We start from the raw sequence: 72,089 nt of genomic DNA on the forward strand, positions 1-72,089 counted from the left end.
GAAATATATTTTACTCTGAGGTGGCGCAAAGCAATGAAAGTTAAAACTAGCTATAGAGAATCATCTGTATGAGAAAGTTTGCTGTTTGGTGTGCTTCATTAGAAATCAATAAAAAGCAGCTATAAATATCCGTAAAAGAAGACTGGACAACATCTATTTTCTTGGCTACCATCAAAGTTGTCTTCATTTTTAATCAGGGAAAAAAAACAAAAGCTAGTGAGCTGTCGACAGTGCTTTATAGTACGTTTGAAAAACTGGTCTCTGAACTACATAAAAACTGAAAAGTAACTATTATCCACCAAAGCTCAGTCGGCAATCGATTTTAATAGATAAAAGAATATTATCCGAACTTTAAAGCACCATCACTAAAGTATATAGGTTATCATTACAAGCTTGACATAAAAACGTAAGAAACAAAATCAGATTTCTTGCATAACAAAACAACTAGCTCAGTATTTTCTATGTTCTATACTTTTTATTCTAATTTTGTAACGTCAATCTAACTAAACAATTTCATTACAAAGTATTTTAGTTTTCACCTCATATCAGTAACCCAATGGGACAGCGGTAATTCTTCGAAATTAGAATGCTAAAATCAGGGGTTTGATTCCCCTATATGAACACAACAGCCAACCTGATATGCCTTTGTTATAAGAAGACACATATGATAGATTAATCGTATGGGAGGTAAACAATTAATATTTTAATGGAAAATTTCTATTTATATATTTTTAGTTTACTAAACAAATGTTTCTTTGCCAAATTTGGTAAAGAAATACGATATTTTAAAAGTAATAAATCTTTGAAATCATGTAACTAAATAGATCCACGAGAGTTCCGTTGTTAAACACTATTGGCTGTCTATGCTGTCTCCACCACTGCTCAGCCACAGGGAGACATCATAAATTACATGAAACAAAGTATTAATCTTGTTTAAGATAATACAAGTATAATAAAATACACACTAAGTCCTGAATTAAATTAAATCATTTTCTTCTTTGCTATATCTGCCACAAACAACCTGTACTTCAATTCTATTAAGACGTAATCTCTTCTAAATGGAAATCAGTTAAGCAAGACATTAAGGTTGTTCCTTGGCTTATTATAATGGCTTATTGCATTTATAGAATTTAAAGAGATTATATTTTTCCAGCCTACTGATTTAATAACGCAAGTAGTTATTTTGCTTCGGTTGTTCATTATCGTGTTCATTTGGTATCTATGATGTAAATGAAACACGTTTGCATTATATTTAAAACTACTTTAATAGAACTTGTACTCTCACCAACTGCACATTTTAATAGCATTGTATTTTGGATTATCATAAATGAGGAATAAAAACACGTTTTTTTAATTTTATACTTGAAGAGTTGCTGCATTATCGTAGTTTTGTTGTTATTAAACTAATAAAACACTTCATCATCACACAGCGTCAGTTCTAAGACTATTCTTTAGTGACAAATAGTGGGATTGGTCGTGACATTACAATGCTCAATGACTGAAGCAGTGAGCATGTTATGGGACGAGTTTCGATCCCCCAACTCTCAGAATACGAGTCAAGCGTTTTAACCATCAGAACATGAATATTATTTGAGTTTTTATCAGTGGTCGTTACAAGTCTGACTTTAAACCATACAGAAACAAAAGCACATTTTACGAATAACGAAATCAAATCTAAAATAAAAACAGTATTTTCTATATCCTGAACATGCTATTGTTGGTGTGTAACATATAGTTAATATCAGAACTATAGGCTAAGCTTTGATAACAGTAAATGTGTTACTGATATTAATCGCCTGAAAGAACTAATAAACTAACAGAGAGTTTATCTTTCATTGTGCCAGAACGCATCATTTTTTTATTTTTAATATAATGTATATACAGTTTTATTTCTGTTAGTCTCCAGGTAGCTCAGTTAGTGAGACTGAATGGATATAATCCCATAGATCGGATTTCGATATCCGCACTGAGAGGAGCACAGACGCCAATTGTGTAGTTTCGTGCTTAACAATAAACAAATCAGTACTCGGATATTGTTAATATTTACATATATTCTTAATATGTAAAGAACAAAATGCTCAGTTATGTCACTTATAGTATTATATAACCAAGTAAACGTTTATCGCTGCCTGTGGACGACATTATCTAAAACATTAGCCCACGTAAAGCACATATAGTTTACAACTGCTACAAATAGAGTCGCGATACTTCCAAAAACTATCACAATATAAAAGTCATATAATTTATGTGTTAATTAAAAGAAGATACACTAAATGCAGGATTCGAAACTCCGTTTGCTCCTATATTCCAATCATATTATTTCTCTATTTCTCCTTAATCATAAACAAGATCAATAGTTACTTTGACCTTTTGTCATAGTAGATGTTTAACTTCTCAAAATAACATAATTTGAATCTTACCTAAACACATTAATTATTTATGAAGAAATTTTCTTAGCTGCTTATTAGATGTCAAACAATTTTTCTAAGTAGTGTATAATATAACCTGATTATCCTTCATATATTCTTAAACAGTCATTAAGCTCCAATTTTCAAACGTTGCCATTAAGTAACATTAAACACACTCCTTAGCTTCACTTCATATGCTAACTAACTGACTTAGGGTTAAACCAGTCTAATTACTTCAGAAATAATGTGATTGATTAATAAAGAGTTTTTAACCTCGATAGTCTCAGTTAACCAGTATAATTATTCAGTAGTGATTTTAGCTGGTATATGATTTAATAGATTTGATATAAACTGACCAGCTGTTATCTAAAGGCCTATAGAGCCTTAATGGAAAAGAATATTCAATGTTTTCACAGATTTCCTCATATCTTAGCAACACCCAAACTTTATTTGATAAGAATACATTCGAAATTATCCTATTTTTTCTTCTTATGCTTTCATCGTTTCTACCCGCCAGTACAATGCTAAGTTTACGAATTTACAACACTAAAATCAGGGGCTCTATTCCCCTCGGTGGGCTCAGCAGATAGCCCGTTGTGGCTTTGCTATAAGAAGACACACACACATACGCTTTCATCATCATTAAAGGTTCCTAGCTTGATATTGTGTAGAATATTACTAAAACAACTTTAGTTTCTTTTACCAAATAGTTTGATTCAGATTACTGTTATTCATGTTCCAGTTCTAGATATTAACTTGATATTCAGGCCTTAAGGTTTTATAAAGTTATATAACGTTTGTTTGTTTGAGCCTAGAGCCATATTAGGCTAACTGTTGTGTCCATTGCATGAAATCGAACCCCAGAATTTAGCGTTGTATTTTTGTAAGCTCACCGCTGTCCCACCTGGGTCTATCTACAATAACTATAAAATATTTTGATTTTTTATGGTGAATTGTCCATCTATCAGAGAAAACATTTCTTATTGGTCTGGCTTATATGCTTTGTTTTGTTCTATTTTAATTTCGCGTAAAACTACACGAAGGCTATCTGCCCTAGCCGTCCATAATTTAGCTGTGTAAGACTGGAGGAAACGCAACTCTTGGGCTACTCTCTTATCAACGAATAGTGAGATTGAACGTAACATTATAACGCCCTCACGACTGAAAGAGCAAGCATATTTGTTTGGTATGACGGGAATTCGAGCTGTCGATCCTCAGATTACGAGTCGAGCATTACTGGGTTGGAGTCCGGCATGGCCAAGTGTGTTAAGGCGTTCGACTCGTAATCCGAAAGTCGCGGGTTCGAATCCCGGTCATACCAAACATGCTCGCCCTGTCAGCCGTGGGGGCGTTATAATATGACGGTCAGTCCCACTATTCGTTGGTAAAAAAGTAGCCCAAGAGTTGGCGGTGGGTGGTGATGACTAGTTGCCTTTCCTCTAGTCTTACACTGCTAAATTAGGAACGGCTAGCACATATAGTCCTCGAGTAGCTTTGTGCGAAATTCAAAACAAACAAACAATCAATTACTGGGTTGGCAACACCTACGTATGTACTTTGTTACTGATGATCATAATCTTGTCAAGCAGACTGACAATACCCTCGAAACTTTGATCTAAGATAACCTAAAATTACTGAAAACCTACTATATACTTCATAAGATAGTTCTTTTTCTATTTCTATAACAGTTCCGTGAACAGATTAGTTCTGAGAAAACGTATTTCTGAGGTAAACAATACATTTTTAGGTTAATACACTTCTACTAAAGTTATTAGAATGTTATCAATTTTTGTCCCACATCATTTTTTCTTGTTGCAGAAAGAAAAAAAAGCAAGTGAAAAAAAGGTTTACCTTTCATTTAAAATCAAAAAAGTAATTCTACTGCTTCCAATTACAAACATATAGATAGCTTTCATTATATTTTTTTCAGTCGGTAGACATCAGAGTTTTAATTTTAGTTTCTTTAAAAGGCGTGATGTCAGTTCACTCTACTATATGTACATAAAATACAATAAACTAATTTTTCTCAGATTTACTCGTTTTCGTAATTTTTATATATTTTTTTTATTTGACTGATTTCGGCCACTGAATTTGCTGGACTATTTTCTATATCTGTTCGAAATAATAATAATCTCTATTCAGCTAGTTTATTGCTCAGGTAGTTTATTGTTTGTTTATTTTTTTGTTGTTAAATAAAAACTTATACAATGAGCAATGTATCAAAACCCGGTTTTTAGCGTTATAAGCATTCAGACTTACGGCTAATCTACTTGAGGGGGAGACGCTTCAAGTTAAATATAACTAACTATAAAAGGAACCCATTTGGGGTCAGACTCGTGCGATTTTCACAATTTCTGTTAGCTTGTATTGCCATCACACTCAAGACGCAAAGGTTATGTTATTCATTTTAATGACCATCTGTGATAAGTTCATACTTCATTATCGAAACTAAGATTTGAATAGAAGGTACCACAGAGAAGTTGCCACTACTTACTCGAGTTTCTTTCCACTTTTCTTCCAAAATCCTTGCATAAAAAAACAAAACAAAAGGGATTCAACTTAAAAAAAGTTTTAGTTTTCACCAGTTCTGCTTAATTGAACTTATGTATTTCTAGCCTTTGACTTTATGAGAAATGCTGATCCATTAACTAGTGGCCTTGTTTATTTCTGTCCCGAGTGGTTATCAAGTCTTTTTCTAGAGAAATGTGATAAGTAGCTGTCATAAAACTAAAGTATTAACTAACGTATCGTCTGTACACGTCTTTATTCAAATACGTTTATCAATGTTTATTAATGAACTTGATTAAGTATATATCTGAACATGTCTTGTCAGCCTTGAACTGATTTGAGCGTGACTCTAAGGTTTATCATATTTTGTCCAAGGGCATGCCCTCTTTTACACGTGGTAGTTTTCCAAGTGACCTGAGAAGGTAACATACGTGGCTATCATGATGGAAGAAAAAACTTGTTGTATATACAAATTTGTTTGTATCACGTTTAACAGGCAGTGTATTTAAAATCACATTTGGAATGTTAGCTTAGAACTGTCCCAGTATGTGTTTCTCAGAAAATGGTAACAATGTGTATGATGTTCATAATGATTACTCTCTTAGTATTCAAGTATGGAGAGACAAAACCATCGCCATTGAAAACTCGGGAATTGCATCGCTAGAAATGCTACAAAATCAAAATATCCACTCTGGCTTAAACTTAAATCAATAATTTCATCACATCTGCCTAGTATAAACATTTGGAATCTCTAAAAACTGCTGTAAAGAAGATTCTGACTAAACCTAGAATCCTGAACGAGGTTTTTTTGGCATTCTACTACCGTAGGAGCACAATATGCATAGATCTGGGCTTTACTCCAAAAGAAACCTTTTAAAGGTCATAGCAGTTTCGTTAGGGTTACCTAAATTCAAGAAAACCTTAAAGAGTAAAAAAGTTCGTCATGCAAAACATCTGCTGTAAACATATATTCCTTGATTTAGAGATCTTAGTTGAACCTATCCGCAAATTTCTAAATTATGCAGCATATTATTATGCTTGTATAACGATAAGTTAATTAGTAAGTGATAGAGTAAGTGACAAGCAGATTTCTGGGCTATGCGGTACCTTATTATGCTTGGACAATAATAAATTAATTATTAATTGGTAGAGTATGTGGCCGTAGTTCTCTAAAGGTGTTTGGAACTTCTTAGTATTTTGATTCGATGATTAATATGTTATATTAATACAAATTTCTTTTTCCTCAGAGTGACGCCCTTTGTTCTTACTGTTTGAGTCAATGAGGCGTTGATTGTTTGTTTGTTTGAATTTCGCGCAAAGTTACTCGAGGGTTATTTGCGCTAGCCGTCCCTAATTTGGCAGTGTAAGACTAGACAGAAGGCAGCTAGTTATCACCACCCACCGCCAACTCTTGGGCTACTCTTTTACCAACGAATAGTGGGATTGACCGTAACATTATAATGCCTTCACGGCTGGGAGGACGAGCATGTTTGGTGCGACAGGGATGCGAACCCGCGACCCTCATATTACGAGTCGCACGCCTTAACCCACCTGGCCATGCTGAGCTGATGAGGTGTACTTACAGACTAGTATTCATTTTGAGGTTCTTTGTTCACGATATGTTTTATTCTTTCTGTTGATCATTAACACTGAATCTCTATTTTTTAGTTTAAAAGTGTCAAAGTCATTGATTTGATCAGCCCTCTAAATATATCTTGTCGCCGGTGGGTTTGGACTTAGAACGTTAAAATACAAGGTTTGAGTCCTCGCAGTTGACATAGCAGATCGTCCAATGTGGCTTATCTCTAAAAGACAAATAAACAAATGTTTTCCAGCGTATTTGAAACACCAGGATCTTGATATATTCTCTTGTATTGAAATTGCTGACTCACTGCTAGTATTTGAAACGATATATGAACAACTGAACAAGTCTCAGTATTTTTCATTCTGTTTTGTTTTTCGAATACACATAGGCTATTTTTCTCTCCTCGTCGCTCTCCGTCTTTTTTTTTTATTACTTTTAGTTACATCTGCCATTTTATCCTGCTTAAAGATACTTAAATAATTTAGGTTCAGGTAACTACCGTTTAGATAATGATTTAATTTATGCTTTAGATGTTCGTAATATTCTAAACACATATGAATTTCAGTGTGGATTAGTATAACTTCCTTCAGCATGAAGTGCATCACACTCCCCAGTGGCACAACGGTATCTATTCGGACTTACAACGCTAGCTCTGAGCTTAGTTACAAGCAAACAAGCATCAAGTGAGAGTTCTATCTTTTATTTTCAATCTTAGGTTTAATATAACATTTTAACAATATTGAGACTTTCAGTCATATCCTGTTAAAATTAAACATAATTTATAATGTATTGGTCCTCACAATATTTAGACAACCTTCTAAAGAAGATAAATTTTGAAAGTTTACTTTCTATTTTGAGTATCATAACGTTTAAAGTAACAAGTAATTTCGCATTCATTAATCTATAACTTATCTCCAATTTTCTTACTTTAACCCACAAGCTCAATAGTCGTATTTCTGGAAGCATGTTTATCCTTTTCTTCATTTGATTGTGGATGATAATTTTAACTTTAGTTTTGCCTGATGCTCAGAGGTTAACATAAATCTTTCATAGTTTCACCTCAAACTTAGCCCTAGGACAGGAATTATGCACAGTAGAAGTTATGAAATTAGGTATGATACAAGATTTGGCTTAAGCACTAAAATGTCTTGCTACCATCAGACTATGTTTATGAAGCTACTGTCGAAAGTGTTCTCTTTTGCACTACGACAGACCCACTTGTTTTGGACTTTGCTTTTTACTTATCATCGTTTGTGTGTTTTTACTCCCTTATATATTTTTTTCTTGAAACCTTACTGGCATATACCTGAGTTTTTAGTTAGTAATAATTACTTGCATATTTTTTTCTCATACTTATATTATACACAGTATACCATTACAAAGCATCAGATTAAATATTTTTAACAGTAAACTTGCTATATGAGATTTGTATGGTGAGAGATATTATCAAAGTAAAGATCTAAAGCAAGAATCACCATACCATACCACATTACAATTGATTTATGTTGTAAAAGTAAGTTCACTTGGACAATTTAATGGGTATAAGGCATACATTATTTGATGAATTCGAACACTAACTCTATTGTATTGGTGTAAAATTGAAATATACCGTATCGTTTATATATGCTATTTGCTCATGATTTAATTGTACCGAATTGCACCACTTTTGCTATATTCCTACACTCACCTGCTCCACCCGGGAATCATGAAACTTTCATGTGCTCAAGTTATTAGAACATTCGAAAAGTCACTTGGCTAAGCATAAAAGGGGCGTATTTAAACCCCTCTGTCTCCCAGTTGCCTTTAACTCACTCACTTGGTCACTTCTAGTTCTGTGCACAGTAAAAACAAAGTTCAATCTTCTTCCTCGTATCATACCCGCGATATAATCAAATTCTTCAAAACTTTGTGTCTTTTTAATATTTTAAACTATAGTTCTGTAAAATTAACTTATTTTATATTCTTATAAAAATTACTTTGAAATGCGGAATGTTTCCAGTTCAACTGGAGTACGAAAGCGAAAAAAATCACTCAAAAAAGTTTCTACCACCTTTGTTTTACGAAGGAAAAACAACACCCACATGGTAAAGGTATCTTAATATCATTATCTGAGTGTAAAATTGGTGACAAAATAAAACATTGAGTTCCACATGTGTATTGTACAGTGTATTGTATGGTTGAATAGGTTGAGAGCAAGTATGTCATTTTCACTTTTCATCATATGGCATGAACCCAAAGATCATTTAATTAACAGTTATTTTTGCATAACTGATGTTTCTCGATATTCAAGTAAAAACAAACAATACAAGTGTAATATCCAGTTATTACACCTGTGATGAAACCATTATTTCATGCAAATTATCTTCCAGTACCACATCTACCAGCAACTTTGAAAACAGAAAAGTTACCTTGCGAAGAAGTCAATGAATCATTTCCATCTAGTAATTCTATTACTGTGGCATTTCAACGTAAACTGCCTCATCTGATCTCATAATAAGAGTTAAACGCTTTGATTTGTGATACGTCTTTATCAAAGCACCATGGGGAATTTCTTGAGTCTTAGTGTTAGCAATGGAATTAATTAGCTCCAGTAAGTTTCAGTTTACAAAGTGCCAACAAAGCCTTGCTTCTTGCTATAAAATGCAAGATACTTTGAATTTCTGTACAAATGTTGATGCACTATTAAAAACATTGGGTACTAAATATTACCTTCGAGTGTGAAGACTTTCTAATGGCTCATCTAATATTAGTCTGAAAGCTGTATTTTTGCACAAGGAGAACACTAAACTATCGATTCCTGTTGCACATGCTGTGAACATGAAGAACCTTATCAAGGCATGCAGATTATACATTTTTAAATGCAATGGTCAATAAAAAAATACAATTATTAAACAAAATGCTGTTATTTTCAAGATATATGAAAATATTTTGATATATTTATTCAAAATATTTTCATACGTGAGCACCCTCGAAGTGATTAACAGTACCATATAAAAAGCATTGATCCTGATTTCTCTCATTGGTTAGTGTCAAAGTAGGCTAACATTACAAGTTTTGTGATGTCGACCTTCTACATAATATATTTTCTCAACCCAAACGAGCCGTTTTTGCACATATATTACAAGTTTTGTCTCGTTCCATATTTCTAGTGATTTGGATTAAGTATAGCCAACAAGGTGACTTTTATTCAGTGCAGTCTTAAATGTCAGCATTATTTCCAGTAATGTTCCTGGCTTCTCTCTCTGGACTAAAATATGAAAAATATAAAACATATATTTAATACAAAGGTCTATTCCAACTGACAAATTCTCCGTCCTTCCAATAGAGTTCATCTAAAGATTCCACCCTTCAACCATTTATCTTTTAGAAAAAAAAAAACAGTTGCAAGCAACAACTAATCCATCGAAATTATATTTAAGTAAAAAAAAAGAAACAAATATATATATATATATTATTTTATAAGGTGTTTGGGTCATCTGTCTATGTTATTAAAAGCACGGCTGTTCTAACCATCTCATCAGTTGATATTAATTAGTCTTATGTAATTTATAAAATAAAAAGGAGGGATTAGAAATTATAAAAATATTATATAATGTAATGTTTTCCACCAAAAATCCTCGGACGATATAATTCTTTCTATTTTCTTATGTCACATAATAAATATATTTTGTAACCACTAGATATTCCTTGAGTTACAAAAGTACTTTTTTTACATTGACACGATGAAACCAAATGACATTCGCTTTTATATTCGTATATGTTCTTATATGTGTACGGTCATATAACCTAAAATAACTTTGATATACGCTTTATAAGTTCAGAATCGTTAATAACTTCAGAAATACTTAACTGGTTTTGTATGATGTGGCGGTAAGAAATATTTTACATTAAATAGTAATAAAATCAAGAGTGACATTTGAGAGAAGTGTGTCATTTGTATTGATGGAAAGTAAAAAACGAAAAATGATTGATGTATTAAATCGAATAAAATAATCAAACTGAAAGAAAAACAGCTTTCCGGTAAATAAATTATTGCATCACACTCACTATATATAAGCTTATGGGCGACTAATAAGAGATTATAAACAAAGACCTTTAATCTTATCATCAAAGATACGACAACAGGATATCCAAAAGGCAGTAATGGTATGTCAGATCTAAGTGCACTCCATCCAATTTATTAGAAATGAGCCTATTGCTGAGGTTACGTTTTGTTGTTGTACACGAAACTGAATTTCTCAACATTGTTTGTTATCTTAGGTATCTAACAAGTGGCTTACAAGCCTTGGGCGACTTTACTGACAAAGATATGTTACTTACAAGTACTTCAAGACACGGGTTGATGGTATCGTAACATTTAAGTACAAGTTCTTCGTATTGAAATGAATGAATGACTTTTAACTGAAAATACTTTGTGTATCAACAACCAGTTGAAAAGAAGAAACCTGCACGGAACTGACAAATACAACCAGTTACAGAGTGGAACGATAAAATCGGTTCTACTAATGGAAACGGTACCTATCCAGTAGTAACACTACACTTTATATAAAATTGACTTCGGTTCAAATGACCCCTTAATCAAATTAATCTAATGTTCAAATCAAACATCTTAGTAAATCTGTGAGTTCCAGTTTGTATCAAGTATGTGAAAAACTTATACGAATGATGATGCATTGTGTCTCTGTTGGGTATATTTATCCTACCACATCATCGACTACATATTGCACATGCTGTCTCATACATGAGAGGTCCACTTATGTACTTTGTTATCTCGTTTGTCTCTTGAATTTTGCACAAAGCTACACGAAGACTATCTGCGCTAATAGTCCCTAAATTTTAAGTAATGAACTAGAGGAAAGGCAACTAGTCAACATCACCTACTGCCAAAACTCTCAGGTCTCATTATCAACGAATAAGTGGATTGAATGTTACGTTACAACAACCCCACGGCTAAAAGGCGGATATGTTTGACACCAAATTTCAACACCGTGACAACCAGGTTTCGAAGCGATTATTCTAACTACCAGACCTGTATTTGGAGAAGCTTAACATATATATATATATATAACTTTACTCTGATTAAGAATTGAATTTTAAGGGTTCTGTCTGAATAAATTATAGCTTTTACAACATAGAATTATTTGTTTTAATCATCGAATCTGTAATAAAATTCATATGTAAAAACGGCTCGTTTGGGTCGAGAATATTTTTTTATGTACAGGAGCGAACATGTATATTTTTCTCTACAAGTGGGTTTTCTCGTCATCACTGATTGTAATAAAATTCAATTATTTAGAAACATCACACACTCTTCTATTTAACCTAAAGCAATCAAACCTTGTAAATTACATTAAAAACTTGTTTTCCTCAGTAGAAAATTTAGAAGTTTTTATGTGTTGATACAAAGAGTTGTCCTTATTGATGACACAAATACAAAATACGTACTAGAATTTTAAACAAGGTGTGTTTCGATTTCAAAAAACGTACTAGAATTTTAAACAAGGTGTGTTTCGATTTCAAAAAATGTTTAAAACAGTAATACGTTCTTTAAAAGTACAGTTTGGTGTTATCCTGCTGATACATGAACTCATTTTCAACAGCACCAGTAAAAGGGTGAAATATAAGTAGGAGGGTAGCTATGATCTTCCATCCACCACATAAAGGTATTTACTCTCCTACATGCAGATGCAACACCACACCATGATCGAGCTGCCCCATCATGGTGAAGTGTGATACGAATAGAATATCATTTTCCTAAACGTCTCCAGGTCCTTACACGTTGATTATTTGAACATACACAGAACCTGTTCTTATCTGTGAATAATACAGGGGTCCATTGCTGAAGAGGCAAGGTGACACGTACCTAAAGAAATGTCATAGAACCTATTTCTGACTGTTGACCAATGCTGGTGATTTTCTGAAGCTCGTTCTTGAGACTTCTACTGCTATTAATATAATAATTGGTGTTGTAAGGGTTACATTACGAAGATACCGGTGGTCCATTGCACCTGTAGTCCTGCAACAGTAGTCTAGCCTCTGATGTATTCGCCCGTGGCCACAGATTGTGACACCCCATGAGATGTAACACCTGAGTCTGGGTGAGACCCTTATTAACAACTCTTCAAGATTCAGTTTCTGTTAATTGGTTTCTAACAGCTTGCACACTTTTTGCAAAATTCGATTTCAGCACAAAAATTCACCAGCTTATCTCAAAAATAAACATCTTTGTTATCTAATCAAAACTAGCCTTGTGCTTTGCAGAATCGTGATCATTTATAATAAAAGATCTAACTAATACATAATTAATTATTGGTGAATGAACTTGAAACACATAGGTTGAGTTAATGTAATCCTCTGCAATAAGCATGTTAAACTTGAAATAAAAATTGTCTACAAATATACAATTTTTTAAAACCTTATTATTATTTAATTTCCGTGAATAGTGTACATAAGTAAACTTATGTAAAATATAAATGATATTTCAGAGAACAACCCTTAGAAACACAGATCAGGAATGGTTAGTACAACAAGCACATGTGATATCTCTTCTTCCTCGTACAGAGAACAAAGTCTTAAGCTCTTCTAACAGATTTCTGCTATACTATAATTCTACAAACTTTTTTAACCTTGCTTAGTTTTAACTAAATTTGTAGGTCTTTAAAAATAAAACACAACTGAGTATTCCTTGAAGCCCACTTAGGTATTATTACAACGTTTAAGGAACTGGACTGTGCACTGTCATTGATTTCACACTTGAACAACTAAACCAAGTCAATAGCCACCTAACGGCAGTGCAGTCTGTTCTGGTATCATGCTCCTGCTCATCAACACGGTTTTGCACTTCAAGCTGACTCGTAATTCACACGCACTCCATACATTTCACACCCCCTGAGAGCCAACTTTAAATTACTGCTCTGAGAGCCGAAGTCTCAGCATTGCTGTCCCGTTCCAGGCTTTCGTTTTCAGAATGACCTGCTTCGGGTAAATTGTATTCAAAACAAATGACGCCCGAGAGTAAAACAATAAAGTACTGTATTACAATAGTGCATCATGAGCACGTAACATAGCGTATTTTCCTTGAACTGCAGATGCATGCACGTACGAAAGATATTTATAGACATCATTTGTCATTTGAAAACTTAGGTGCGAACAGCTTTAACTAGTTTATGGATGAGCTTTTAAGACTCCCCTATAATAGCAGAAAACATAAGAATAAGCTGCTTATTACAAATTATTGTTAAGCAGACTACTTATCATATATCATTGCTAAATAACAATACAGAAAAATATATATATATAAGATTAAAATACTATATATTTGCTGACTTTCTTACTTCTACAAGGTATTTATAAAACTTCACCTTAACGACTCATTTACAAGTATATAGTTCAATTATTAAACATTGTTACATATTACGATTTATCTCGGAAAAGCCTCCAGTTTATTATATTACGTATTACAATATGAAGTTTTTTGCTTTTGAACTTTGCGCAAAGCTACACGAGGGCTATCCGCGCTAGCCGTCCCTAACTTAACAGTGTAAGACTAGAGGAAAGGCAACCAGTCATTACGACCCACCGTCAATTCTTGAGCTACTCCTTTACCAACGAATAGTTTGATTGACGGTTGTAAGGGCATGTTTGGTGTGACGGGGATTCAAACTCGCGACATCCAGATTGTGAGTTGAGAGCCCTAATTTCCTGGCCATGTCAGGCTACAATTTGAAATAGCCTGAAACTGAGTTAGATTGTGATTAGATTTAGAAGTTAAATAAATGTCGATATATATCTAATTTCTGATATTTGCTAACTAGATTGTTTATTACATACAGTCTTCTTTCTTGACACAAATATATGTTAATATACAAATAACAATATAATGTATAATAATGGTTATTACCAATAATAATTTATATACAAAAGTTTTACAAACTTACAAATAATATTGAATCTTCTATCTGATCTGGAATTTCCTTGATATCCTATCGACGGTTGACGATAAGCGAGTTAATTTTGAGTTGGTATTTTGAGTTCACTTAACGGAGAACTAGCTAGCTGATCATATATATGCACTTTTCTTGCAGTTGAACTTAGATGATGTCTTCGTAAAAATACTATTATCCGCAGTTAATTCACTGAAGTTAAACGGTTTGTAATCTTCGAAATCTATAAATGTCCCTGGTCAAGTATCTGTAATTTTCCGATTCATAAGCGTTTATTATAGTTATAGCTTTCGAGATTTAAAGTATGCTAACCGTAGCAAACCAACAATATAAACTGTCTCTTGGCCGTCGATTTATAAATCTTTAGGGTGAGGTCCTCGAAAGTTCAGTTTCAATTTAATTTTTTAAAGATGTATTTGTATACGATATTTAATTTTTAACACAGAATAAACAGTACCAAGACATTTCGTCATTTTTCAATCGCCGTAATAATTATTTCGAAAAACATTACACAAGCAATACACGGGATGATTGTCCCTAGTTTTGAACTAACGGACTATGTGGAAGTCAGCTACTCAATGCACTCATCACTAGGTCTTGGACTACTCTTAACGCAACAAATTGTGGAAGTTGACTGTTCTCTTATAATGCAAAAACTCATTCGCAGTCTTAAATAAACAACACGAATTTTCTTTATGTGATAATGAGTAGCGAAACACGGACCATCGAATATACGGTCCATCAAACTAACTACAAGGCCACACCAGGCTCAGTAATACATTATAGAAAATGGTTTAGGATTAGATGGTGACTAGTTACTGTCCGTTACTAGTGTTTTCTAAAACTAGTCCCATAGTGTAACACTATTGGTATTCATCCTGTGTTTATTAACAGTACTACTATCAAGTAATTACCAGCCGTTAGAGCATGAGGTAAGTAGAGATACGGTGTAGACTCACATGATGGCCATTCTTTATACTGTATGGTTCTTCAAGCAGAGTCATAGTATCCGGTACACTCTGACTAGTCCTTTCCAAGCTATTTACAGAAATCCTAAAAACCAACAAAACGTAAACACTTAATTAAAATATTGTATAAACATTCCCGCGTCATAACCATGTGAAACGTGACAGCATTTTTTGACGAATTTAATTATATAAACATAATATGTTTAAGGACCATCTTAAAGAATAGTCAGCACGGAACATATCATCGCAGAACAACAAATGCATTACACAATGAAATAATAAAAGAAAAAAAAAGAAAATACCAGTACCGAAACAAAACGAATTCACTAATTTTCCTTATATATGAATATGTTACACAATATAAGAAAGGTGAAGCAGTTCTAGTCTTCCACTCAAATTTGCTGAAATTTCACCTAAAATTCTACTTTGAACATTAACTTCCTGCATTATAAAAATAAATTTTGGAACAGAAGATTTCAAGTTGTAATCGCCCAACATGGCCGAGTGGGTGGTTAGGGCATTTGACTCGCAATCTGAGGGTCGCGAGTTCGGATCCCCATCACAATAAACATGCTCGCTCTTTTTAGTATGAGAACTTTATACTGTAACGGTCAATCGCACTATTAGTTTGTAAAAGCATATCTTGAGAGTTGGCGGTGATATGCGATAACTAGCTGCCTTCCCTCTATTCTCACACTGCTAAATTAGGGACGGCAAGCGAAGATAGCCCTCATGTAGCTTTGCTCGAAATTCAAAAGAAACAAACAAATAAAGTAGTAATTATGTATGACCACCGAATGTTAAGAGAATGATAAGTCACGTGGGAACGCGATTGTGTGATACAGAAAACTAAGCTCCTATGTGATTACGACAGTTTGTTTTCTACTCAGTTCTATTTGCTTTTCTCTCTAGACAGTTCTATTTTATCACACAATATCAAAACACATAAGATATTTATGAATATATATATTTATATATATATGAAAATAATAAAAACTTGTACATTTTAAAATGTTTTATTTCTTGATTGTGTTTGCAAACCTATTGTGTTTGTAAACTTATTATCTTACTCACTCTCGCCATATTTAATGATCTTAACAGTTGTGTCCAGTTGGCGCGATGTGCTACCCCCTTATGCGCTTCTCTAATTATAAAGACAGTGGAAATATAATTGTGCTGACCAAATTGGACCTAATAATGCTCAACGCAAAAGTTGACTATATATAAAATTGGGATTCGAACGAACAGTTTAAGATGAGAAAAATAAAAATTAAACATTACAATGGCAAACTATTATTTTTTTGGTATTTTTATGTTTTTCTTATTCTCACAGGCATCTTTAAACAATTTTTATTTAAATTTTAACATTCTATTGCGAATTTTACCAGTTATAAAGTGCAATATAAAATAATAATTAGAGAGAAAAATATGATTCAATTATTGTTATGATAGTATGAAAAATAACAATTATAAATATATTTTTCGTCAAATTGATTTATTGGTATGTAATTAAGGTTTGAAGTTTAAGAGAAACCTATACAACGTTTTCATATGAATCAAAAACTTCACGTTAACGTATATAAAGGAATGCAGTATTTCCAACAGGCGTCTAAGAAATGAGTTCAGTATCCATGGACACACAGCAAACAATATATCATATCTTACTGTAACAATGGTTTGTTTTTATCTTAACATTTGAGTCAAACGCGTATCTTGAAAGGTATCTCTCTTACATTATTGCACGATAGCAGAAGAAAGAGTAACGGTTGATTTATTTCATTAGTGCCTCCCAGATGACCTCTTTGCAAGATCAAAGATGCGAGACATGAGTTCAAGGGAACCATAATTTATTGTTGGGCTGTCACGTGAAGGCATGTGTGTGTACATACACGATTGCTATCGTTCATGGTAATTTGATGGCATCTATTGTAATTTCAATTAATTTTGAAATAGGTGCTATGCCTATATTTGGTTTTACTTTAAAAAAAAATAAATGAAGTACCCGTTTTAGCGAAAATAAATAGTGTATTTTAAGCCAGCACTATTGTTCGTTGATATTCACGAAGAAAAAAAGTAATTAAGAACTACATTCAGCTGCGTATGTTCACTTTCAAGAAATCGACATTCGTTTTGTATCTATACACGTGCTTCACAACTATTACTCAGACAGATACTGTGGTTTCGAATGAAGGAATAAATTCCTCGCATGTGGTCAAAGTCTGAAGAATAAAGGCAAGATAAAAGATTTATTATAGTCAACCAGAGCAGAGTGAAAGATACATGTGACAAAATGGAGAAATGAGGCAAGATGTGCAACAAGAAGCACAAAAATATTCATGAACGCTGAATACACACAAATATGAGAAAGAAACGAAACTGTTCCAAGTAAAAAAAGTAAAACAAAACTTAAATGAACTTAAAATAACAATAGAAAGTAATATCATTTATGATAACTGTACAAAATTTGTTTAGTCAATGGTGAGAATAGTCCCATTCAACTGCCGAAAATAACAACTGGAATAACTAAAATTAGGACAGTCAGTCTTAAGATGTACAATTGCAGTACATATTTTTTTGGGGGGGACAAAAAGAGACATCTCTATAATATTTTGCAGTTTCATTCGAAGCTAAAAAATAAGATAAATTAACAGATACTTTCATATTCACTTTTAATATCTGTGGGAAGGTAAACTAACTGTGTGATGTTTTAGTTTTTCTTATCTCTTCAGAAGGAGTTTGTATTTTTATAGGTAGTTAAAAATGTATAACATTAATGCTACTTCTGTATTTTCTAATTAAAAATTCAACAACAAAGGAATGTGATGAGGTCCAGTCTACTCCTAGGCTTGTCACCATGTCAGTTGTGTTTACCTTTTTTTGCTTTATCCTTTTAGTAAATTATATTTACACTACTTATTTGTTTTTCACAAGAACTTAAAGAATAAGAACTTTATATTATCGTAGTGATCGTCACCAAGAATTTATTTTTTTCCATCCATGATTTACCTATAAATAATGTCAATATCAAGTTTCTCTATGTTCCAATTCCTAAACAAACAAATTTCTTTTCTGATAATTTATAATATTGATAGTTGATCAAAAACAGCAGAAAATAAAAGACGTACTACTTTAAGAACTGTGTGACGAAGAAGGAATGGTATCTCCGTCATTGAGGTAAAAACAAAGAAAGCCCTTTGAGCGACAGACGTTAGAATTCTTAGGGTTAGTTAATTAACGTGTTTCGTTATTACTTTAATCATGTTGTCCACAAACGAAGCCATTTTCTAAACTGTGATAATATAGAATAAGAGAGTTATTGTTGCTTAATTCAAAACTACACAATAGGCTACCACTGGAAATCGAACCCAGGTGTTCCAAGGAAGCCTGCTTTGTGGTTGCTTTATAGAACACACATTACTTGTAACAATTCGGTTCATTGGTTTGGTTTTTTTGGAATTTCGCACAAAGCTACTCGAGGGTTATCTGTGCTAGCCGTCCCTAATTTCGCACAAAGCTACTCGAGGGCTATCTGTGCTAGCGCGCCCCACAGCTGGGAGGGCGAGCATGTTTTGGCGCGACTCGGGCGCGAACCTGCGACCCTTAGATTACGAAGCGCGCGCCTTAACGCGCTAGGCCATGCCAGGCCCCAATTCGGCTCAACAAACATATAAATCAACTCCTTGAGCACTTCACTGAGTTTATGCATCTGTGTTAAATTCAGAATTCTTGAACATAGCACAATAACTGCAACACAATCTGTACAGCCGGTTTGGGTCACCTCCTCTTCTTTTACCATACTAATAACAACTGAAGTCTGAAGCTGACTAGGTAAATGTCTGTAGTCATAGGCTAGCAGTTTTATAATATTTGTTCTCAAACATATCATTATTCTAGCCAGTGAAAAATGTTTTCCAGATAGAAAACAATGTGCTTTATGCATTTATGCTATCACCATAACAAAACATTTACACCTGACACATAGTAAGGTCGAAAAAGCTTTTGGATGCTCCGGTGTCCACTAATAGTTCAGCCTTGTATCTCTATTTTATTATCAGCACATAAGATTAACATCCAGTCCATGATTTTATGAAACAGCCTCTATTTTGATAGTGACAATATTAATGCTACCATCTCTAAGCTACCAGTTATATTTATTGCAGGCTATAGCAATACAAACTCTTTCTGTAAGAAGTTTAAAAAAAAACACTTTATTGATCAGATTACTGGTTAGGTTAAATGTCCCACTGATTCCGACACCTTACGGTATCTGCTGTTTGCAGCACATTATTGAAAGGTTTGTTGTCTCACCACCACTGGTATCGAGATTTTGTGTTTAGAGCTGTAACTTTGCCACTATGGGAGAGGGGAGATTTTGGAACAGTAGTCGCTTTAACGAAAGAGAATAAAATATCAATAAAACAAGTTACTACAATAGAACCGTTGGGAATATTAAATATAATCTTGTCTTCTGAAAATGATGTCCTAAGATGACTAGGATAAAAGTTACTAGTACTGATAAACTGGATTTTCTTCGAAATTACCAAATTATAGCAACAAAAATATCCTCCAATACTCACTAAACCAACCCAAATTCTTTTACAAGTGCGTTTAGTTGCACGGATAAACTTAGATTTGCATGCATATTATAAAATATAACCTTAGCATGTGGTTTGTACCAAAACAAGCTACGGCCCAGCATGGCCAGGTGGTTATGGCGCTCGACACGTAATCCGAGAGTCGCGGGCTCGAATCCCCGTCTAACCAAACATGCTCGCCCTTTCAGCCGTAGGGGCATTATAAGTGACGGTCAATACCACTATTCGTTTGTAAAAGAGTAGCCCAAGAGTTGGCGGTGGGTGGTGATGACTAGCTGCCTTCCCTCTTGTCTTACACTGCTAAATTAGGGACGACTAGCGCAGATAGTCCTCGTGTAGCTTTGTGCGAAATTTAAAACAAACCAAACCAAACTTTTCTCTGAAGCCCTTAAATTTGAAAATAAAATCTTATATAGGTTTGTTTTTAAGCTTTAACTGTTTAAACGTTTCACTTTTTGGATGTACATTACAATATTTTGGAATCCTATGAGACGTATTTATGAACAATGTGTTTCCTACTTTACTTTCTTCACATGATCAAATGGTTAGGGCGCTTACCTCACAACCATGGTGAAAGGTTTGAATTTCCATTTCATTAAAGATGATCGCCCTTTCAGCCAGGAAAGTGTAGTAATATGACGGTTAGTCCTTCTATTTGTTGGTATAAGAGTGGCCCAATAATTAACGGTGGGTGACGATGACTAGCTGCCTTCTCTCTCATTTTTTACTGTTAAGTTAGAAAGAGTTACCACAAATAGTCTTAGTGTAGATTTGTGGGAAATTCCAAACAAATATTTTATTTTATTGTCATATCCCCTATGTGACGTTTAAAATAAATGTGCTGCCAAATTTGTTAACTTAAGGTGCTATAAACATGACATATGTTCAAATTTTGTAAGTTCACTTCTAACCGATATTTTGTAAAATGATTTTAAAGAGTAATAGATATTCATAAGGAAAAAAAAAACTTTTCACCATTAGTACACAAATTTTATTCAGCTATTTTTACATTGGTAAAGACATATTTCAGCAACACGTTTAGCCCTCGTATAGCTTTGTGCAAAATCAGAAAAAAAAGCCACTGTTTACCAGTTTCATATGCTTTTCCTCCTTTAGATGTAGTTCTCCGGTGAGACAGTGGTAAGTCTAGGGACTTACATTGTTAAAGTTAGGGGTTCGATTCATCATAGTGGACACAGAAGAGATATATAGACCGATGTGGAGTTGCTATAAGAAAACACACTCCTTTACATGTAATGGTCTAAGGTAGGTAAAATCTTATTTATTGTAGTTTTACGAATATGTTTCTTTCTTTTTCCTTATTACAGTTTATACACTACAAAACGGTATGCTAACGCCCGGTATTAATTTTAACATTGTTTTCAAAGTCAGACATAAAGAAGACGACATAAAGGATTTGTATGTTATTAAGCACACAGCTACACCATAGGCTATCTGTACCCATTGCAAGTACCAAACCTTATTTTTATAGTTACAAGCCTTTATACGTACTGCTGAGCCTCCGGGAATATCAGGGTTGGCTGGCTCATTTATCAAAAAAACATAAGTCAGGAATTACGCAGACTGTTATTCTGCGCTCACAGACCTTGAACAAAAGGTGGTTAACAAACACATGAGAAGAAACTAACTAGTAGTGTAACTCACGTGAAAAACATAATTGAGCATACGTAACTTTCTCATATATGTGTTGTATAAGAAAAACTGATAGGTGACTTTCTGAAAGAATTCTTAATAAACCCAAGCAAAACTCTATACTATCAGCCAACACAAGCTTCTTGTAAAAGCAGTATAAAGTAGAACAGTGATAATGGTGGTGGTATACCTCAGATTTGAAAGACTGAAAAACTTCAACAAAGAAAGCTTGCCGAAGGTCTTTGAGTTGCCAATAACTGTCATTAGTCTCAAATTCCTGTTTCACCTTTGTCTATAGACAACATTCATTACAAAACGTACACTTACCAAAATGATAGCTGTTACACCCCGCTGTGGTGTTGTACACCTAGTAATACAATATAATCAAAGTGATAGCATAGAGAAGCGAGGTATAGAAACTTAGCAGTCATTTCAGACAAAAACGTTTCATCTTTCGGCTGACAGGCTATGGTTGTATTTGATGGATAACCCTGTACCCTAACATTGTCCTCACCCCCAATACCCTATAATTTTCTGGAACAGGCAGTATGCTAGGATGGTAAGCTAGTTCTTATCCTGATACATCTTTCTGCCTGCTCTAATTTTGTGGCTTCTTAAAATTTTAGCATCAGAAAAGTTGAGCAATAAGATATTTATAAAAGATGTAAATGTTTTAGGTAGTTTTTTATCGAACGTAACTGGTGTAACAGATAATATGAACTATTGGGTTGAGGAATAATTCGTGAGCGTTTTTTCAAGTTAAAAAAATATATTCATAAATGAAACGCTTTCGCAAAATATTTCATGTCATTTGGTAGATAATTGTTTGCTCTAATACATGGTGTGTTTGATTTTCACATGTCTTTAATTTTTGCTTTCATTTTCAGCTCATTAAATGGAATGTCAAGTGGACAAAATCGAACATTTCCGACACCATCTGCTTTTCACATTTAATTTCTTGCAATTTCGTTTAAAACAATGCATACTATATACCTAGGTATTACATGAAATAAAGTATCATAATAAATGTTTTGGGTGTAATGTGTTCATGCACTGAATATTGTATAGTCTTGCATGTAATGCTTGAATGAAATTATTTAAAAACGCTCACGAATTATTCCTCAACCTAATACTTCCACTTCAGTTTTTTTTATATATTATGCTTATTTCTTCTGGTTTCCATGTTGATACATGTTAACCGTCAGCAGGTTAATAACGCTGAGAAACAATATTTACATTTTTACTGAGTAAAAATAGTTTTGGAATTGATGTCTCCCGCTAATACAGCGGTAATTCTATGAACTTACAACGCTAAAATTAGGGGTTTGATTCCCCTTGGTGGACTCAGCAGATAACCCAATGTAGCTTTGCTATAAGAAAACAAATAACAAAAGGGGTGGAGGGCGACAGGAAGAGAAAGGTCGCGAATCTTAAAGAAACCTGTACTCCAGTGAGTCTTGTTATTACTAATGTTTGTTTTTGTTTTGTTTTTCATCATTGTTCTGATTTATTTTTATGTTCTCAAATATGTGTAATGTATAATATTTTATAAATATTATTAATTTTCTTATGTATGTTGATCGGTTAATGAAAAGTAACTACTAACACTATTTGTATATTTTTGATATATTTGGAAATGTTGTATCATTTTTTGCATTTTGTTTTTATTTAATACTGTCTTAATTTGATTTGAGAATTCATCAAAAGTGTGCTATACTATGTAATTATGTATTTACCCCCTCTTTGAGGAGGGATGAATGAAAAGAAACAAAAATACAAATTTACAACACTAAAATCAGGGGCTTGATTTCCTTCGGTGTACTCAGCAAATAGCCCGATATAGTTATGCTATAAGAAGACACACACACAATTAACTATGTTGTTGTATAAAGCGTGTAATATTTATTTTTAAATATAAAAGTATACGTTTTAAGAATATTATTACGTTTATAAACGTCAGTTCTCGCAAAATAAAATCGTTTATTGAACGAATATTTGACCTCCTGTCACAGACTCAATCTACTCAAATATTTGTCAGTGATAAACTGAGAACTGTGTTGTTGTTGTTTTTACTACTTTTAGCAAAATAGAAGTTGTTCAAAATCTTGCTTGTTTTTCTAATCACTCTGTTTTCTTCGGACATTAACACAGAATAAGTGGCCGAAACAAAATTTAGACTTTTTTGTTTGTTTGTTTTTTCGGATATTCGTGCAAAGCCACGTAAGAGTAAGCTATATGTGTTATCCATCTCTAATTTTTGTCCAATAGACGAGATGGAAGCTGCTAACCAACACCAATAGCACCTACCACCAGCTCTCAAGCTTCACTAATCAAATAGTTGAATTTGACCATCATTCTTATAACGCAACCACGACCGTCAAATGCGAAGCAAAATTTTCAGCAACAGAGCATGAAACATGGACCCTTGAACTAGCAATTTGATACGCTAGCTATTAGACTTCGTGCAAAAGAAATTTCTGAAAAAGAAAACTACTGACATATTTTGTACACAAGAGTTAATCTCAAGCATTACCGTCAATTGCCTTCTGAAGCCTCTCATGGTAACGAGGTATCCCTAAGAGAAAAAATAAAAAGGCTAAATTATACTTTTATTTTGATCAATGTAATCATATGAATGTAAAGAGATTTACACAGATCTAAGGTCGTGTTACGTGCAGAGCTCTATAAGTCTAAATTGGCAAATAAAGAAGGTACAGGAATCTTATTTTCGATGTGTTGCATATAACACCTAACACTACAACAGGTGTACATAAACAACAAATAATTATACTTAATGTTTACTTCTTTTTTGAGTGTGTAATATTTACATATAAAGTATTTTACGAAACTTTTCATCTTTATCAAACTTCTATTCTTAATTCCCTGTGTGAGGTTTGATCTGGAAATATTATTTCCAAACTACAAAACTATTAGCATTACTCGTTTAGGCGTTATTACTGTTCTGAGGTCAGATTTAATTTTTTTTATAACGGCACAAGGCTATAGATTATTATAAGAGATTTTGAATACTTCGCTATTACATTCTCAACATGTGTGATAATGAACAAAATTATTATATGGTTTATATTCATAGGTTTAGAAACACAGAATACTTGATTTTTTCTTCTCGTATCATTTTGTAAAAATCAAAGTACCCAATATAATTCCAGGAATATTTCACAGTACCACATTCAATAAATTATGATATATTTGTTTTAAAGATTTATCTTTGGTACAACATTTTTTTGCATAATTATTTCAATACAACTTGGTCAAAGAAAGCCCTTGAAAACACTTTTCACATTTTGTCGATTGAAATGGCCTTCTGTGAGATTCATTCAGAAAATTAGGAAAGCGTTTTGTTTTAATACTTCCTTCTTTGTATAATTTTTCTATCAGCTAGTATGTTTTCTAAACTTTGCTTTGTCTTCGGTTACAGTTTTAAAATTTCATTCAAGTAAGATCTGGCTTATGCATACATGACTTAACATCTATTGTAGTACTTTTAATGTCAAGATTAGTCCTTGTGACTCAGCAAAGAAATATATCCTCCTTGACGTTGAGCTTCTAGCTTTAAGACTCTTTAATGTTATATATATAATATTTGCGAGGTTTTCGACTCCGTTTTAATTCAATATAACTAACCTCTGTTATTTTTCATGAACACCTTCAATATTTCAGCTCATTTCCTAATCAAAACCACCATTGTAATTTCAACAGATAGAAGAAAACATTGTGTAAATGATCCGATAGCAGAAGTGTGCTTTAGAGCTTCGCAATTTTTGAAATTAATATTTATATATTTGTTAACATGACACCTACACGCCCTCTATATGTTTTAATATTTAGTGTATATATATATATATAAATGTATAATTGTTCATGTCATATATGTGGCATGACATGTTTAGATGAAAAATGGAAAGACAACTGTTACTACCGTTCCTCAAAATGTTAAGCCTGAGGTCTACAAGCTTAATGCTGTGTTAAATCGTAAGCTGACAAAGAATATTTTATTAAGTAATTTTAATATGATATTGTACCACAGGAAATATCATAATAACGTCAGTGACATCCTTCATTGCTGGTCGAATATGATTTCTAGTGAAAGGGTCATATAATACCATTTTAAGTACATTTTCTGTGTTGAAAGTCACTGATGACGAGACATCATGCTCAATACTAATGTATTTCCTAAATTTCATTCCCTTATCTGTTTAGCTTTTATTTTTTTTCTAGAAATACTTATTACCTTCTATCAGTTCATCCCATAAGTAATGTCCGAAAATTTAATATACAAAGTGCATCATCATTTCTGTCTTTGTAGAAGGTTTTAATGACTAAAATATGTAGTGGGACGTGTATAAAAATGTTTAGACAAATAAAATAAACTGAGCCAACTCCACTTTTCATATCATGAATCAAATAAACCTTTATGAAGATGGATGTGTCTGAGGAGCACATTGGGCATATAATGCTTTATGAGTTTAAAAATGGCAATAGTGCAGCAGAAACTATACGAGATACTGTGAAAGGTGGTTTCAGAAGCTCAAATCAGGTGACTACAGCCTTAGTGATACACAACGTTCAGGTCGTCCTATTGAGTTTAATGATTACTTGCTTCTGGCTGCACTTTTCTACCATTCAATGAGTCAGTGAAATGTTATTTTTTCCATTTGTTTTTCTTCTTCTTGACATTTGAAACAACAAGCATAGATGAGAAGTACTAATAAATTATACTGATCATTATGTTTCAAATAGCAAATAATTACTAATCAGCTGTTGGTGAACGAAATAAACATTTTATATAAAAGCAAAGCATGAAAAATTGGTTTACTTTCAAACCCGGCCCAGTATGGCCAAGCGTGTTGAGGCGTGCGACTCGTAATCTGAGGATCGTGGGTTCGCATCCCCGTCGCGCCAAACATGCTCGCCCTCCCAGCCGTGGGGGCGTTATAATGTGACAGTCAATCCCACTATTCGTTGGCAAAAGAGTATCCCAAGAGTTGCCGGTGGGTGGTGATGGCTATCTGCCTTCCCTCTAGTCTTACACTGCTAAATTAGGAACGGCTAGCACAGATAGCCCTCGAGTACCTTTGTGAGAAATTCAAAAAACAAACAAACATACTTTCAATCACTTTATAAATAAACTAGTACTATATTTCAATATCACAGCTGTTTCAAGTATTCAAGTTTACAAATGTTGATGTGGATTTAACATTTATCGTTTTTAAAAGTTGTGTCTTTGAGGCTTTAACCTTTGAACACGAAAATATCACATATTCAAGTACTTGGTACTTCAAACAATGGAAATAGAGCAAATAACTAATACTAAAAAGTAAACCAAAACATCATCAGAAAACAAAGGAGCAACGGGAAACTCTAAACGGACATCAAGAATAGTTATAAAACAACAACACTTTCAGAGCATCATATATATATATATTGTAGAAAAAGTTTTCTTTATGAAAGCGCGTATAAAAAAGGAAAAAGGTGTGGCAATCAAAACTCAGTCGACAAAAGTTGCTCCAGATGGAAACAGCACCAAAAGTCCTAAACAATCTGCAAAGAAAAGAGAAAAACAAATTGTTTAACCTCAAACACATCTCAACACAAATATTCGAGCAGTAATGATGTGTTATTTTATTGATCAAAACAACCAACTTCAAACGGAACCGCTTTTGAAATGTTAATTTTATTGACTCTGTCCTCAACCTTTCAGTTGACAGTTGGACGTGATCCAACTTGTTGCATCAATAAATTGAGATGATCAATTTTAATTTATCTATAACAACAGCAACAAAGTAAAATTTGGTATAAACAATGGACGTTGGAATGATATTTGTCTTATCATGTTGGACTAATTCTTACCTTATCATGTTGGACTAATACTTACCTTATCATGTTGGACTGATACTTACCTTATCATCGAGAGTAATAGCTGTAACACAAAAAAATACAGTGCTAAATCTATAAAAATTGAACAAGTAAAACGATCAGATTTGATTTCCCGTCTACAGCCGAATGGTACACAAATCTGCTTGAGTAGTTCAATAACAGTAACGATTTGATTACAAAAATGTTACTAACTGGAATGTCGTTGCTGTTCGTTCCGCTTGAACTCAAACATTGATAAAATTCCATACTACACTTGAGCTAATAAATCAATCACAAAAAAAAAAAAAGAAAATGGTACAACAGATGGTGACGTCATTCATAAACGTAAAAGATAAAAAAGTATTCTCAGATCTCTATTACAACTCTGAGTATTATGCGCTCGAACCAGTTTCAAAAGAGCAGGAGGTACAAATTTAACTACTACATTGTTTTGAACATTTGTTTTTTGTTTTTTCAAGATAAAAAAGTGAAAAACATAATAATTCTAAAGGAAATATTTATGTAGGTTGTTTTTTTTTGTTTTGAATTTTTCACAAAGCTACTCGAGGGCTATCTGTGCTAGCCGTCCCTAACTTAGCAGTTTAAGACTAGAGGAAAGGCAGCTAGTCATCACCACCCACCGCCAACTCTGGGGCTACTCTTTTACCAACGAATAGTGGGATTGACCGTCACATTATAACGCCGCCACGGCTGAAAGGACGAGCATGTTTGGCGCGACGGGGATGCGAACCCGCGAATTACGAATCGCACGCCTTAACACGCTTGGCCATGCCGGGCCTATTTATGTAAGTCAAAAATTACTGGATATAATATAATGTAATATATAATGATACAAAAAACCCATTACCAATTACTACAATGCTCCGACAACTGCCAGAGAGGCTCACACTAACTAAAAATAACTGCTAGTACAAGATAATAAGCAAACAGTTTTTAGATATTTAGTGGAAAGGACAATGTTTACAGAAGTGCAAATATCTGTGCAAATAAAAATTAAATGTGATATGAGCTGAACATGTAAAAGTATTGTTTCAGCTTTATCTTTTTTGACTACTGGCGGATCAACAGTAAATACACGGATTTACAGTGCTAAATCCGGAGTCCAGTTCTCCGGAGTAGACAGAGCGTAGATAGTTCGATGTGTAGCTTTGCACTAAAAAAATGTACACACAACACATTCCCAAACGTCATCGTGTGACATCATGTATTATTTAGAGAAACTCATGAAAGAATAAACAGAGACTAGGAACAAGGACACGAAACGACAGCAAAAACACAGAGAGAATCACGTTTATGTTAAGCTATGAACCAGTTCCCCATCATGTAGATTAGAGAGAATTAAGAGTCATTAGAGCGAGGTAACAAAATCTGGATTGGTACTCCAGTGCCTAATAAAATTAAGTAAAAAGTCCAAGTCTTTAAACATCTTTATATGTACAGAATGAGCTAATATCTACTTTCAGGGTGATTTCCTACTTCGAGACGCAGAACTTGTCATTCCTGAGTATCCATGACACTTTACACTATCTTTTCACTCCAGACAGAGCGTTGATTTGTGTGAGTAAAAAAATTCCAATAATATTACAACTAGGTAAATGCTATTTCCTACTAATTGAGGGTGTGTTAATGATTATCTAATTTTGTAAACTAATCACTCACATTTAACTGTATTAAATAATAGGTTCTGTTTTAACGTTAAGTATAAACAAAATATTTTGCGGTCAATATTATAAATTATGCGTGATTTAATTTAACCCTCAGATAATCACTCATTCTATGTAACACAGCCGTGATTAGTGGCATTAACTGCTACACTGTTGATAAACTGTATTTTTGTTATTCACACTTTATTTGGAACCGTATAAAGAATAATGTCGTAGAACCACATGCACTTTGATGTATAAATCGTTTGCGAAAGTGTATGTTAAAAGACGATGGGGATAAAATCATCAATAATTCTAGAATTAATTGATTATATAAAAATTTGTAAAAAGTACTATATCAACTGTTCTATCCAACATAGGTGGTTGGCTATAAATTGGTTAATTTCATATGTCTAATAAATTATAAGTATAAAAATTATTTTCTCCATGGTTACTTTGATGATTTTGGTCAGTGATACTAATACATGTGTACATTGTTTTGGTTAGTGAGTGCTTTAGTGATGGATCTACAATACGAAATAAAAATTCAGACTATAGTGAATGTTATCTGTTGTAACAACCCCAATTTAATTTTTTAAAATTTTGTAATAAATATATTTTCATTCATAAAGAAAATCACAAAAGTTATATGTGAGAAAAATAGCTTCTAGTTTTGATTCTTTCAAAATTTGTCTTTAAGTTCAAACTACACTTCACGGTTCTTGACACTGGCTTATTTTACAGAAATGTTAATATCGAAATGTTTTTATTTATAAAAAATGCCTTATAGGCCTGGTATGGCCTTGTGGTTAGGGCCCTAAACTTATAATCTGTAGAATCCGGGTTAGAATCCCCATCGCTGAACATGATCGCCCTATCAACCACAGAAGCGTTATAATATTACGGACAATTCCTCTATTCGCTGTTTAAAGTGTAGCTCAAGAATTTGATTAGCACGGCAGTCGAGATGAGCGCCACCAGGTAGAACCTGCCCGAGAACTGCCTTTGGTGCCCCAATGGTTGTTTCAAGGGGCCTCTGGACAAAAGTTGAAGATAGTATTTATACATTCATACATCTCGACTTGTCTGTATAATGGCCATGAACTAGTTTCATTTACATTAAGTGTCTAAACAATTTTAACAGAGCTACCGACAACTTATGCAATATCAGTTCTTGCTAACTTACATTCAGATTAGAGGGTATTCTTATTACATACCTCAAGGCAAAAGTAAACGTATTATTTACGCTAACTTAACACAATAAAAGGCAAAACAATCTAAGTACAATCTGAAAACCGGATTTATAATGAAGCCCGGTAACAATTCCTGGCATTCCAAAATTCACTTTGTATAATCACCCAATGACATGTTATGTAGCTGTAAGTTTATGATCATTGTTCTCATTCTACGTAATAAAAACACATACTTAATAATTCAGTGTAATGTATATGTAATAAATTAATCTCCTAATTATAATTCTTTTTACAGTATAAATACAGTATTTATGAGTATGCACATCAATGTATGTTATTTTTATATTGATATACTAATTTCTAATTAAAGCTATGATTACGATAGATTTTACACTTATTGTTTTTATGTTCGTTTATTCCAAATTTCCGTTATTTAAATACGTCTCTAATAACATTGGTTTAATACTGTAATACTTGTTAATGTATTTTATTACACTTAGCTACCATTTGGAAGAAGGAAAACGATTGTGTCTCAAGAACATCTAGTATCTGATTGTCGGTAACATAATCCTGGCTTAGATCAGGTAGAGAATTCAATATGATTGCCTAACAGTAGGAGCTATTCCTTAACCATGAAGGAATGTCGTTTGTCTGTGCTTTAACTGAATGAGTTGGAATCTCCTAGCCAACAAGTCTAACCCTGGTCTAGAACAGGTATGGAATAATACCACAAGTATGTCCAACAACATTCACGCACCCAATGGATTATCTTTCCTTCGTATATAAAGATATATCGTACGTTCAAGCAATAAAGGAGTGAAAGAGTGGATCTTTGGTTTGTTTGTTTGTTTTTGGCACAAATGAAGATTGAGATATGTTTTTTCACACATTTTGCATGGCCTTTGATCAATTATCGTTCCAAGAGAAAATACATCTGAAAGCTCTGCGCTTTTGTTTAACTAAGTGTATGTTTTGTAGCCAAAGATGTTTCAGTCTTCATACTTAATATTTTGTCTCAACTTATAGTTAGAGGTTATTACTTTTTACTTAAAACTTAAAACGTTCTTTTGCAATTGTATGTTCTTCTATGTTATCATACATTTAGTGTGTTCATTGTGCCTTCTGTTTATCTGATAGTGACAAGCACCAAAAAAACTAATGTAGTAGTTCAACAAACACTACAAACTTATACTAATTGTTGAAAAAGCACCACTAAACTAATGTTAACAGCTTAACAATAATCACAGAGCCGACGTTAAAAGTTCAACAAAACTATTGAAACTGATATAATAGCTCTTTAGACATTACAAAACTGGTTTTAGCAGTTTAATATGTCCTGCAAAACTAACGTTACCAGTTTGAAAAGCACTACAAAACTGATATTATTAGTTCAACAAACATCAAAAGATGCAACTGATTTAAATAGTTCAACAAACTAAACAGTTAAGCAATTTAACAAGCCCTACAAAACCATTATTAATAGTTTAACAAGCCATACAGTATCAATATTAATAGTTTAACACATCCTGCAAACTAATATTAATAGCTCAATGTATACCTCAGAACTTACAGCAACAGTTCAAATAACACTGATCTAAGTAGTTCAAAAACCATCAAAGACTAATGTAATTAATTCAACCAGCAGAACAAGACTGAAATTAGTAGTTCACAAAGCATCAAAAGATAGAAAATTGGCATAGATCAGAAGATTCGAAATAAAATAGAAATATTAACGTACAAACCACAGACTAAATGTTTTTCTTGCTCCAAAAAACAAACTCTATTTTACATTTATGAAATGAAAAGGTATCAGGAAACATCGTAGCTAATAAAATGTTAACTTATATAAAAAAGGTCAACCATGAATCGTTATCTTTGGTAGATATACTTAATTTAGTTCTACATAAACATTTTTAAAATGTTACATCATGAACTAATAATTCAGTTGCAAGAAGTGATCAGTCGCGGTAAACCCTAAAAGGTAAATCTTACGACCTTTGCATAAAATTTTCATTAAGAAAGCTGTGAAAAATTGTACTGAAATATAAGTAGAAACAGTAACATATACATACGATGTAATTTTATTTAAAATATCAGTTAACTATTACGGTCACAAATATATTATCGAGCTTTGATAGCCTGTTAGAAAAGCTTATGAACTAAACACATTTTCACATGCTAATTTAATATAAAATATAGAAAGATAAGTCAATATAGAAGTGATAATTTAAATAGATTTACTTTAGTGTTAGAAGTTTCTATTGTGGTTTAACTGCTGTTAGTGAGAAGTCAAAGAATCTACTATGAACAGTTTGTTTGTTTTGGAATTTCGCACAAAGCTACTCGAGGGTTATCTGTGCTAGCCGTCCCTAATTTAGCAGTGTAAGACTAGAGGGAAGGCAGCTAGTCATCACCACCCACCGCCAACTCTTGGGCTACTCTTTTACCAACGAATAGTGGGATTGACCGTTACATTATAACGCCCCCACGGCTGGGAGGGCGAGCATGTTTGGCGCGACCGGGATGCGAACCCGCGACCCTCAGATTACGAGTCGCACGCCTGAACGCGCTTGGCCATGCCAGGCCACTATGAACAAAGACCGTAGTTTATGTGCAAGTCAATTTAACATTTAATAAAGCGGCAACCCTCTAAAACCCCAAAATACAGCAGAAATACTCAAAAGTTCCTGAAAATCTAGACGTGTAACTAATTAAGAAAAAAAAAACAAGAAAAGTATTAAAAGCCAATATAAAGAAAATCATTCAAGATGCCAGAAATGCTAATCATTCAAAAAAAAAAGAAAAACAGGCGTAGAATTTGTTGGTAATCATTAAAAAAACAGACGTAGAATTTGTTCCTAAAAGAAGAAAAACCTCTCAGAATGCCAGAAGTTGAAATCGTTCATGAAAGCGAAGAGAAGAGACTTTTCAGAAAATAAAATAAATACATTTTTAAAAGCAGCAGAAGTGTAAATCATTGGAAAAAAGACGTCGAAATTATATTAAAAAACAGCACGAAAACTATTTAAAAAATAACAAGTGGTCAAAGCAGAACTAAAATAGATTTTTATCACAAAGTTCTCTTTCAAGCACAGTAATTTACATTTACAAAGACGTTGATGGTGAAATATCAAAAGTCAAAAACAAATGATTGAAGGTGCAGCATCTAATTATTTGTTGAAGTGTGAACCAAAAACCGCACTTATTCCAAATAACAGTTATTAATGAAGAGTTACATACCACAATAGTTATTTCCTGAATTGCCAAAGAATTGTGTTGTTTTATTAAACATCTGTAAAAATGTCTTTTCATTTCCGTTATTTTGAATCTGCCTTTTGTAAAAACTGTTTTAAGTTTGAAAAGATTTTACATTATATGATTTAATAGTTATAATAGAAGAATTTTAAACAAACTTTATTAGCGATAACTTCTAGCTTCTTTCGTTACCTAGACTACAATTCTCACATCCGAGAATGACAAATATTTAGAAATAAAGCATTAAATGTGAAACTTGTTTAAAATAGATGAAGAAAAGAAACCACGTCTGGATCAATATTCGGCAAGGAGAAAGATTTAAATTACTGAAAAATACTTATCATTAAAGATAATTACATCTCACGTGTCACCAGTGAACCATATCTAGAACAACAATATATTCTTTCTATTTGGTAAAGAATATATCTCCAGTCTGGCATTAATATAAATAAATCTTCGGGCTAGATTTTAATTGTTAAGTTTGTTTGTTGTTTAGAATTAAGCACAAAGCTATCTGTAGCTATCTGTGCTCTGCCCACCACGGATATCGAAACCCGGTTTTTAGTGTGTAAGTCCGCAGACATACCACTGTGCCACTGGATGGCTAATTGTTAAGTACGTCACATTTAATTCACTGTCTTCAAACAATGCAAATCGGGCTTCTTATACCTTGCTACTTTGTGTACTAGGCTTGTAGTTTGCAGGTAGTGAATTCGAATTCTTGTCACCGAACGTGTTCGCCCTTTTAGCAGTGGAAGCGTTATAAAGTAACTTTCAATCCGACTATATGTCAGTAAAGAGTAGATTATGATATAGCGATAGGTGAAGTTATCTAGTCTATCACTTCAAAATTAGGATTACTTAGCTGGGTTAAACATCGCAAAACACCAGACCTATCTCCCTCCGCAGAAAAAATAAGAGCTTTGGGAAAATTTCAAAGACTGGTAAACAAACAACGAAACTCTTTTCCTAAACGTAATTCATCATTATAATCAAAGGAAAGTTTTTTTTACTAATAAAATTAAATGTATATAACAAAAAATATGGAATAAACTTCTAACCTGTCTGAAATTAGAAATGATCAAACTTACTGGTTAAAAATATCGCGGAAACGTGTGTGCGAAAAATCTTATAAGCACTAGACACCTAAATTAAACTCGATCTAAACTGAGAAAAAACCGTGACGGCTATATGTTTATCACCACACATATTTAGAAAATTTGTAAATACCATCTTATAGAAATTTGTGACAGACTTATCTGACGTCAGAACTGATAAACAAAAGTTTTCAATCATTGTTCTTGTTACAGTCTTTGTTTGGTTTCCATTCCAGTATTCTATTTTCTGATTTGTTCAACAAAAAATGCATTTAAATAATTCAAACTGTAATAAAATACACCCATCCTACTTTGTATCATGGTTATAAGTGACTGCTAATACAACGTGAAAAAGGCATGCACGTTTTGGATGATAACTTTGTAATGATCGAAACAATGATTAACTTCTACTCTTTATAATTAGTTTAAAAAATCTTCATTCAGACAGATTTACTAAAACTTTCTTAAGCAATATTTGTTTGTTGAGAAGTAAACACGAAGTTATACAACTGACTATCGGTGCTTTTCTCACAAAGGGTATCGAAACCCGTCTTTAACGGTGGGAGTCCACCGACATACAGATAAACTCTCACGAAATAACGTAGATACTTGTACATACTGATATTTTAGGGACTTTTCTTCTATTTAAATATTATTTGTAATAATCGGTGATTTATGCAACATTGAATTGTGGTGTACTCACTTCTAACATTTTTATCTACGCTTGGGAAGTAATCCAGGATTATTTTTGTGTTTGTGTGTCTGTCCTTTACTGTCCTGCTTCGAAATTATTCTATGTAGTACATTCATAGAATGCATTGTTACGAATACTTTATTATTCATCTTTCGGTATTATTGTACCAGAATACCACAACTGGAAACAAAAGAGAAGTACATAAAACTCTCGCACTCAGTTTCTTCTTGCTCTGATGGATATACATGAATTGACTCAACATCACCTAATCGCTTAGCAGACTTTGTATTTTGTTAAAATTACAGTTAAATATTGACTAAGTACTAATATGGCAACAAGAAAATAACACTTTACATGTGCTACTATATTCATATATTATAAATAAGTGACTGAAGTTGAACAACTTTTTAAATATATATAACACAGTTTGATCGCCTTGCTAAGTTGTTTAGACTAAAGCCTAAATTAAAACAATTTGAAACTTTATTAGTTGAAATTCCTCATTATCGATTTAAATGGTGCAATGAGAGACAGTGCAGCTCGGAACAAGAGCTTTGGTAATATTTTATCAAACCTATACTCATGTGTTTTATACTACACACTCTACAAATGAATGATAAAGAAATTTTGAATGCTAAACATAGGGTGGATGGAAAACAAAACAGAATCACTAACTATTTTCACAATGAAGTTGGTGGGTAAACTAAAACTGTACCAAATGTTTATTTATGCATGTGCTTTTATTTATATATTCTAACGGATTCACTAATGTGTCTCTAATTTAATATCTATATTTGTTTCAGTTTAATACATATTTAGAAATGCATGTAACTTATATTGTTAAATGTGTATTGCGAAAGTCCTGCTTATTCTATAAATTTGTAGAAGAATCTCGAGTGTAAGAATAAACAATTTACATTTTACGAAAGCAGTTGCTTTCGAATATTGTTGCCAACTAACTTTCGAAAATTTCACTCTAAACGTTTATAAATCGACGTGCCAAGAGATAGTTTGATATTGTTGGTTTACTGCAATTAGTTGGTATACTAGTAAACTCAGGAGCTACAACTGAGATAAACGCTAATTAATCGAAAAACTTCATGTATTTGACCAGGATTGTTTGTTTGTTGTACTCGAGGGCTATCTGTGCTAACCGTCCCTAACTTAGCAGTGTAAGACTAAAGGGAAGGCAGCTAGTCATCACCACCCACCGCCAACTCTTGGGCTACTCTTTTACCAACGAATAGTGGGATTGACCGTAACATTATAACGCCCCCACGACTGAGAGGGTGAGCATGTTTGGCGCGACGGGGATGCAAACCCGCGACCCTCAGATTACGAGTCGCACGCCTTAACACGCTTGGCCATGTCGGGCCCATTTGACCAGGAACGTTTATAGATTTAAACATTGCAAGCCGTTAAACTTCAGTGAATATACTTCGGACGTTAGTATTTCTACGAAGACGTACAACTTCGATGAGAAAAGTTCACGTATAAAAAAGCTAGCTAGCTCCCCGTTAAGTCAGTTATACCCATATCAACTCAAAGTTAATAAGATATCCTCTTCCAGACCAGACAGAAGACTCAATATAAATTGTAAGTTTGTAAACCTTTTGTAAATAAATCATTATTTGTTGTTGGTTTTTTTTTTTAGAATTAAGCACAAATCTCCACAATGGTCTAGCTGTACTCTGCCTACCACAGGTATCGAAGCCCGATTTTTAGTGGTGTGAGTTCGTAAACATACTTCTATGCCAGTTGGGGGCCATTATTTGTAACAAACATTGTTATAAATTGTATTGTTGTTTTTATATCAAAATATATTTATGTTAAGAAAGAAAATGGTGTGTATCAATCTTGTTGGCAAATGTTATAAATTTGATACATTTCAACATTAAATTAACTTCTAAATTAAAATTATAATTTTAGGTTATATGAAAATCTAATACGTAACATAACAAATCGGAAACTCGTCCAAGATAAATTATAATACGTAACCTTACATTGGAACAGGAAATTTTATATGTAGTATTTTCACTGTCTTTTTTTAAATTTGCATATGAATTGAATGATTCACTACTGCGTATGGTTTCTAAAAATAATAGCTACCATGGCTGTTTAAGAATTAGAGATCCCTCGGCAAGCTGATATAGAAGATTGACGTATGAGTCGAAAATTTATCATTTTTGCATTTTTGGTTAATATGAACTGTGAAACAAAAATTCTCTTATAATATCAATTTAATCACTCAAATGTTAGAGATTTCAATAGCGCAGTCTCGCTAATTTAGTGTGCATAGAAATATCCGTGGTACTAGATTTTAAGGAGGTGCCTCAGGTGATGCGCATAAATGCAACGTGTATGTTTTCAAGTTTCTTTGAACATTGATACTGGAGTGAATAACATTTGAAAAACACAATGAAGAGGAATCAGTTATTCCCGTCATTTCTACTTGTTTGTATGGATGGGCAACCTAAATAACATGTGAGATGTTCGTGTGTCACTACAGATGTGAATAGTTGTATCAGGGAATGGATCTTTTTTCTTTTAAACTGGTTTTAAACTGGTTCAATAGCAATAATACAAGAAGCCTCGGATGCCTCGTATATATATATATATATATGTCTTTTTGCTTGTACTGATAGATATCTGTTGAAAAAAGTGTTCTTTGAGCATACTAATGCCCCAAACCATATTACAATCCAATTGTAGAGCTGCAACCTGTATCTAATTAAAATGCTCTGTGATGTTTTAAAATTGCATCCAAGGTACTGAATAAACCTATTTCAAATACTCAGCTCACTTGAAACTGTTCTGTGAGTGTATGTTAGCCTAATATGGCGTAAGATAAAGTACAAACCAACTAGTGACCCTGTTTCATAGCTTTATATGTGTTTTATAAATTGTATCTTGCGCTTCATAGTAAGTGGTATCTTCACCATACCTAAACATTGTTTGCTAATTTGAAAAAATAAATAAAGTAAAATTTTAAAGTTTCTTAATACGTGTGTTTTGTTACAGCAAAGTCACAGTACTGAATCTCTTGATTGTATCCTTGTAAGTCCGAAGAATTACCGCTGTATCACCGGGCACATTCATTAATAGTAAAGGACAAACGTGGCCTTAAAGTTAGCATGTCGGACTGTAAAGATGAGGTCTCACTCATTGTCAAAATGCACTAAAAATCGCGCTCCACACTTGAGGGATGTGAATGTGTTATTACAGTGATTGTTTGGTCTCATAATAGTAGTCAAAATTATGTGTGTTGTTGGCTAATTGCCCTTCTCTGTATTGATTATCGCTTCAAAATCTAACAAATAAACATGTTAATAGCATGATTCTGTTTCATGCCTTTGCTGTTTTGATAATTTATTGAGAAAACAGAAAACATTTGATTTGAAAAATAATGTATCAGGCATGAAATATAAGTATGAAACCAAACTGATAAAACAAAGTTTGTTTCGTGATTTCTACGTGTGTGGTATTATTGTTGAGAGAAATAAAAGTAGACACGTTAGCTCTACCATAACTGCAGGATGGATACACTTGTCAACCAGTACACTTGATTATCAGAGGGAAAATGATGACTGTCGTCGAACAATATATTAGACACGACTGAGGTTCACATTAAGCAATAAAAATACATATACAACTGTCATTATTATTTGTTATACTTTGGAAGGCAGAACACAATAGGACACATACACATACTCCTCAATTTTGGACAACTATTTATTCAGGAGAGGCAGTAGAATAAAATTATTATAAACTAAAATACAAAAATTCCATACATCTGTAGCAACATATATCTCATCTAGAAAATTTCTGACTGAAACACAATTGAGACCGAAATAAAGATCAAGACGCGTAGGTATATAGACTAATAGGGGAAACCTCTTTAGTTTCCACAAAATAGTCCTCGCTTTGCATTATCAACAAAAAGTTTGGTCAGTTCTCAAAGTAAGAAGATAAAAAAAAACGAATAAAAATATTCAGTAGGCCTAAAACCTGGCAGATACCAAAGAAATGTCATTATCTTAAGGTTTTGTTTTAAAGTAGTCTGAAAATGCTTTCAGTTCTTGTTTGTTTTACGTTTTGTCTCCAATTCACTAAGCTCAAACTACAGCTGCCTTCCCACCTGGCAAAACTTGAAAAACTTGAACTGATGAAGCAACAAAACGTTGTCCAAAACTTTACTAAACAGACATCACTATATTAACAACGCTTTTCAAGTCTTGATATACTTATATATAGATATTAAAAATAATATGATTGCGTTTTTAAAAAAGGAATTTTCTAGTCAGGACTAACATAATTCTTCATCTCGTCTTGATCTGTCTTTATATCCCATTAATCCCATTATAATACCCCATTAATGTTATCGTATATCCATTATGATTAGTAACCACAATCTGTAAAATAGAATATAACTTGTAACTTAGTTTCATAAATTAATATTATATGAAACAGAAAACGCTTTAAGCATAAAACAAATAAGAAACAAGAATAAAATGTAAAAGAGGTTTGAATGATAAAATAACTGTTTTTGTTGTTTCGTGCTTTTGAAACAAACAAAAGAAGCAGACATGAAAGCAGTTAAATGCATCAGTAGTTCCAAAATTAAGTTTTTATCAATTGAACTTTTTAAGTGAACTAAGATAATTGAAGAAGTTTCTTTCTTTCTCAGCTTTAACAGAGCTAAGTTGAAGCAGTAACTATAGCATTTGCGATAAAATGTTAAAATATGTGACAGAAAAACAATCAAGGCATTATAAGTTTAAACACCAAGCTATGAGATTAAACCTTCCTACACCGTGCTTAGACTCCTGTTAAAATAAATTATATGTATAAAATAGGCATTCTCTTTGGTAAACCAATATTAAATGAATGGTTATAATTGCAAAAAATTTCACTCTAAGGTTTATAGGCACAAACTATACATGTTTGGAGATGCAAATAAAAGTAAGTGTTAGTCAGCTATTGTGGTATATGAATAATCGATTATATGTAAGAACAAATAATCGATTATATGTAAGAACAAATAATCGATTATGTGTAAGAACAAATAATCTAAGTTAATATTCAAAATTGGCAAGTAAAACAAAACAGAAGAAGAAAAAGTGAAAACACTTACATTGTTTTACTAAAGATTTAAATTTAAAAAAATGATTTTCAGTTAAAAGTGTAAAAAGCTGAAACAACCCAAAATCTCACAAAAATAAATTCAAACTGGCATACGTTAAAAAGTGAAAAAACATCTTTATGGGTTTATGGAGAGTAATGCATATCGTCTGAAACAATATTCCACGACCTTCTTATATTGATAAACCGTATGTCAACAGAAAGAAACACTAAGTAATATTCATTGTTAAGCAAATGGTTCCTTTACATAATTTTAGTACACACTACAAGCTATTTATTCATTTTTCTTTCGTATATGCTTGGTAACGTTTTGTACTGTTGCCAACATTTACCACCCGACTATCTTTATTTCTTATTTGATACTCCTATAATAATCGCTTGTGAATCTTTTTATAATTATTTCTATTACTATACACTAGCCGATTACCCGTAGTGCAAATGCATTAGATCCGCGCGTGACGTGTTCATGACGTCATATCTGCATCCTGAGAACGGAGTTAAATAAAGTTCTCTGTGACGGGAAACAGAGACGAAACGTGAAAATCGTGTCCCCTACTGCAAATGTACATGCACACAGAATTAAAATTTCGGGAAGTTGATAATTGCGCATAGCGTAATAAAAAGTTATTTTAGTATTATATAAACAAAGATTCTATTATATACTCTTCAAAAAAAGAAACGCAAAAGGCAAAATTTGAGACATATTGTTAACAAGTTTATTCCGGGTAGTTCTGTATGACATATGTGAAACTTAGCACATTCACTGCTGAACATCCAAAGTCTGCAAAGGCGAAGTCCACGCTCACTAGTTGAAGTCTAACGTCACTCAACGTCAATAACGAGTATGCCCCCCGTGAGCATCAATAACTGCTTGGCATCTCCTGCCCATGGAAGCGATGAGATGACGAATCACATCCTGTGGAATGGCTGTCCACGCAACCTGCAAAGCTGCTGCAAGCTGAGGTAGAGTCAGCGGTTGAGGTTGTCGCCGTCGCAGACGTCTGTCCACCTCGTCCCAAAGATGTTCGATGGGGTTTAAATCTGGTGATCTGGAGGGCCAGGGAAGAACGTTGATGTTGTGGTGTCTCAAGAAGACAGTGGTGAGTCGGACTGTGTGAGGACGGGCGTTTTCATGTTGAGAAACGTCGTTGACGTTCATCATGATGGGTTTCACATGAAGCCTAAGAATTTCGTCGACGGTTGCGTACGGTCTGATCGGAAATCCTACGCAGCCCTGGTATGGTTGAGGCAGTAAACGTTGCGATGGTGGTACTATCCCGAAGGTGACGTAACCGGATGTTGCGATCTTGTGCGGGCGTGGTCACACGAGGTCTGCCAGATCGTGAACGGTCACGAGTTGATCCATGTTGTTGGTCACGATTCCATAGCTTTGTGATGGTGCTTGAATGGACATTCACAGCTCTGGCAACATCTGATCGAGATTCGCCTGCTTCCAAGCGACCAATGGCGTTGTGCTTCAGTCAGTCTTGGCGTAACTGTATTGCGTGTCGGTGGCTTAACACTGAGCTATGGAAACCGAGAACCCTTCATTTTTATAGGGATTTTGCACATGTTGCACTTGCAGAACATGCAGATCTCTCAAACACATTTATTAGACACGCATGCGTTTTGGCGAAAAATCCGATGTTTTCCTCCGTTTTCAATGTGCACAACTTTTATTGTCATTTTGGTCTGACAATCAGTGCCTTAACACGTGTAACATCACATACTCTGAGCTTGTAACGTTATTACATATATTTCTCCATAAAATAAGAAAAATATCCCTTTTGCGTTTCTTTTTCTGAAGAGTATAGTATGATATTTTAATGTATGTGAATGATATGTGAGACAAATGTTGCGAACGGAACTTTAGTACGTATTTGTTTCTGAAAACAAGAGTAAGGTAGACAAAAGATAAATTATTAACAAAATGTTACAGTGCATCGCACACTTTGTGTTTTTATGTGTTAGCACTTGTCCACATCTAATACCTCTTTCTATTCCAATTAACGCACATTTTATTAAATTTTAAAGATATAAGGAGCTCTATTTATACGTATTCCTTTCGATCCTGGGACTAAAACATTTAATGTAATGTTATTATACTTGAAATAGTATCTTGACGCCACTTTTTTTTAATTTCAATGACCGGCTCTAGTTTTTGTTAAAAATGTTAAATACTGACATGGAGTATTTCAAAATAAAGCAGTTTTTGAAATAACATAAGTGATAACATTAAAAAAATACCTGTTCGGATTTTCTACTGCTCAAAAAATCTTTCTCATCCAAGACTTTAGAAATGGATAAATAATCTTAAAATAGTACATCGAACGTGTTTCTTTTCTAGAAGGCGTAAATGTACCGTTGTACCAGTGCTTGCATATGTATTAATTTTGATATAAGAATGGTTTCACCGATGATAAAGGCAACAACTGTAATAATCTTAACAAACATTACTCTATAATATTCTTTAAGTGTACACCAGTTAAAAACTGTCTTCAGACATGTAACAGAAATAAAAACGAGCTTAACATCCATTAGAAACGAGCTTCTTTCCAGGTTTTAGTACGAATACATTTCGGACTCAAGTAAACACTTCGTTCTGCATAGAGTTTATTGTGGCTCTGGCGTGTTGCAGTTTGCAAGCAAGCCACCTGGAATTTTCCTTCTCAACTTTTGAAAAGATATATTTATATCCTCTGAGAATATTAGAATACTTAAAGATTAATGACATTTGTTGTATTTAATAAATACAGTCTAAAAACTTGCTAATTGTTAAACTTAAACTCAACTATGTTAAAAATAGGTTACTGGTATTTCATCATAGTATCGAGTGTTTATTAAGACTACTTCGGGAGTTAACCATTTGCAGTTTGTTAGGTGCAATGGGTATAATGAGTGTGCTTTATTTGGGAACTATGGACTACTATACACTTTTAAGGAAGCTAATAGTGAGGATATTCAACTTATATGTAGAGTTTTCAGGCTGGAGAAAAGTTGAAGGATATCCTAACTAAAGTTAAGGAAATAGATAAAGCAAACTGTTGTGTGGAAAATGACAGCAGGACTTCAAGAGAAACTTAAGCTTTTAGATGCAAGGGAGACACCAACTAAATATTAACAATGACATCACAAAGTTAGAAAATAGTAAAATTAATTGCAAACATCCTACTTTATTGAGCAACAGATGTCATCCTTTAGTTTAGGAGATGATAAGCTATTGGAAGCAAAAAAAGGAAAGGAAATAAAGAAGGTATGAGTTATGAATTTAAAAAGTTTTTTTTATAGGTGATTTTTCAATATGCAAAACAAATATATTTACTACAGAAATAGAATGGTAACAAGAAGTAGAAAACAAAACAAAGATGGCTCACAAAGTGTATGAGACATAAATTTAAAGAAAAATCACAAATTTAAGAAATTTATATTGTTTGATATTATAAAAGATTTAGAAAATTATAAAAGATCAAGCAAGTTATTTAAACAGGAAATCAGGAAATCTAAAAGCAAATATGAAAAATATTTGGCTGAAAAAATAAAATTAACAATAAGGATTTCTTTATTGTAAAAGAAAGTAAAAGTAAACTTATTGGTAAAAGTGATAATACCCATACCAGCCGCCCTGAGATACATTTTCAAACCTTCGTTAATTTAGATTTTTTCCTGCTTCTCAAGTTTAAGACAAAAGGTCACGTTTTACTCAGATTTATCTGACCTTTCAGCATTAGTCATATGCTGGACACAGCAAATTGTGAAACGTATGTGTTTTAAGTACTCAAACGCTTTGTTTAATATTATTATTGAAGCGAAACTGTAAATCTGACCTCAATGATTCAGAAACTACTAACATATTAAGAACTATAAAGAATGACACAGAAGTGTATTTCTATCACAACTGAACATTTACAATCAGACTCTCTGATACCTCGCTTGCCAATCACATAACAAACGCTTGTCTGTGCACCATGGATGAGATTATCATATCTAACACCTCTGCTGACGCACTTACAAATTTTTCTACCTATGACGTCAAGTATTGCCCTCTTCACTGTTTGCCCGCTACTTGCATTTGATTGGACAATTTATTCAAAACTGTTGAAGGTTTAAAAGATTTTCAATTTCATTTACGTCTGCAATTCACTATGTTACTTCTTCAACTTCCTTGTAGTTTATCGTCTAATGACGCCACGTTAACACTGGCGAAACGTCGCAAATTAGTTAAACACCACCTAACAATATAGATAAGTTTTTCAGAAATAATTAGCTTACGTTCCATATCACATTATTCTTGTTGATTTATGTTACTAATAGAAGTAGGGCTATGACTTTCTGTAAGTTAAAAGTAACTACCTTCTATTCATGTAATGAGATTAAAACATGGTTGAGATATATTTTTCATCTTATTCTTCTTCAGTTGGCAAATGAGCCCCAAAATAGACGCATATCTATATACCCACATTAAAAAATAAATAACAACTTCGCTTATTTAATCTTTTTCACACCATAACTGTGTACACAAGATTAAATAAGCGAACTTGCAAATAGCATCTAAGCCATCATTATGGCTGTTGTATCCCAACCGACTTCCTTGATTAACCCTATTGGCAGGCGAAAAGTTTCGTCGGCATTGGATATGACAGATGTAGTGTAGTCAACATAGCATATCGTTCTTCACTTTTATTCATAACTTATCAGAATAACTGTTACGTCATCTTTATGAATGTTTCATGCATAAATCCGCTTCCTCCATTGCACAACTTACTATAGATCGTTAATGGTACTAGATGTGGGAAACTGTTGACTTAGATACGCATACCTACAATTTATTCACTTATTGTTTCTTCTTTATTCCGTCTAAAAGGTCTGCAAATGGAGATTAAATATAATAGAACGACATACCCGTAATGGTGTTTAGATTCTACTTTCTCAGATACCTCTCTTTCTGAGGTACACTTCACCCCTCTTCAAAGAAGTACTTTCACCCCGTACCCCAATTATAAATATTCATCATCCTGATATGTATCCACTTTTGTGAAAGTTATTAAAAATATAATTTTATGTTCTTCTTCCTTTAGATATGAAATATTTACATAACTTTTGTGTAATCTTTATAAATATAGAGCACTTTAATAGTATTACTAATGGAATGTATAATTACGATCATAAACCGCCATTTTACGACTTAACATGAATAAATTCAAGCGATAAGGGTTTCTTCACTATAACTTCTCTTAAATTGAATGTACGTATGTAAACATTAAAATAATGACACCAGCAAGAAAATGTATTTCATCCCCAGCTCGATATTTTCTGTTACAACCAAAGTATGGTAAACTTTATATCGCTGGTATAATTTATATATTGCCAATTTTGTTTATGTCTAATGTTCTTGTTGTGTATGAATAAATACTATGAAAAGAATTCACTTCATGACACTAATTTATATGCAAACACATTAGTAGTAAACTCATCTCCTTTGGTGTAGCTGGACAGTCACTATTTCCACCAAGTGGAAGTTAACATATAATATATCAGTAGCAGACAGTCCTACATTACCCAATAGGCAAACTAAGCACGTGCTTAGGGCACACAAAAAAAGAGAATTTTGTTTAATAATTTGATATTTCAACAAAAACATGGAAATAGTCATCATGGAAAAAAATCAGAACTTTGTCAGACTTCCTTACATTCTACACCCTTCTTCCATTTTTCTTCTTTTTATTACTTTATGTAGAATTTATGAAGTTGTTTTTATTTTAAATTACGTATATATGGATTACCATAATCATTTTAGTGCTTGGAGCATATAAAGGTCTTAATCTGGACCTGATGGTAGATTATGAATAATGTCGCCGGACTGTCACTATTTCCATCAATGTAAGTTCACAACTACAAATATTAATCATAAATTCGCTTTTATTAATTCAGTTTCTTTGTTTCTTCTTTTCGCCCAATAAAAGTTTGGCCTTGAAGTGTTAACCTAATCAAAATACGGTCATCTAGGGCAGTATTTTTTCGGCGTCTACCAGTATACTTTCTTGGAACAACATTTCCTACAGCCCGACGACATATAAAAAATATGAATACACTACATTGGAGCTATCTTTCTCCTCTGGAATTGTTCATTTGATTAATACCATTTCTGAACAGTCGAAAAATATCACGCCCTATAACCTCTGGCACGTTGACGAAACAAGACTACACCAAGTACAGAGAAATTGTTTGAACGAATCGTTGATTTGTTTCGAAAAATATTACACCAAAAGCAAATCATTTTACTCAAAACAGGTGTGTGTCTGTCTTTTGACGAACAAATGATCAAAACAACATATACAGATTAGACTGCCCCCCGCTGGGACAGTGCTAAGTCTTCGTATTTACAACACTAAAATAAGGGGTTCGATTCCCCTCAGTGGATACAGCAGATAGCCCAAGTGGCTTTGCTATAAAACAAACACACACAGACTAGAATTATTACTTCAATATATTTGTCCAATTATACGCTACCTTTTATATTACTGCTTGGACATTTACTCACTAACAACTGCATGAATGCAGACAATAACATAAGTATTAGAGAGCATGCAAACATTTTGGCCAAAGCTCTACACTAAATATCAATGATAAACTTATTTTCATTCACGTTGCTATAGTAACACTATTACCAACAGGTGATAGGTTAATTATAATATTTTACAAATTAAATTTTCCAAGTAACATTTTTTGCTTCTTTAAAGGCTCTTTGGCCTATAAATAATTTAAAAAAAAAATTCAAAATAGTGTGTCACTCGGTAGGTGACAATGTACTTGTTTGTTTGTTTGAAGTTAAACAGAAATCAACGCAATGAACTATCAGTGTCAGGCCCGGCATGGCTAGGTGGTTAAGGCGTTTGACTCCTAATCTGAGGGTCACGGGTTCAAATCACCGTCACACCAAACATGCCTGCCCTTTCAGCCGTGTGGGCGTTATATGTTACAATCAATCCCACTATTCGTTGGTAAAAGAATAGCTCAAGAGTTGCCGGTGGGTGGTGATGACTAGCTGCCTTCCCTTATACTTATATATATACTGAAGTCTTATACTTCAGAATTAGGGATGGCTAGCGCAGACATCCCTCGTGTAGCTTTCCACGAAATTCAAAACTACAAACACACATAAACACTATCAGTGCTCTGCCCACAATGGATACGAAAACCCAGTTTCTAGCATCGTAAATCGCAGACATATCACTGTGCCACTGATGGGAGTGACAATGTAAAAGTTGATGAAGGAATGAAACCACACAAACTTGTATATGATTAATTTGATTAACAAAGGAGGAAAACCACATTTATAATCTTGAACTAATAATTATTAAGAACAATTATAGTTCTTTTTAAATTAGTTCAGCTTCCAAGTCTATTTTAAAGTATTTTTTTGCGCATACAATTGATTGTACCTCATCTAAGGGTTGTAACAGTATTAGCTTAGGTGTAATATTTTTAAGCTTCAAAACTGACAAAAGGCAGCTGAAATTTCGTAAAAATGGGCATAAAAGTAAACTATCAGGAGACCGAATATCAAATTAATGAGGTTAACTTCTGTATGTTATGAATATGGGGATGAGTATAGAATCATAAAAGTATAACGTTTGCATATAATTTTAAATATTTTTCGCCTCTTTAGCATTCAGAAATTGTTCAGTTATTTAGTTACCTCTGCGTATGTGTACTTGGGACGATGAAGCTGTGAATAAACTACGCAAAGATACATATTGTGAAGTTATTGTTCGGGTATGGCCTACTGTTCGGGATTTCAACTTTGGAGCTGTTTGTTGCAAAATCATACTCCGCACTTTGGGGCCGTGAATGCTCTATTAGAGTCACGGGCCACTCCTGCTATTCGATTAGAATGGCTAAGTAGATGATGGCAAGTGGCCTTGACAATAGCTGTCTTCTTTTCTATGAGTTAAAAATGCGCAGCAGTCTTGCGCGTTGCGCGAAATTCTGAAACAAAAAATAAATAATGAATAATTAAGTCGAATAAACGATTACTTTCTCTTACTACAGAAGCTTAATATGGCAGTTTTTGTTGTTTGTTTTCGAGAAATATGTTAAAATTAATAAGATGACAAAATTTATGGTAACCTTCTATTTTATGTTCTAAACTTCTGTTTTCTTTGCAAATCCTTTTTGACAACTTTTCAAATATATGTTTTTCTACGTCTTGTGTTCACATCAATCGAAATAATGAGTTTACTAGTTTTTAATTAACCACAAAACTACACAATGGGCTATTTGTGTTGTGTCCACCATAGGTATTAACACTCAATTTTTATCATTATAAGTTCACTGAATTAACATTTAAATAGTGGGGGCAATAATCGTGAACTTCGTGGTAAAAATGTTTGTACCCTAGGGCATAAACCACTACGTATTTTATCACCAAAATCCTATCTTGAACATGTTTATAACACAACAGCTATCATCTGTGGAGTTCGAATGTGTCAAAAGTACAACGTGTATGTTTGCGTACAGGTAAGGCACTTATGTAGTTATTTATCTATCAATAAATGCATTCCATCGATCGTTAACAGTTTGCAAGAACACAACATTTCACTCCAAGGAAGGAGAGAGAGAGAGTATGGGGAGTAAACAGTTACTTGAGTCAGAAATGTTGGGCCCGCATACAATTCGCTACATTTATGTGAGAAATACACCGGCTTGTCAGAGATGCAGTGTTAAGGCTAACTTAAGAGCCCCATTAAACCCAGGATGTGGTCTGATTTACGACATTTCGGAACGAAATGCTGTGACTTTTAAAGCCGCCATGGGTCTAGACTATTCCATATTGATACCGAGGCTTTTATGGTCTATAACTTAAAATATAGCTTTAATAATTCTTTACAGGGTTGTGGCTAAGCCGGTGTTGAAGTCAAATGGTGATTAATTTAGTGTTCAATAAAAGGGCGACGTCGTAAATGCAGTAATAAGCACTGAATGAGGATATTAAGTTAGAGCAGGATATGGTAAGTATATTCTAAAGAGAGAGAGTGCGTGTTTCGTATTATCACGATACACAAGATCAGTTCATTATGGTAGTGAACTCTTTTTTTTTTTCTTTAATCGCGAAACCTGAAAATAAACGCTTTAAGCGTTTTATTTATTAATGAAAATTTCACATGCATTCCCTTATTATTCAGTTTAGTCGAAGTAAAATCTTTACAGATAAGATTTATTTTTTTATATTTAAGTATTTGTTAAAACACACCTTTGGAATATGTTTTTGTTTGTTTTTTTTATTTCACGCAAAGCTACTCGTAGGCTATCTGCGCTAGCCGCTCCTAATTTAGCAGAGTAAGACTAGAGGGAAGACAACTAACTAGTCATCACCAGCCCCCGCCAACTTTTAAGCTACTCTTTTACCAATAAATAGAGGGATTGACTATCACATTATAACGCCCCACTGCTGAAAGGGGAGCATGTTTGATGTGACGGGGATTCGGACTCGCGACCCTCAGATTGCGAGTCGAGTGCCTTAACCACCTGGCCATGCCAGGCGTTTGGAATATGATATATATTGCCAGTTTTCTTTAAGTTAGTCCCGAAGACAATAGCAAACACATTTTGGGATGGATTACCATAAAAGTGAAGGACTGAGGGTAATTTTTAATTTTGGCATAAGTATTTACGTTAGGCCTTTTGTACTTTATGTAGCCAAACTAATTTGCGTAATTCGGAAACGTAGCGACCTTTCTATTATTTCTCAGAATGTAGTACTTGTTATTGTTTTCTTAGTACAAATCTACTCAATGGCTACCTGCATTCTATTCACCACACGGAACCGAAGCTCGAAAGTTTGTGTTTTACTTTCGTAAACTTGTCGCTGATAGCTACCAGTGGCTCAACGAAAAGTCTGCTAACTTATAATGCTAAAATCTGAGTTTCGATATCCGTGTTGAGTACAGCACAAATAGCTTATTCTGTAGCATTGCGCTTAATAACATACAAGACCCTGCATGGCCAGGTGGTCAGGGTACTCGATTCGTAATCTGATATTCACGGGTTCGAATTCCCGCCTAACAAAACATAATTGCTCCTTCAAACGTGGGAGCGTTATAATGTGACAGTCAATCCCACTATTCGTTGGTAAAAGAGTACCCCAAGAGTTAACGGTGATTGGTGGTAACTAGCTACCTTTTCCCTAATTTTAGCTGCAAAATTAGGGACAGCTAGCACAGATAACCCTCGTGTGGCTTTACACAAAATTAAAACAAACAAACAACTAATCCATCAGGTATCTGATGATAGATGCCTTTTTTGACGAAACCGTGGTCGTAATAAATAAAATATTTGTGAAATGTACAGTTGTCTTTATTTTCCTTTATTTAGTAGTGATGTGTGTTTCCACAGTAATTAGAATACTTGCACTTCATAACATATTTTGGATCTGTTTTTAGAGGTTTCAGCAGCATCAGTAGTAAAATAGAAATATTTGAAGTACAAAAATTAGTCAGACGACCAGTTTGCTGCTTTTTCAAATAATAACTGGAAACAAATAGTGCTCAGTGACCTGTTTAAACTTACTTGACAACATGGGAAGAGCAGTATTGAAAGAAAAATGTTCTTGTGGCGTGAGAGATCTGAAGCCTGAGTGATATGAGAGACCTCCATCTGTCAACTCTATATAATATCTGACACGACAAAAACCCTAACCACGGAAAAAGCAAAGATCTTTTCATCCTTCTACTTTACTGATATAATAACCTCATTTCTTTGTAACCTTTCTTTCATGTTTCATGATCATCTAATAGCATGGATGAAAGAAAATGCAAAAAAAAAACACAAAAAACAGCTGATTTGACGAAACATTTTTTTTTTTTTTTACTGTACGTAAAGGTAACTTATCAACGATGCTATGTCTTACGCTTACTTACCTGATAAAGGATATGTAGGGAATAAATAAGAAGTAAATGAATGAAAGTGTTTCAGAAAGGACTTAAAGGCACATAGTCTACTTGTGAAAGTACCTTTAATCGTTATGGCGAAATTATTTAGTATAATTTATAGGATTTTCTGTGCATTGTCCGTAAGACATTTAAAACTAGGTAAGCAATTTAATTTATAAAAGTTTTAAATTTATCGTTAAGATTAGCTTTCCTACACAATGAAACTATGACTTCTTGTTGTATAATTTAAGATTTAAAAACGGATCATCCAAAAATCCTGTAAAATAGCAATTATATTTCTTTCTTATATGCCTGATAATGTTACGAGTGAAATTCACCTACGTAGAAAATTTAAGGATAATTATTTTAGGAAAAGAAAAACTAGTTTTTCCAAGTTTAAAGTTTTTCCATCTGAACAGATACAGTTTAAAAGGGTAAAGGTATATATATGCTTAATGATATTGTAATTATATATAATTAGTTATCTATTATTCTTTAAATAATGAATGTAAAGGTTCCTACAGCACTCATATTATTGGGTTTTCTTATATTGTATTTTTTTTGCTTTGTAACCAAATATTGCATAGTTTAAAATGTTTCTCTTTAAATTTTGACAATAAAAATGATGTCAAATGAAGTTGGTGATTGAGTACTTAATGAATGTTGAATGTACGTGGAGATAAATTACATAAAATAAAAAAATATTAGTTTTGCCAATTTTAAACTAAATTCAATTTTTGTTATTAATAAATGTTTATACAGTCATGACGTACGTTTCAGGTGATAGTTTATCTTGTTGTACTTACAAATAACTGTTTATAAACATACAAATATATGTCTCCGCTGCACATTCCAACAATTGCTGTAAGACCTTATGTAATAAAACGTATCCCATTTCTTTGGGACCTAAAAATTTGAAGTGATGTAATGACAGCGGAAAGAGAAGAGGGTTGTTGACGTCACTTATTTACACTCAAGTGGGTAATTTAGATGTGTGGATATTGAATCGAGAGTGGGTAATTGTCCTACATCATATACTTTTGGACGTTGGGGATCCATCCACATTCCAGTAAGCCACCGCTGTGTTCACAACTTTCTCTTCATCAGTACCAATAGACCTAACCAGTGACAGCAGCTACAAAAAGTCATAGTAATAAGAAGTTTAGAGTTGGGTCGAAAAAAAGTTTGCGGTATTCTCCGTTACAAGTAACTGGTTATCAATCAATGCTTATAGAAGCTGTGAACAGGCCGAACTTGAGATCCAGGAACAGGCGTCATCAGTCACAGTTTGACTTGCCATAAAGGGAAATAGATCCTTGTGTAAGTTAGTACGGGATTTACATTAGACTCACTAACCATGTATACTTTGAGTGTATTGTTATTGGGCAAAATTGATTAGTACTTTGATATGATAGAATAAATAGAAAAAGAGAGTTTAAACATTTTAATTTTATAAATAAAAGATAAATCAAACTTCAATCAATGTTTCAGAAAAAGCTTTAGTAGAATTTATGTAATTATATATTTATTTAGGCCACCAAAATTTCAATTGATTATAAATAGTGTGTGTATTATGTGCCTTAATCTGTTAAGTAGAAAATGAAAAAGGTTTGTAAAACAGTATGTTGATCGCTGAAAATCATGTATATCTTTTTTTTATCGTCTACATACTCAAGAGATGTATACCATGTTAAGCGTAAGCTTGTGTTAACCTGCTACAAATTTAAGGCCCGGCACTTGACTCGTAATTTGAGGGTCGCGGGTTCGAATCTCTGTCACACCAAACATGCTCGCCCTCTAAGCTATGGGAGCGTTATAAAGTGAAGGTCAATCCCACTATTCGTTGGTAAAAGAGTGGCCCAAGTGCTGGCGATGGGTGGTGATAACTAGCTGCCTTCCATCTAGTCTTACATTGTTAAATTAGGGACGGCTAGCGCAGATAGCCCTCGAGCAGCTTTGCGCGAAGTTCAAAACCAAACAAACTACAAATTTAAATGATAACTAAATCATTGTGATAATGCATAGGATAATTGTTCGTCTTTAGCTCAGATTGTTTCACGTTTCAATTATATTACTGTTACGAAAGATCATTCAGTCTTGCATATCCTGATGATTTGAGCACTCGACTAGGCATTTGCGGGTTGCGAGTTCGAATCCCATACCGAGTATGTTTGCTCTTTGAGCCGTGGGAGCGTTATGATTATAAGTGCAGTCAATTCCACTTTTAGTTTGAAAAAAGTACCCCAAGAGTTGGCAGTGGGTTGTATTGACTAGTTAGTTACCTTCCCTTTAATCTATCACTTTTAAATTAGGGATGGCTATCACAAATAGTCTTTGAGTAGCTTCACGCGAAATTTCAAAAACAAATCAATACTACATCAGTATCTAGAACTGATAAAAGGTTTCCCTAGCCTAACATTTGAATATCTGCAAATTTCCGAAATAAACTTAGTTCTGATAGATAGAGTGTGTTATGAATTGAAAAATATTAATTTATATTTCAAATAAAAGTATATTAATATGAATTTCAGTTCCAAAATGTATTCTGAACTTAATGTTCATGGTATTTACAGTAGTACTGATTAAAATGTTAATGGTAATTACACTAGTACTGATTAAAATGATCATGATGTTTACACTAGTACTGATTAAAATGATCATGATGTTTATACTAGTACTGATTAAAATGATCATGATATTTATACTAGTATTAATTAAAATAGCAGATTTAAGCATTTAATTAGACATTCTTTGAGCAGTAACTTCAGCATAAAAACTCTTTGTTAAAATAAAATTTGTTTGTTTTTTAATTTCGTGCAAAGCTACACGAGGGTTTTCTGCGCTAGTCGTCCCTAATTTAGCAATGTGAGAATAGAGGGAAGACAACTAGTCATCACCACCCACCGCAAACTTTTGAGCTTCTTTTTTTTTTTTATCAACGAATACTGGAATTAACTCTCACATTATAGCACCTCCACGGCTGAAAGGGCGGGAATTTTTGGTGTGAGGGAGATTTGAACCTGCGACCCTTCAATTACGAGTCGAGCGCCTTAACCACTTGGCCATGTCGGGCCTGAAAGAAAAATATAATTCATACTTTGTGCGTATCAATAACAGAAAGTACTTAAGTTCATTCTTTGTCAAAATTTACTGGTGTGTCTCTGTTACTAGCAAAATAAAGATCATCTAGATTTTTAAGTGTCTTGTAAACTTATTTCTTTCTTATTTTAATGTTAATTTTATTAAAAGTATCGATTAAACGTTCCTTATATAAAATGTATTTAATTTTATTAATTTCGCATATGTGTTTTTGCCATATGGAATGCTTAGCATTGTTAGCCTGGAATATTGGTTTAGGAATAATCTAAATTTCCCTCAACTGACTCAGTCGCGTGAGATATTATTAGGATTACGGCCGTAACTATCGCTAAGAACAAAGGTATCCAATAAAATGAGCAAATACATTCTATTCTTTTTCTTTTTTTTTATAAATGTTGCATATTCATGTCTAGACTGGCAATTCAAATGAATTACATTATTTACTCGGTTAATGTTCAGTTTGATCTAAGCAATTAGCTTGCCTTTAATATAAATTACTGATAATGTTATCAACTCCTGTGCCCAAGAGTTGGCGGTGGGTGGTGATGACTAGCTGCCTTCCCTCTAGTCTTACACTGCTAAATAAGAGACGGCTAGCACAGATAGCCCTCGAGTAGCTTTGCTTTGTGCGAAATTCAAAAACAAACAAACAAATCAACTCTTGTTTCACTTGAGTACCGCTGGTACAGCGGTAAGTCTACAGATTTACAATGCTAAAACGGGTTCCCCTCGATAGACTCAGCCCGATGTGGCTTTGTTATAAGAAACACACACTTAACTTGGAAATAGGTTTGTATATTATAAGTCAAGTAGGTGAGCGTAGTGATTAGCGTTCCAAACTGAGTGTCCAAAAGTTACGTCCCCTTTCTCCGAAATTGTGCTCCACACATCGGACACTCAAATCTCACAATTGGATTAGCGTAGTTCAAGACAGTGAAATCTCATAATTCGATTAGTGTAATCCAAAAGTTGACATTACAAAACTAGCTACCTCCTTCTAGTCATTCATTTGAAAAATCATAACATTATAAAGATTAATTATTAATTTCTTACGTACGAAATTTTTAAAGTGAGAATGGCAAATGTATAAACAAATCTAATGCCTTAAACTACTTAAACAGATCTTTCTGTTTCAGATAATGTGATTCTAATATATTAGGAAAAGGAGTGAAAAAACGCTGTGGGACAAGTTAATAGTTTGGTTTGTTATTTTAATAACAACAAGTAATAGTCAGCACCTGAAATCATTAAGTACCATATGAAAGATTTGGTTGTTTGTAATCAAGGGTAAAACTACAGAAATGCTTATCTGTGCTGCGCTAACCATGGATATCGAAACTCAGTTTTGACGTTACAAGCCGTTAGACGTTTCGCTGTGCCACTGGGGATTCTTCTTAAGGAAGAAGTAGATAGATTAAAATTTGAAATCATAATTAATAAACTTGAAGTCGGTAATTATATTGAAGTCAGTTATATATATATATTTGAATACCTTGATGTAGGGCACACTTTTACTATCATCGTCATCACGAAACTCTCGAGTCTAAGTATGATGTCAAACTGCCTCTGGCAACAGCAACATGTAGATACCAGCGTGAAGCAGTTCACTGAAAAACAGAAAGATCAATTCGCGAAAGGTCACGGTGGTTTAACAGTAGGTCTGTTTAAGAACGACAGTTCCCTTGGGATTGAATGGTCGACATTTCTAGAGTCAAATGAGCCAACTGAAATGTTTGTTGCTAGAAATTATAGCGTTATAGATCAAAGTGAACAGTTGTAGTTCTGCACACCAGAATTCTTCTCAGCACTCAGTTGTCACGATTAAGAAACAGCCTGTGTTGTTGACACAGTTAATACATCTCCCCTGATGTGCTAATGACGTCATCACCTATGACGGCTGTTTGCCTTATGTGTTGTGACATGCTGCTTGTATTCGTAATTAACATTCAAGCATTCATACCATAGGAGACTCATGAATTTATTAAATATACATTAATAATAACAGATGAAATTATATATTTGTTTAAAGAACGATTCTAAGGATTTTTGCACAATTCTATAGAATAATCAAGTTTCGATCTCTTATTATAGTTTCACACTATTTCCAATATTTAATGAAAAAATATATAGTTTTAACACATTGTGTAGTACAAATATTAATATTCCTTACAAGAAAACGCCCGTCCGGATAACTAAAAAGTTAAGGTGCGAGCGCTTTTGCTTTAAGATAATTCCTGCATAACATGCTTTCCTATATGAATATGGTTAGAACTGTTTATCAAAAACTGATAAAAGATGTTTTGTAAAGTCATTTTAAAGAATGTTTAAAATTCTGTTGCATAGTCGGTATGACTTTACTAGTAGAAATTATTGTCTTACTAATATCTTAATACACTTTGCCGAGGTTATTGCTTATGTAGATGAGGGTACAGGTGGGTATTTATGTAGCAGTTTGTTAAATGTTTGCTGAAATGCAGTTATATAAATACGCACCTGTACCCTCATCTACATAAGCAATAACCTCGGTTTGACTAAACCTAATTTACAGCAGATCTCTGCTTCCTTTCATTTAGCCATTTTTCTAAAGGGCTCAGTATTAGGATATTTGCTATTTTTGGTTTACATCACTCACTTAGAGGAAGAAATGGTCAATAAATTATTTGAATTTGCTGACGATATTAAAGTTTTCGTGTTGCTGGCTGTAATGAGGATGTTGTTGTTTCAAAAAGAATTTCAGTTATTTGAAAAGTTGAGATTACAAACTCCAAACTTCTTTTAATTACAAAAAATCTAAGGTAACGCGTGTAGCATATTACAATTAGAAATACGAATGTTATGGAAGAAAAGGTTGATGTTCAAGCAATAAATTGCTGATAGTTGCAGCAGAGTAAATAGGATTTTAAGTTGTATTTGTAAAAACATTTGACATAAGGCTGATAAGCCTATTTTTGAACTTTTTGTTTTGTTTTGCTTTTAAGTTTAGAATAGCTAATGGCACTGCCCAAGTTGATCAAGAATCCCTTGTTATCCTCAGATTATACGTAAATGTAGGAAACCTGCAACAATAGATATTGTAGCTATGGACTCAGATCTGAGACGTCCTCCAGGAACTGTGACAACTCTTAAAGCATTAACTGCCGTAAGACATCATTGTACATCAACTGTAGTGTTATAGTCCTAAAATCACCAGAAGTGACTGGTGAAAAGTACCACGTTCAATCAAGGTGTGGCTGACCACTAGTTTTGCAACTGTCTATATCCTTTTAGCGTACAGGACCATCAAATACACCTATAAGTCAAACAATTCCATAATTGTAAGAAAGTCAGTAATGAGCAATGACCATTCAAATGTCTAAAGATTTAAATTATTGCAGCGTAAGTCATACACTGAGCACCACAGAATACGTGCCATTTATTATACTTGTCTCGAAAGAAAGCTTCGCTTAGATGAACAATCATCTGTCTGAGTTTGAGAGATGTATCATTGCTGACCTATAATTATGGACATTTGACTATTCAATTTTCAGATATAGTGGTCATTGACATGGTAGCAGATGCAAAAGTACCACTAAATTGCTAAGTAACTAGTTTTGTAACCTCTGTTTCGTAACCAAGACTCCCAGTGGCACAGCGGCATGTCTGTGGATTCACATTGCTAAAAACTAGGTTTCGATACCCATGATGAGCAAAGCACAGAGAACCCCTTGTGATGCTTTGTGCTTAATTCCAAACACTCAATTAATTCACATCCAGAATAAACATGCTATAATAATGTTCCTAGGTTGTTTGCGTACACTGCTGGCCAAAATCTTAAGGCCAATAAACATAAAGAAAAAATATGCATTTTGTGTTGTTAGACTCAACCACTTATTTAAGTTGAGCTTCGAAAGATGAAAATAAGAAAAGGGAAAATAAAATAAAACACTTTTTTAGCATTTAATAGGGAAAATGTGAACACTATGAAATTAGCCTAAATACTAGCTGGTAAAGTTTAAGACCATACCAAAAAGTAGTCCTAAACTGGGTAGGAAACGCCCAACAAAAGGTCTCAGTAGTAAGTTGCACGGCCGCCATTGCAAATAACTTCAAACATTTGCTTTGGCATGGCCGATATAAGCGTTTGCAGAAGGATGGCTAGAATGTTATTCCAACTGGTGAAGATGGCTTCACGAAAATCATGCAGTTTGGAATTGACGTCCATTTCTATAGACTTCCCTTGCCATCCACCCCCAAACATTTTCAATGGAGTTCAGTTCGTGCGAACACGCTGGATGGTCCAAAAGAATCACGTTATTCGCCATGAAAAAGTCCTTTGTCCTGCGAACATTCCGGATTGCAGCGTTATCCTGCTGAAAGATTCAGTCATTTCCACACAAGCGAGAGCCTTCAGTCATTAAGGATGTTCTCTCCAACATGTCAATGTAGCCATCTGCTGTTTGACGCCCCTGTATAACCTGAAACTCCATTGTTCCATGGAAGGAGAAAGCACCACAGATCATGATGGAACCTCCTCCACTGTGTCTTGCAGAAAATGTCTCCGGTGGGATATTCTTATCATGCCAGTAACGTTGGAAACCATCTGGACCATCTAGGTTAGATTTTTTCTCATCAGAGAACAAAACTTTTGTCCACTTTTCTTCGTCCCATGTTTGGTATTTCTCAATAAAGTTTAGCCAAGCTGTTTCGTGGTGTGGAAGGAGGCGTGGCCTTTAAAGTTGTTTACGGTTTTTTAAATCCTTTCTCTCGTTGATGCCGTCTTACTGTTTTTGAGCTGCATTCTGCGTACGTAAGGGCCTTAATCTGGTTAGACGATCGGTTGGTGTCTTGTCGGACAACCCGTCGAATCCTCCTGCTCAACGCCGGCGAAATTTTCTTGGGCCCACCACTTGAAATTCTCGTACCGTATCCCTCAGGGTCTTTTAAGAAATTTGCAACAGCAGTTTTACTACGCCCAATCTCACCAGCGATGGCACGTTGAGAGAGACCTTGCTTTTGCAGCTTGACGATTCTGCAACTTTCAAACTCTGTCAACTTTTTAGCCTCTGCCATGTTTTTACCTAATGTAACACAGGAAATGTCAGTGGTAGATGTTGACAACGCTAATGCTCGAACACAAATGACTAAATTTCTTTACGTGTTTACCGATTAACGCTTCCTCTCAGTATGGTCTTAAACTTTTGACCAGCTAGTATTTAGGCTAATTTTATAGTGTTCACATTTTCCCTATCAAATGCTAAAAAGGTTTTTCATTTTTATTTTTCCTTTTCTTATTTTCATCTTTCGAAGCCCTACTCAAATAAGTGGTTGAGTCTGTTTTTTTTCTTTTGCTTTTGAATTTCGCTCAAAGCTACTCGAGGGCCATCTGCGCTAGCCGTCCCTAATTTAGCAGTGTAAGACTAGAGGAAAGGCAGCTAGTCATCACGACTCACCGCCAAATCTTGGGCTACAACGAATAATGGGATTGACCGTCACATTATAACGCACCCACGGCTGAAAGGGCGAGCATGTTTGGTGCGACGGGGATGCGATGAGTCTAACAACGCAAAATGCATATATTTTCTTTATGTTCATTGACCTTAAGATTTTGGCCAGCAGTGTATGTGATGTATCACTAAGAATATAAAATGGTATTATAATATCACATGAATGAAACAGTTCTCCTAATTAAACTCAAAATATAACTGACTTTATTTAATTACTGTTAATTCAGCTATTCACGTTACTTCTAAGCATCGTTTTCTCTCTCACTTCAAAAGGCATTTCTGTCTCAGGTTACCCCTTTCTTGTGTATCCACATTCATCCCTTATAGCTTGCCTCTTTGTCACCTCCTTGTTTATTTTTCTGGATAACTCCTCAGCATTGAACATTAGTTATGGATAGTTTAATTCAGTTTTTCATTTGTGGAAACCAAAACACTTCGTGTGTGTTTTGTTTTTGTTGCAAAGTCCATTATATATACAATTTTTAGGACATTTAAGGCTTTCATTAAATAATTATGAAACGAATCTTAAATAAACAGAGACATGATCATAGTGAATCATCCAGTGAGCTTGTTCTGATATTTGTAGAAACAGATGGCTGGTTAAGTTCGACAACAAACAGACAAGCAGTATGGAATATTTGAGTGCTTATACGAGTCTTATACTGAGTTATCCTGAGTGTCGATAATGTACGGTGAAGAAAGTTCTGGTTGCGGTAGCAGTAATTGTCAAACATTACCTCATGTATCATAGAGGGTTCATCATTTGAGTAGATGATGTATCAACAAACTGGTTACCTTAACATAATGTTTAGGGATAACAAGGGTACATCTCGGTTGTCCTATCCTCTAAGCCAAACTAAAACTATAAAAAAAATAAAACCAGCCTTTATAATTCGTATATCAGTTACTCAAGATAAGAAATACTGCTTAAAGCATATTTTAATAATTATATAATCTAGCCATTTCATAATCGCCAGATACAATTTTACCATTATCATCTTTCAAGAATCCTATCCCAATTCTAACATTTTGTATGTACTTTTAAAATCGGTAGTGTTCATTTTTACGTTTTCAGCCAAATCTCTTTCATAATTACTTTTGAATGTCCTAACTTCCTGTTTGACCAACTTCCTTGATCTTCTTCAATACCAGTCAATTTAGATTTCTTAAATTTTTATGCTTTTCTTTAATTTTATTTGTTATACCTTTTGTGATCTAGTCTGGTTTTTTACTTCCATCTACCTTTTCTTCCTATAGGAAAGATATTATTTTGAAAAATGAATTTTTTTTAAGAATTCTTCACATTTTGTGAGTGTCTCCAAACAGAAAATGGTTAATGAGCGTTTTTCTTATAGCGAAACCACATCAGGTTATCTGTTGAGCCCACCGAGGGGAATCGATCCCCCGATTTTAGCGTTGTAAATCCGTAGACTTACCGTTGCACTGGCAGGAGGCGATAGTGAATGAATCTTAAACATTGACAAGATATGGTTATAATTTTACATTGGTTAACACAAAAACGGTGTTTAAAATGATGAAACAAATAAAGTTGTTTTACTAAGATAATTATTAAGATAATTTCACAATGTGCTGGAAAGCATCTAAGTTAATACGTAAAACTACAAATTATATGAAAAGAAGAATGCTGAAAAGTTCTTTAATCCAAAGGTTGCCAAACTTCTACACGTCTGAAGGTCACTTCATATTTAACCTCATTTTAACGTCATATTCCGTTTAAGGAACTACTGTTATAAAATAGGTAGTGTATATGCTTCTCACACAAACAAACGTTCGACTGAAGAGGACATGTGAAGTGTTAACACCTGTTTCCATTTAAATTTGGTGTTGATCCGTTTGGATAAATCTACCCTTCACTGTAGATTAAAAGATATATTTTGATAAGACAATAAGGTATTATTTTAAAAAAAGTTGTTCTAATTCATGACTTTCATGTTAACTAGTTATACTGTTGTGACATAACTCTGTGGTGGACTACATGAACATTATCGTCAATTTATTTTTCAATTCACACACAATTTTTTTATTTATTGGGATTGTGTTTACCTTGCACCAGAAGACAGGTTAGAAATGATGCCAAGAAATATAATATGGATAGATGTTTATAGTAGAATAGACCGTCTATGCTTATTTCTAGCTGTAAATGTTTCTATTGGTGTTTTTTTCTTACTTTATGTTAACTCTCTTCTTGAAATACATCTAACTCTTAGAGAGGTGCCTAGGGATCTATCATTTTTTTAGATGACATAGAGAGCAAAACTGCTACTGATTTCAGTTGGTGGACATCAAGCACACTGTTGAAGGGTGACATCACGTACTGCAATTATGGATTGGTTGATATATAATGACGGACGTGTAAATATGTGTGTGTGTAACATCACGAGCATGAGATACATACAAAAGCAAGACTTTACTAGCTAATAAAGTATTGTAGTGTAAAATATTGCTATCAAATATATTCAACGGAACCAGTAGTGATTACCTTGGAGGTATAAAACATAGAGTTTTTTATCTTTGTTTATCATGACTAGAAAACATATATAATTTATCTCCATTTATAATATCTAAAAGTAAATAATTTACTACTGAGGCAAAGATACAGAATTGCTATATAATTTATACCACAAAAGTTCAAAAATATGGTAGACCCAGTATTTTCATAGTGACAGTAAGGAAATATCTTTCAATTCTGAGGACCTGGAATAGTCTGGTGGCTTTGACACTGTACTCACTTTCTCTTCTTTTGGGATATTATTTGGTATGGTACACCCACTATTTGTTAGTAAAGAAGTGCCCAGGAGCTAGTAGTGAATAGTGTTGACTATCTGCCTGTCGGCCTGGCATGGCATAGCGCGTAAGGCGTGCGACTCGTAATCCGAGGGTCGCGGGTTCGCGCCGCATCGCGCCAAATATGCTCGCCCTCCCAGCCGTGGGAGCGTTATAATGTGACGGTCAATCCCACTATTCGTTGGTAAAAGAGTAGCCCAAGAGTTGGCTGTGGGCGGTGATGACTAACTGCCTTCCCTCTAGTCTTACACTGCTAAATTAAGGACGGCTAGCACAGATAGCCCTCGAGTAGCTTTGTGCGAAATTCCAAAACTAACTAACTAACTGCCTGTCCTTTAACATTTCTCTTCAAAATTAAAGACGACTAACACAGATAGTCCTCTATTAGTTTTATGCAAAATTTCAGCTTTTCAGGAGATTTCAGGTAATGCTTTTATAAGAAGGTAGCATTACTACAAAATTAGGTTTCCTTCAAAGCGAAAGAAAAAGAGCTTCTGGTGTTTGTCAGTGGTCTGATTTAGAACTATACTGATTTGTACGATCAAACATTTTTTTTTTCAATTTAGCCAGATATTACTGAGTATTTTAACCTGGTATTACTTCTGATGATGTAAGTCCGAATTAACAAATTTCATGTTAACTACGTTTACTTATACTATTATAACATAACTTCTGTGTGGACTAATTGAGTTTCATCCTGCATTTATCTGTGAAGCCAGACAAAATTTTAGTTATCTATTCAGATTATTTTTAACTTGCATCTGAGAGCAGGTTAGAGTTGTACACAAACAGATTATGAAGCCTTTAAGGTCAGATACTTTGGTTGTGGCTTGTAAAATAGTTGGCTTAATAAACTGGTTTGCACTACTCAGACTCATATTAAGTTTGTATTTAATTTTATTTATTTTATACTTCTTGTTTATTGTTTAGACGTATCCTACCCTTCTTTATTAAATTATAGTTTTGCTCCATGCCTTTATATTGTGTAAAATTCTAATTTGTGTTCATTTTATTTTGAGCTTTATTACAATTATGATTTTAATTCATTTTGAGTTAAATTATTTCATTATGATAAGTTTTATTGTTTTGAATTATAATTGTGATATTCATTAAGTACAATTTCATTTAACATTTAAATTTTATTTTAAACTTTTGAAGTATATTTGCTGGTTGCTGATGGTTATATGTTAACTATTCGTTGTCTTTCTGCTCGTGTCGTGACGTCTTTCGTCCCACCTGAGAGAAATGATGCTAACACAGTATGCATATTAATTTTTAATTTGAACAGTAGAGTTTAGTTTCAATATTCAGGTCCGGAAGATTCTGAGATAATGATAAAGGAGGATTATTGTGGCTGTAGTAAAATCTAATTACACCCTTTATAACCAGACTAAATTATGTCTTTATTCAACTAAATTTTCGTACCAATCTTATAGAAGTAATTGTGACATTCTTGTCAGACAAATGACCATCGTGAACATAATCGTTTTACCTTTTCTAAGAACTTAAGAGTGGAAGAAAGGAGAATATATGCCAGATGAACTTATGCGAGTGGTTAAAACAGGTGACTTCTCCAGCCGCCCTTTACTTTCCTTTCCAGGAAATAATATGCCAACCCCATTATATTTACCATGTCTATTGCTGACGAGGCCTTTCGTACAGTACCAGGATTAGTCAGGTAGACTGTAATACATACAACAGACAAAGCAGTGGTTGAGGCATTAATAATATTATCAAATTAACTCAAATAACATGAATAATGTGACATGAACTAAACTGATTTGATAAAATTTAATTTTTATAAATTTTATATGAATCATGTACAGATCACAATGGCTTATTTACTTATTTTAACTTTTCATCCACTCCCTGTCTGTCTGTTTTTATTAGAGCAAAGCCACATCAGGCCAACTGCTGTGTTCACCAAGGAAAATTGAACTCCTGATTTTAGCATTGTAAATCCTAAGACTTACTGCTGTCTTAGTGGTGGACCCCTAGGGAGGGACAGGCACCACTAAAATAGCGTCACAAATACTAATTGACGCGATTTGAGGAAAGGGCTTCCCGGTATGTGTTAGTTGTATTTTCCAGTGATATACTATAATTCACTTGGATCTTATTGATAGATCTGAAAATGTGATATGGTATGATATGATATAATATAAATATTGTTTGTTTGTTTTTGAATTTCGCACAAAGCTACTCGAGGGCTATCTGTGTTAGCCGTTCCTAATTTAGCAGTGTAAGACTAGAGGGAAGGCAGCTAGTCATCACCACCCACCGCCAACTCTTGGGCTATTCTTTTACCAACGAATAGTGGGATTGACCGTCATATTATAACGCCCCCACGGCTGAAAGGGCGAGCATGTTTGGCGCGAAGGGAATGCAAACCTGCGACCCTAAGATTACGAGTCGCACGCCTTAACACGCTTGGCTATGCCGGGCCTAATATAAATATGAAATGATATGAAGTAATACAATATGATATTATTTGATATGATATAATATGGTATGATACGATGTAATATAATATGATATGATATGATGTCATATAATATATGATATGGTATGATATGATATGAATAATATAAATATGAATTGATATCATGTAATATAATATATGATATGATATGAATAATATAAATATAAATTGATATGAAGAAATACAACATGATATTATGTAATATAATATGATATGATATGAATAATATAAATATGAATTGATATGAAGAAATACAACATGATATGATATGATATAATATGATATGATATGATATAATATGATATGATATGATATGATATGATATAATATGATATAATATGATATGATATGATATGATATAATATGATATGATATGATATAATTTCTTCTGTGTTTGTTCGGTGGGGAACTTGTTTTATAATCTTCTTCAGCCTTAGCAACAAAAATCCCCAACTAAAAGTTATAAGCCACTAAGTAGATAACAATGCACACCAACTAACACATTTATAAACACATACATTTACTTATATTTGTTTCTTCTTCTGTTAATAAAATCATGGGTTTTATTCCCCTCAGTGGACTCAGTAGATGTTTCAATGTGGCCCTGTTATAAGAAAACACAACACACTCTTCTTTTAAACTAGTTCTCCGCATTATGTCTCCAGAAACAGCCTTTTCAGCGGATACTTTAGATTTATCTGGCGGATATTAGTGTACCTCAGTAAAAAAAAAAAAGCCCCCTGTATCTTCTAATTATCATAGGTATACTTTTCAATCATTTATAGAACACAGACGAAGGAGGACTGTTGAAACACACACTATAATTTATACAACAAATATCATAATCGTTGTTTGTTAATTTACTACTGTATTAGAATTATGCGATTTTTCTACCCAACCAATAAAACACATTAGAATCAAAATGTCGAAATCTACAACATGAAAGTCGTAAAAGTAAACACGTTTATAAGAATGTTGTTTAATAATCTCTACATCTCCATGGAAACATTCTATGAGCGAAGATGGAATATGTTTATCGTAAAAGTTATGAAAATTAATTTTGTGATTTGTTCAATAGTATAATTCAAAGTAATTCAAATTGTCCATACATATATATCAGATTCTTCAGGAAAATATCACCTTTTCCCAGATAGGAACATACAATATAATTTGATGTCATATGTTTTACGATAATCAATAAACTTTACTTTATTGCCTTGAAAAAGAGCATAGTAAACATAAAACATGTAGAAATGGTTAATAACAGGTAATTAGGATACAAAAATTATTGTTGTTAAAATATATTATTAAGTGACAAGCTGTTTATCTATTTTACACTTTTCTTGACGTTTACGTGAATTTAAAAGGTTTTTAAAAGAATGAAGAACTCCGAAAACGCTATCCACTATTACTTTGATGAATGATGTGGAAACTTGTAAAACAAAACAAAACAGGAAGAAATGCTTCAGAAAATGGCTGAATTCACGAGTCACGTGCTTCCAGCGTTAAAACAAAGCATAACCCTTCGAAGATCATTAATTTTCATTGGCTTTGGACAACATCTATATGAAGCCAGTTTCACTATTAATTTTCAGCCTTCATATAAGTGAGTTACGACTCTTTTAAAACGTATCCTCGTTTCCAGCATCGCTTACACAAATTTCGTGTTGCACAGGAATTACTTTCACAGCTTATCTACATCTTATACACTTCCCGCTAGCTTTCAGTTAAAATACATTTTAGCATAACAGAAAACAGAAAGAAAATAATCATCATGTGATAAGTATAAGTGTAATAAGTGTGAAAGGACACCTTACATTGTTGTTTATTTGTACTACATGTATGTCCGTCCACGTTATTTTACTCCAGTTAAAAAGGTTTATCAAACTGGTAATAAACTTTAAAATATAGTACGATTTAATAAAAATTTAACAAACCTTTTTAACACTTAAAAGCAGACGTTTCAGACAGATATACAAGTGAAAGATTATAAAGCGGTTAAGAAAGTTATGTTAAAATAACTTTGGGACCTCACCGTGGCGTTATAGTCCATGCCGTCAGTTTGACAACATTCCATCTTTAGAAAAAGAAAAGAGCCCTGCAGTGCATCTTCCGTTACAAAAAAAAATTCGTCTGAAATACCCTGAACACACCACACCACTCCTTTCTACTTTATTTCAAAATTCATACAGTGTAAGATGATTGTGGTTTCTCAGTGCTCGTGCGAACAGTCCAAAAGCGCAGAAATCCATAGGAGTTACGTGTGGCGACTCGAATGACACACTTTTTTTTATGGCATATCAAGAATATGTTTTATTCTTGAGCAAGTTGGCAGTTAAATAAGAAGTGTGACTGAATTTTATACACCGTTTCTTCATTTCCTAATGGTGATCCTCCTTCATTATGCTATGTACTTTGCCTCGGGCACGTTGATGGCTTTTGTCACTGATTTTTATCTTCCTTTAATTTCATTGATTACAAGACGATACATATTTTTTACCATTAAATTTTAAAGGTCTCCTTCTGGTACCTTGTGACGACCCATATTCCTTTGTGTTTTATAATGCAGTTACGTTCAAGGGATATCCCTGTTTTAGAAGTACCCCGCTGGTACAGCGGTAAATCTACGGATTTGCAAAGCTGAAATCAGAGATTCGGTTTCCCTCGGTGTGCTCAGCAGGTTGCTCATTGTGGCTTTGCTATAAGGAAACATAACACTGTTTTGAAAATTATGAACTCACTATCTTCATACATTTTCAGTGGTCTGAGTGTAATAATATATAACTTCGGAGAAACATGTTATAAATTCTTTCCGAAAGTGATCAATTTTCGGTGTCTAAACAGTGTAAAAGTATAGTTCTGATATATATCACTTCGCCACGACTGTATATCAGCTGTGACTGTCATGTAACTTTCTAATATATTTGTTTTAATATAACATAGTCAAACCACTGTATAACTTAAAAGTTGTATTCGAACTAATTAAAATACGTGAAAGCACTGAAATAAAACCAAAAATTGTAATTTCAATAAACAATTGAATATAATTACTAATACAAATTGAAAAAGAGAGAAAATTTAATTCAGTTATTAAATGCGTTTCTTTTGTGTGTGTGCATGTGTTTCTTCAATATATAATTATCTTTATATTTATTTAAAATAAATTTGATTAGATCTATAATATATTTTGTATTATTTTGTCATTATTATTTATGATCTAGAATTGAGATACTGAAGGGTTAACAATCCATATAAGTCATGAAAACTAAAGTATTGGTTTATTTATTAATGGTAGAGTTCATCAATAATATATCTCTTTCACCAACGTGTTAGTCCTACGTTATCTCGTGTTAGTATACAATTTACTATTCCTTTTATTTAGTTTATAATTTTGTTTATTTGTTTTTGTCATATAGGTACAACTCTGTTTATGGTCTAACTTCTTCCAAATTATGTGAAAAAAACATTAAAAGTCGGTAGACGTTGTGGTATTAAACAATATTTCTAAAAAGGAAATTAAGCTTCGCCCTTTGAGGTTATCAATACGTTATGATAATGACAGTCAATTCTTATGACTTGATTTGAGTAGTCCAATGGTTGACGGTACATGATGTTGACTAAACTGCCTTCCCTCTCTAGTCTTAATAGCTCAAAAATAGGGACAACCTCGCGTATTTCTGCGCAAATATCCGACAACAAAGAAATAGAACAATCGTATAGCTGTTGTGTTTTCTTTATAAGTAAAACACACAGCTCCAGTAATGTTCAATAAAATGAAAATAAAAAAGTTTGTAATCGTTATAAGGCTTTACGAGTTTTCATAAAAGCTCTGAGCCCTATACATATTAAAACGAAAGTTAAATGTGTAGCAGATAAAAACAAACAAGGACATTAAATATACACAGGAATATAATAGAATTTCAAATGCAACAGACCGTACATTGAAGAGAGCGCTGACTAGAGTGAAACTAAATAGTTTCATAAACAAACACATTCACATAATATTCACAAAACATGATTCTGTTTTCCACGTCTATACGGGTGTTATCTCCTACTAACCATTGAAAAGGATTAAAGGGGATTACACCATAACACATAGATGTACACATGTTTCCTTTTTACATTTCAACTGGCCCTTTGTCAAATGATTCGTGTTGCGGGTTCTGTTATCCGCAAGGTTCGGCACTTTATTCGATTAGCAGCGGGAAATCAAACGACTAGTTTGTTCAATTGTTCTCTTTTTCACGAATGTTCTATAAACTCAAACAAACAAAAAAAAAACACGCCAGCTTAGAAAAAAAGCACAAGAAGTGCTGTAGTTTTTTATTATCTCTCTACAAAAATATAAATGTTTGCACTTTATCTACGAAACTAGTAAGATTCTCATAAGCCAACTATTTCCATCAGTGGTTCGACCAACTGAGCGATACTTAATAAACACGAACTTTGTTTCATCGTTTGGCTGTTGGAAAGTTTCGTTACTTTCTGGCAAGTACTAACTAAAATCGACTAAGGAAAAGGTCAGTCATGAGAATCAATAGATAGTTTTAACTTTGATGGGCTAGCAATTGTTAACAAATACATGCACGAGTGTTACAGCGTACAATGCACTCCACAAAACCCAAATCCCAAAGTGGTTACGTGAACTTTCAGAGTGAAGTTTCTTTGCATGAATGGGAACAGAAAATGTTGTATGTTAAGTTCTTTTATGTCTATTATTCCATGCCCAAAGTGGTTGAACAGATATGGTGGAATACCACTACTTGGATAGGTAAGTGTAGCCACAGATTTGGTAATTAGTGTGGTTGATTACCTGCCGTCTCTCCTGTCTCTCATTTCAAAATCAGAGACAGCTATGAGAAGGCAAAAGTTGTATCACATTTCGAGAAAATTCGAGAAAACAAACAAACTCTCATCTTGAAAGAAAATTTTAATTTATATTACAGTTAAATATTCATAATATCGTAAGCATAGTAAGAATTTAGTAATTTTAAAGACTTCAAGAGAAACGTCCTTACAATATCACATAAAATCTAGTCATGATAAATAAAACTAACGAGATGGTCGGAGCTGTGTAGTATCTGTTATCGTAACACTTTAGGTTCAATAAAGTTGAAACGTTTGTTGTATATTGAGAGTAAGTAAATAGATAAAAACAAATTTACTTTCTGAAATCACATAAAACGCAACACTTATAGTTGTTTATTCTTACATAAAAGAATCACTCCATACTTTACGTTAAAAGAGTAGAAAACTAATGAGAATCTGGCACTCGTTAACAGTCCACAAGGAGAATAGACATAGCCCAGACTTTTCAACATTTCCATAAAACCGAAAAATCCTATTCAAACAATTAATATTTTGTAAATAATAAAGCAGAAAATGTGAGGCCTAATTCGTATACATTAACATCATCCTACTGTCTATACGTAATCATCACTGAGGTAGTCTTGCTTTTTAAATTTTCAGAAAACAGCGTTTAGAATCCGGGCTTATAGCCACTTGTTACTAGAGACATGAAACTATTACAAATTTTCAAAAAAATCCATCTACAACTTGGTTCGTTTTCTCCTTGATGAATACATTATAATAAAAAATAATTCAAACTTTATTAATACCAACCAATCTTGTACGGAAATTTTCATTCCACGTATCATTATCTCCTCAAAATTCAACCACAAAATTTCAGCATTCTTAGATGTTCATTGCCTGTCTTGTTAAGTAAATTACCATCATGTATAGATAATAATCCTTCACATATCGAATACAACTCAGAAGGGTGGACAGCTGATGCTTTACACATTAACGACTATATAAATCAATGTCCAGGAAATATTTGAAGTTGGACAATTATTGATGTTTTATATGAATATTTTATAATATTTTCTGGTTTGAATTTTTAATAACCAAAGAAACTGTTACAGTCGAACAGTTTGAGGTTATTTACACACATCTGGAGATTGTGTAGTTTAATAAAACATATATTTGTGGAATAGAAAGAAAGATTTTGTTATAAGCATCAAAAAATAAAATATAGAATTTAAAATTGAGTACAACCTTTAATATTTCCATAAGAGAAACTGCATGCCTGGCATAGGGTGCAGCTAACTGGTTACTTTTTTTCTGTGGTCAGTGATTCCGGATGTAAATAAATCATGGTCATTTCTGAATCTTAGCGGAGTCACTTACCTGACTCCTTAGCCTTTAAAGTGACGCTCAGCTTGATATTACTGAATCCATAGATAGATGTTTTGATTTCCATAACATAATACACAAAATTTGGTTCACGAAATATTAGTTAATTATACAAATGCATATACGAATTTTACTAAAATAGTTGAAGTTATATACTGTTCAAAATGTGCAGAAAAAGTTATTCTTGTTGGGTTGAATACGTGTGAAATTTTCAGTCAAAATAAAATATATAAGACACGTAAAAACAGTGACTTTCCTTTAGAAGTTCTTTGTGCTAGACATAGTTGTAACATGTAGTTTATACATTAATTCTTACAATGCCTAGAATCAGAAACAATGAATAAAATTAAAAGAAGCCTCAAATAGTTGTTATCAAAGACAAATGTTTTTAAGCTATGAAAAGCACCAGCTCTAGCCAATTTCATTAGCTGTACATCTGATATTTATCTTTACTTTATTAAGAATAATACTGATATTTTTCTACTTATTTTGACGAAAAATATCAGTCTTAATGT

At 33.5% G+C, this 72,089-nt stretch overlaps 1 long non-coding RNA gene across 1 annotated transcript; it reads right to left on the reverse strand.

The window, feature by feature from the left end:
* Positions 1–26,794: 26,794 nt before the first annotated feature.
* LOC143229373 (uncharacterized) lies at positions 26,795–56,460 on the reverse strand. The gene is made up of 2 exons (XR_013015835.1): positions 56,102–56,460; positions 26,795–27,222 (listed from the first exon to the last, which is right to left on the reverse strand). It is a non-coding gene; the product is annotated as an uncharacterized LOC143229373 (long non-coding RNA).
* Between the last annotated feature and the right edge of the window lie 15,629 nt (positions 56,461–72,089).

This window comes from Tachypleus tridentatus, chromosome 10 (genome assembly GCF_004210375.1).
Source record: "Tachypleus tridentatus isolate NWPU-2018 chromosome 10, ASM421037v1, whole genome shotgun sequence".
In the NCBI taxonomy this organism is placed as follows: domain Eukaryota; kingdom Metazoa; phylum Arthropoda; class Merostomata; order Xiphosura; family Limulidae; genus Tachypleus; species Tachypleus tridentatus.